The sequence below is a fragment of the Nelumbo nucifera genome, chromosome 2 (assembly GCF_055504915.1).
Source record: "Nelumbo nucifera cultivar China Antique chromosome 2, China Antique-T2T, whole genome shotgun sequence".
Lineage (NCBI taxonomy): Eukaryota > Viridiplantae > Streptophyta > Magnoliopsida > Proteales > Nelumbonaceae > Nelumbo > Nelumbo nucifera.
Genome location: NC_142650.1, coordinates 3,197,553 through 3,254,793, shown reverse-complemented (window position 1 = coordinate 3,254,793; position 57,241 = coordinate 3,197,553). Strand labels below are relative to the sequence as shown.

At 37.1% G+C, this 57,241-nt stretch overlaps 4 protein-coding genes and 2 long non-coding RNA genes across 10 annotated transcripts; 2 read left to right on the top strand and 4 right to left on the bottom strand.

Moving 5' to 3' along the window:
- Nucleotides 1-4,816: 4,816 nt before the first annotated feature.
- On the bottom strand, nucleotides 4,817-6,309 carry LOC104594578 (CASP-like protein 4C1). The gene is made up of 3 exons (XM_010254921.3): nucleotides 5,876-6,309; nucleotides 5,642-5,777; nucleotides 4,817-5,466 (listed from the first exon to the last, which is right to left on the bottom strand). Exons 1-3 carry the CDS (start codon nucleotides 6,094-6,096, stop codon nucleotides 5,245-5,247), a joined length of 579 nt encoding a protein of 192 aa, XP_010253223.1. The 5' UTR covers nucleotides 6,097-6,309; the 3' UTR covers nucleotides 4,817-5,244.
- LOC148801877 (uncharacterized) lies at nucleotides 5,996-7,493 on the top strand. Its single transcript, XR_016082347.1, has 2 exons — nucleotides 5,996-6,133; nucleotides 6,308-7,493. It is a non-coding gene; the product is annotated as an uncharacterized LOC148801877 (long non-coding RNA).
- Nucleotides 7,494-18,999: 11,506 nt separating this feature from the next.
- LOC104594577 (ubiquitin-conjugating enzyme E2 7) lies at nucleotides 19,000-30,683 on the bottom strand. Of its 5 annotated transcripts, none has more exons than XR_016082603.1 (7): nucleotides 30,409-30,676; nucleotides 30,187-30,289; nucleotides 28,956-29,053; nucleotides 28,769-28,869; nucleotides 24,118-24,350; nucleotides 23,810-24,017; nucleotides 21,434-21,511 (listed from the first exon to the last, which is right to left on the bottom strand). XR_016082603.1 is itself a non-coding variant. In XM_010254920.3 (6 exons), the coding sequence occupies exons 1-6, from the start codon at nucleotides 30,590-30,592 to the stop codon at nucleotides 19,339-19,341; spliced, it is 642 nt and encodes a 213-aa protein (XP_010253222.1). In that variant the 5' UTR covers nucleotides 30,593-30,683; the 3' UTR covers nucleotides 19,000-19,338. The 5 variants fall into 5 exon arrangements, 2 of the variants coding, with proteins under 2 accessions (XP_010253222.1, XP_019052824.1); XR_016082604.1 differs by having other exon boundaries at nucleotides 24,224-24,350; XM_010254920.3 differs by lacking the exons at nucleotides 23,810-24,017; nucleotides 24,118-24,350 and adding an exon at nucleotides 19,000-19,416 and having other exon boundaries at nucleotides 30,409-30,683.
- A 2,066-nt stretch (nucleotides 30,684-32,749) lies between these two features.
- LOC104594973 (uncharacterized) lies at nucleotides 32,750-33,118 on the bottom strand. The gene has a single exon (XM_010255526.1). It carries the CDS (start codon nucleotides 33,116-33,118, stop codon nucleotides 32,750-32,752), a length of 369 nt encoding a protein of 122 aa, XP_010253828.1.
- Nucleotides 33,119-49,442: 16,324 nt separating this feature from the next.
- LOC104594575 (heat shock cognate 70 kDa protein 2-like) lies at nucleotides 49,443-52,494 on the bottom strand. The gene is made up of 2 exons (XM_010254919.3): nucleotides 51,972-52,494; nucleotides 49,443-51,360 (listed from the first exon to the last, which is right to left on the bottom strand). Exons 1-2 carry the CDS (start codon nucleotides 52,183-52,185, stop codon nucleotides 49,628-49,630), a joined length of 1,947 nt encoding a protein of 648 aa, XP_010253221.1. The 5' UTR covers nucleotides 52,186-52,494; the 3' UTR covers nucleotides 49,443-49,627.
- Nucleotides 52,495-52,637: 143 nt separating this feature from the next.
- Nucleotides 52,638-55,014, top strand: LOC148801876 (uncharacterized). The gene is made up of 3 exons (XR_016082346.1): nucleotides 52,638-53,577; nucleotides 53,905-54,031; nucleotides 54,171-55,014. It is a non-coding gene; the product is annotated as an uncharacterized LOC148801876 (long non-coding RNA).
- Nucleotides 55,015-57,241: the final 2,227 nt, after the last annotated feature.

The following is a 57,241-nucleotide window of genomic DNA, read 5'->3' as shown; positions in this document are numbered from 1 at the left end:
AAATTATAAACATACTCCATATCTATTCCTTTCCCAAGCAATATGGGACAAAGAATCTTCCCAAGAGAGATAAAAGAAAATGACAAAACTCAAAATACAAAGGAGAGAGGAGAGAGATTCTTAAAATTTTGAATCTTCCTCCAACAAATCATCCAACATCGTGGCAACGTCCTCAAATGTCAAGTGGTGTAATAGAAACCAGACCTGACAAACCTAATCATCGGTTGATATTGGTGAACTTCTCTTGCACTAGTGGCTTGACAAAAGAAGTCATTGTAAAGTTATTAATATGCATGGTTTTAAAAGACATTAGATTTGAGGTACGAGGTTTACCTATTGAGGCGGGGCTAGTAGATTGTAAATTGAAGCTTAAAAACGTTAAAAAGGTACAGAAGTATGATCAAGACACGAGGCGTAGAAATGGAGCCTTAAGACTGTATCAAATCCAATTATTGAAAATTTGTACCCGATTACAATCTAAAATCATATGGGATTTTCAGATTTCGATTTCGAAGTCGAATCATAACGAACTCAGATAGGGTTCGGATTTAATCCAACTTCATTTTAATGTTTAAAATACAAACAAAATTAAAAATTAATTACTTTTCAATGTTTTTATATAATAAATTAATGTAAATATAACATACTAGATACATTATATATATATATTCATATATAATATAATATATAAAAATATGTTTTTATTGTTTTAAATATAATTATATTAATTTTAGGGTAAAATACAAAAGCCCCCCTAAAATTTTTAACAATCATAAAACCCCCCTGTAGTTTCATTTTAGCAAAAACCTCCTATTTTCAAAAAAAAAAAAAAAACTACAAGACCTCATTTCTGTCAATGACCAAGAAGAAAAACATTAAACCGATGATAACATTTTTCAAAATACCTATTTTACCCCTTTACGAGTTATTGTACACCTATTTTTATTAAAATACCCTTTGCCCACTCTTGTTATCCTAATTTCATCTTTTACGCAATCTAAAGAGGAGCAAGGGTAAGGAATGAACGAGGAAGAATGATTCCAGGAAGAATTGCAACCCTTTGCCCACTTTTGCCAACTGAAGAATAGCAACTAAAGAGGAAAGAACTAGGATGAGGGGCAACTAGAGAGGAACGACAAACCCATAAAGAACAATTTCAATCACACTGGAGAGGAACGAACAGATGAACGACGAACCCAAGAAGAACAATTTCAGTCCCACTGTAGAGGAGCGACGAACCTAGAATATCCCAATATTTCAAAACTCTAATTTTGATAGGGAAGTCTGGTCATTTATTCCAACTTGGCTTCTAATCAGTTCAAAGGAGCAAATAAGTCCAGTGGTTATGTAATCGAACATTTGTAGTTTATTCCAAAGCTCATCAAATGATACTACCAAGTTAAATGTTGATTAAAATACCAATAATTTGTAAATTTTATTATCACAAATATCAAAAAAAAAAAATCAGTGATAACCAACAATGTATTCTTATGCTATGTATCATGTTCTCCTCCAATGGCTGACATTAGATCTTTAACTCACTATGGTGAGCCTTATGATGTAAACACTCGATACTTCAGGAGCACATTGTTTGTTGTTGTAGTGAGAGCCTGTTGTCCAGAATCTTCTCTGCTCCATGGTGTTTACTGGATGCCACCAAAGTTGCCTATGGAGTAGTGCCTGATGCATCTTGACCTTTGGCTATTGCATGTTCTTCAGTGTTTTCAAGTTTGGATTTTTTTCTTCTATTTGTTTCCATATGACTATGAGATTGCAGAAGCCCAAAACCCAAAGCTTGTGGTCATGCCCTTTAGGCTAGTAATCCATGTAAATAAGATGCTTGAAATCCGTTTCTATTACTTATCACGGAAAAAGATATGGCAATCTCTCAAACAAGATGATCTTTAATTAGATAACTACAAACTAAATGAAAGGGATAAAGTCACATATGCCATAAAGTGAAAAAAAAACGAACTCCAGTGAAGAAATTGACCAACAAGATGAAGCACGGTCGTCGTCCGGTGAAGAATCATTGCCGGAAGATGTACGGAATATTCCGAGAAGTGGTATACTTTGAGTACTATGGATGCTTGCAACTATCAGGGTTAGGGTTTGAGTGTTTTCTCAAAAGCACAAGGAGTGTAGTGAGTTGCTTGAGTAAGGGCAATAATGGTATTTTGCAAATGGCTCAGATGATGTCTAAGGGTAAAAATGTAATTCTATACACTTTCCGTCTTGATCATTGACGGACGAAAGGGAGGTTTTTGTTGATTTGTTTGAAAATAGAAGGGAAGTTGTTGCTAAAGTAAAACTATAGGGGAGGTTTTTATGATTGTTAGAAACTTCAAGGGAGATTTTTGTATTTTACCCTAAATTTTATATATTAAATAAATATATGATATAATTGAATTCATAATTAATTGGATCAAATGGAATTAAATACAAATCTGATCTAATTACGTAAACACATCATCCAAATTCACGATAATTAGATCAAATGTCTAATCGGACTATGGAGTTTCAAGTATCATAATAGTCCTAAATAGAAAGATGTAAGCTTCATAAACATAAGAACAAGGTTTAAAATTTCGATACTGAAAAACAGATATGAGATACGCATGGAAATTGGGCTTCTTGTCTTTTTTCATGCGTATCAGATTGTATCGGGGCGTATCTATAGTGTATTGATAAAAAAGATACTGCCAAAAACTAAAAAAAGGGGAAAACAACCTTCTTTTTCCTAAAATAAGCCTTCTTTTGCCCCCAAATGACTTTAAAACTCCAACCTCATTCCTATAATGCTAAATTTGCAAAAATTTGCAAACAACAAGTGTGAATCGTTAATTTTTTTGAAGATATTTAGGGAAAATATAAATTAACAAAAAAATTTGAAAACTAAATATGTTTTAGATCTACGGATTTATTTATCATATCCATAGAACAATTGAACTTTCTTCTTTATTATTTTTAACTTTTATATTTTTAAAATTAAAAAATAATTAATAATTAATTATATTTTTTTCATTTGATCATAATAATTGAATATATTATAATTCTATGGATGATCCATCATATCCACAGACCAATTGAAATTTATTCTTTAATAATTTTTTTTTATTTTTATATTTTTAGAATTAAAAAATAAATAATTAATTAATTATATTTTATCACTTAATCACAATGATTGAATATATTATAATTATATGGATCATCTATCATATCCACAAAGAAATTGAAATTTATTCTTTAATAACTATTTTTGAATGTATTATATAATGTTTATTTATTTATTTTTTAATTTTTTGAAATAAATAATAAATAATTATTAATTATATTTTCACTTAGAAGTTGTACCAATGCATGCTTTATGGTTGGATAGGAGAGTTGGTTTTTTTTTCATCCCACAAAACATTAAAACTTATGAATTATAATTTATAAATTATAGTTAAGCATAGGATTTTTAATAAAATTATAATTAACTACAATATATTTCTTTATAAAACCATTAAAATATATTAATTTAATGTACATACACCTCATTGAGGTCTTATATTTAGTGTTATTGATGCATTTTTACGATTTATTAAACTATTTATAGTGTATCCAAGCGTATCTTAGTTTTTCTCCGATGCTCATGCATATCTAAGATGTATCCCAATATGTCTTTTAAAATTGTCTTTCCAATACACTTGACGTTTCCGATACTTTAAACATTGCATAAAACATAAGACAATTGAACTGTTTTGATATAAAAAGATTTTACAAGCGGTATATATACTTGACCCAGGTGCACCTCTAATGTACATCCAATTGGAACTAAACCTATACACGGGCTGGGCTAAGCTGAGTTTAGGTCAGGCCTTGTCTCTGCATTAACATAAAAAATTCAGGCCTGAGACTAAGCCTGATCCTACCATCGGGCTTAAGTCTTGAGCCTAAGCCCAACCCTCATATAAAGCCCAAAGCCCGGCCAAATATTTGGGAAAAAGATTTTCCCTTCTTTTATTCAATAAAAAACAGTTTTAAAACACACACACATATAAATATATATATATTAAAAAAACCCGAACCTGCGGGCCTAATTTCATTCAATCATTTCGAAGCCCGAGTTAGCCCATCGGGCTGCCCAGCCCATAAGCAGATCTATTGAAACCTTGAAGGTGAAATTAGCACGGAAGGGTGCGAACCGTGCAGTCATGGGTTCGGATCCAAAAATATGCAATGCCCGAATCAATAACTCTAGATGATATTCTCGTACAATTCGTGAGTCGTGACATCTTAACAAAACGCAGGATGAATACCCACGTATCCCGTGACAGGTCCCAATGGCAATCAAAGCCGAGATGCTTTGTATGGCAGTATAGCACCCCTTGACATTCTCTTTTCTCTCCCTTGCGAGTTGCGACGGGACTGCTTGTGGTTTTAATTTTTATCAATTAGCAAGTTGAAAAATATTCGAACTGTATGGTATAAGATGCACATTAAAAAAAAAAAGATGCACATTAAATGGGCGAACCGCACAAGAAGTGTGGACGACATTCAAAGTCAACACGACTGTATAACTGTATTGCATAATTCGTCAACAAATAGCCCAAACAACGCCAGGTGCCTACCATCAGGAGTTTTTCTTTTTTTCTTTTCCTTTTTTAATTTACGCCCATCCAAAGTCAAAAGACACTTTCAGTCTTTCACACGCAGACATGAGACACCGTCGTCTCAACACGCTCAGCGCCAGGAACTAAAGAACGCAGAGACTCCAAAAAGTCACAAGCTCCAAACTAGGAACCATGAAAATGAAAATAATTCTAACAAAAAAATACGAAGTATTTTTTTTTAATTTTATAAATATATAACTCAAATTACAATGGGATGGATGATACAAAAAGAGAAATCGCTATGGTATCATTAGGACCATGGTTAACCCCCTAGGTTGTAATCGTAGGATCCAGAACTTCAAGTGCGCGACGATAGATAATCCAGATCCAACGACGATCTCATTAAGGGTTTACCATGGTCCCACAGAACATGCTAGCAACTGTCAGAAAGAATTACGCAACTCAATCGATCGCTGCCATCTGATAATAAACCCAAAAAGACGCGCATACACCGACGCGATCTCATACACCAAAGTCCAAACCAAAGCGTAATGCAATTGCAAAAATGCAATCCAGTCTATCCAGTAATAGTAAGCTGTATTCTTTTCACTCATCCTCCTCTCCGTTTAGAGTCTCACAGGAACAAACCCTAGAGATGAAAACGAGAGCCCCTGATAATAAAACAGACAAGCCGAAATCCCGAAAGCAGAGATGAAAACCCTAGGAAAAGGAAGCCAGCGAATCCCAAGGCAATCGATATATCAGACTGAACACAAAACGAGCTTGTGGCCGTACACGTGTCTCCTCCTCTCAAGGTCCGGGACAATGCCGTTCCCGCTGCGTCCGCCGACAGTAGCAGGTAAGCGAAAACCTACGCAACCGCGAGCAAAGTTCAAACCCACACGCAACGGAAAATTTGTGTGAGAAAAGGATAAGAAATAACAGAGAAAGAGGGCCCAATGTACAATGACACAATCCCCTCCCAAAGCCCAAGCGAAGGAGATAAAAACAGGAAGGAAAAGCGAAATTAGGAAAAAGTCACTCACTTGATCGTGACCGAAATCAAACCAGACCTGCACGGTCTCCGGCAACACGGTGGTTCCTTTCAAAATCTCCCAAACTGAAGCTCCCATTTCGGCCAAGGAATACAGAGCCACGATTGCATTTGCAGCAAAAACAAATCTACAACAACAACGAAAATACTGCTTATCTGTTAGCTCATTCAAAAGCAAATGCGAGAGACGGAGAGAGCATCGGGGCAATGGGGATGGCGGGGGTACCTAAATGCGTCGAAAACGTGCCAATTAGGGGAATTGGAGCCATGAGAATTAGTGACCATAAAAACCGCAGAGGCAAGAGAGAAGCAAAAAGAGGCAAGACGGAATACAAGTATCAGCGTGTTGAAGCGTCGGAGCTTTTGTTCGGACACGGTGGAATGGAAAGGAGGAGCCAGGATTCGAGGCGGGGTTTCGCCGTTTCGGAGTGATTGTGGAGATCGCATCGTTGTTCCTTCCTGCTGTTGTGGTCGTTGTAGACAGGTAGAATAGAAGGACTGAGAGAAGGATAAGTCATGAGAGTTGGAGAGAGAACCCAGAAAAAAGGGTTTTTTTTTTCTTCCTCTCTCTCTCTCTCTCTCAGTCTCCTATCTCCCTGTACTATTTCTCTTTTCCTTCCTTTTCTTTAATTCTCAAGAAAATAATTTTATGGGGCAGGTTTTGGTTAGAGTCACGGGGATGGCAAGGTTGCACACGAGAGAGACAGAGAGATGAAAAAGGAAAGAGAAAAGGAGACGGAGAAAAAAGTGGGCATAGAAAAGAAAACCAGAAAAAGGAGAAACTCCTTACATACAACTGAACATACCGAATTTTGCCCAGAAAACTTAAGACGACAAGGGAGCATTCAGCATTCAACAGGAGAGAGCGAGCCAGTGAGATGGAGTGAAACCTTTTTTTCCTTTTTTTCCTTTCTTTCTTTTATTTTTTCCCTTTCTCCTTCTTTATTATTTCTTTACTCCTCCCTCTTTCTTGCTGGCTGCGGCCTGCATGTTTCCTTGGCGTTGGTTGGGTGGTTGTTTGGTATGGCTTGCTCAGTTTCCTTTTTTTTTTCTTTTAATTTTTTTCCGTCCTCTTTTGTGTGCTTTTATTCTCTCTTTAGTCTTTCCGGTGAGGAAGGATAGAAGGTACTAGCCTAAGGCTAAGGCCTGGGGACTGGGGAGGAAACGGGAAGCAGGGACATCAAGTATCTTTTTGAGTATTCCCATTTTTCCTCTTTTTTTTTTTGTTTTTGCAAATTATAAATCTAAAATGACCGGAATGACCCTATCACTTCAAATTTTGAAATTGCCCCCCAGTCGGCCATTCCCCAGTTCTCACGCGTGACGCGTTCATTTTAATGGGTAATGATGTGGTGTGTTGTTTGAAGTTTGATGAAATTAAAACCTCTGGCTTTTACCATCTAACAAACAAGAAAAAAAAAGAAGAGAGTAAAATAAAACTGATCAGGTGGTTGGGATCATTGGATCAGACCGACTTTTTTTGACTCGTGACCAATACAAACCTCGTACCGTTTTAATGTACAATGCGTAATCGTCGTTGTTGAGACTTGAGAGCCTAGCAGAAGCGACAACCTCCTGTGGATATTATATATGTAGGTCTTGTAAAATACTCTCCTTTTTTTTTTATTTTGGGGCAAGCTTCGTGGAATCAGAATAGAAAAGGTGGACCTCGGAAATCCCAGTCCCCTGACTCTCTCCACAGTCAAATGCTCCATAGATTGTCATCTGCCAGGACACAAATCAAACTATACACTTATACAGTATACAAAGTTACAAATGGGCCAACAGTGGACCATGTGTATCAGTTCAATCTTCAATCTAATGCATCAATGTAATAAATTTTGGCATTGATTTTGCCACGTGTTATAAACTGGTTTAAACTTAGCGTCTATTAGTTTTTGGATTTTAAGAGTGGAAAAAGTTAATTGTTGAAATTTTAGCAAGAGCCAACCAACCGGTTGGTGACATGGGATCTAATCCCGCCTGCGTTGGGATGTAGGGATGCAAACGGATCGGATCGGTATATTTGAATCCGATCCGATGCTGTTCGTGTCAGATCTGATCCGATTGGGTCTGATAGGATTCGATTGGATTTTTGGATCTTATTTTATTTGATTTGTTTTCTTTAAAAAATAATAAATTATTGAAAGAAAAAATAAAATATATCAATTTAAATAAAAAACAAAAAATATAAGTATTTTTAATTATTTTTATCATATGTATTACATGTTTTTATAAAAAAATAAATAATATAATAAATTTATAAAAATATAATATAAATAATATATTTTATATTAAATATATATATATATATATATTTATTTATAAACATATAATACACCGGATCAGATCTTAATAGGGGATGATCCGAGTCCGATTTGAAAATCTGACCAAGGGTGATCTGAATTTGATCAAATAGGATTGGATTTCAGATCATATCGAATCATGATCCGATCCATTTGTACCCTTAGGGGAAATGTTCTTAATGCATAACAGGATGTGCCTGTGAGTTTGTTGTGAGGCGCCCTATCAGAGGAGCAGATCCCAATTCTCAAGAAGAGATTAAAAAAAAGAGAGATTTTGGTTTTTATTGAATATACCCTTATTTTTTTTAGATTTACATGAATTCCACATAAAATTTTACTTTTCTTGGATATTACTTCTAACACTTGGATGAAATAGAATTACTCCTTTTAATAATGATTTTTATAGTTAAAACTTAAAACCGTCATTATTTTATTTACTTAAAAAATAAAAAAATATGAAAAAATACAACTACTAGAAACCAGGCAAGTGAATGCAGGCCTGCAGGGAAGTGGAGCGGGAAAAAGGTCTTACCGGCAGGTTTCAACTCTCATGAAAAACCCAATTCAACACTTCTCGAATATATGCTTTTTTTCTTGCACTTTCAGTCGATCGGTAACATGTGTTTCGTTGAAATTAAACATGTGTAAGCACTAAGCAGTGTTTTTAACCCGCGGTCCGACTGGTTGATTCATCAGTCATCACCCAACTACATTTCTGGGTCCGTTTCACCCAAACTTTTTTTTTTTTTTTCATTTTTCATTTTCGGAAGCCACCCCGGAAATGTTCATCTATTAAAAATATTTGTCGACGAGGTCAACCATTTGACCCAGTCAATGGGTCATGGATTGAATATTTTTTAACCTGTAGTCTAACTGGTTGATTCATCATCCAGCTATATTTCTCGATTTCTGTCTCCGTTTCACCCAGACTGTTCACGTACCAAAAAAATGGTTCATTCGGTTAATGATTTAGTGATTTGACCGGTTAAATCGTTAGGTCCAATCTGTATCATAACTTATATATAATCCTGTTTTTCATTCCATGACCATTGACTGGGTCTAACAATTCAATTGTTTAAACAATTTTTTTTATCTAATATAATAAACATGTGATATTAAAACATCAGATATATCTAATTTTAGGGGGGTATAACTTGGACGTGCTCAGATTGAGTTTCTGTCAAAATTTAAATGGGCCCGAGCCATAAGCAGTGTAAATGTGTAATATGTTAAAATTTGGGCCAATTCGAGTTGCACCCTATCTATCGTTGTGATTAAGGTTTTAAAATCCGATCCGGAATCAGAATCACTTTGGTCACATGCTTTTAGGTTAGTGGTCTGACCATCCAGTTTGAATGGATGGTCCATCTAATTTAAAAATTAAAAAATAATTAAAGTAAAAAAAAAAGATAAAATATGTTGTTTGGGTTGAATAGATTGACAATTTGACCACCTGGATCAATGGGTTATTAACCAAGTCAATGGTTTTGGCCAAATACCAGGTTTAAGGTGAAATGAAACCGGTTGCCTAAATAGCTACCAAGCTAAATGATCCAACCATCTGGATCAATGACAGTTCAAAAACATTAGTTGAGATAGTAATATGGTTCAGATTCAGATCTATTTGAAAAACAATAGTAAACACCAATACGTGAAAAAAAACAAACATATAACACTCATAGATAGAGACTCAGACACTTCTTGTAAGACTGAATGAAAATATAGGAAAAGAGTGTAGGAGGTTTGGATTCCTTAATTATTGTTTTTTTTTCTTTCTTTTTTTTTTATATATCTTTTGAAGGCTACACAACGGGGGTAGCCTATCCCCCAACCCAGTATAGATAGGATATGATCCTAAGTCTCCACTATGACCAATAAGAGACCTTACCAACCAGCTGATTGGCACCTTGTGCTTTCTTGCTTCGTTGGAATCCACCTTTTCAAAATGGACATAAAAAACAATTTATCTGATTTAGAATAAGAACAAAAAACCGTTTGTTATCCACACGGTATCATATCCCTCCCTAGTCTATACCCAAAAGCTCATGTTTCATGTTTGTATTCAAATAACAATGCCAGTTGTAAATTAATTAGCTTTGTTTTATACTTGCAAATTTTATATGTTTTTCTCGCTAAATACAGAATTTTATATATTGCATTTTAGTCACATGTATATATATACTTTTCTTTTTTTAAAGGTCCTTAAAGGCAATTCCATTCTTGCATTAATAATTTTGCACTGTAATCAAACAAAATAAGGTAAAATTTGAAACAAAAATAAATTAAAATTTATACCAAAATCATTTGTACTATCATAATTTTGCATCAATATAAATAAATTTACATTGCAACCAAACACAGCCTAAACGGCAAAAAAGAAAGAGAAACAAAAATATACAACTAAGAATAAAATAAATGGGCAAAATTGTCATTGAAAAATCAGGAAGTAACTAATTATGTATTGCAGCTTATTGTACAAGGTAATCAGATATATTCCAAAGCTGACCTTATCAATCAAATAGGAAGCATGGTATGAAGCATGCTAATATTCTCTTAGATGCGTGTATGCTTTGCATGCACTGTCCATATGCATAATGCATCCCCTTTGATCCAATGAAGGTTATACATGAAACAGAAACTGCACAAATAAAGACACTCAGGAGCAGATTTCACGACCACTTTTGTTTGTCCAATAAATAAATTTAGAAAATAAAGAGAGTATCTAGTGCTAAACTGATCCAAGACGGCTCTCTAAATTCCAAAGAGACAGAAAAACAGGGAAAACGACCACCAAGCAAAAAGGGGGTGAAGTGGGGGAATTATTTTGTATCTCAACACCCCAAAATACACGCCTAGAAAAGGTTAGGTTTAGTTTCGGTGGCATCAAAAAATAAAAATATTCTAATCGAATCAACTTTTATTTGGATTTGTATTGAGATGAGTTCTTTTGCACAGGACTAGTGGATCTGCTACAGTGCTATTAACCAACGCTTCCAACAAGGTACTACAGCCTCGCATCGAGAACATCTCCGCGTGAATGATCTTGGTGTGCAGCTGCAGTAGCTTGTTGGCACCTGCCCTGTATCATCAACTTTAAATCCTTCTTTCTCTGAAAACTTTGTGTCTAGGCCAACCCTTCTTAATCAGAGTTCGGATCGAGCTCAGATCTGCTACCAGCAGACACTAGACACTCCCAACGTGTTCCAACCAGCCACTACAGTCGCATTTTGGCAACATCTCCCCATGAATGAAAAGGGAGATGCCCTCAATTTATGGCCGCAAACGCAATGGCTTGGCGGGATAGTGTTGACAGCGCTTCGTTGATGGCAGATCCCTACCGTTTGGATCTGCTCCTAAAAAAACATTCTTACACGCATCCAACATGATTTGCACATCCCAATGAGACTGGGACTAAATTCAAACACACCATGAGATGTGTGGTGTAACAAATCCCAACTGCTCTGATCATTGGAAAATATCAAAATAACAAAAAAAAAAAAACCTCTTCTGAAACAACACAAATAGGCTCGATACAACAAAAATCCCATATAATAAAACGAGAGCATATCTACTGCTTGTGGTCACAGCACTCTCTTATGACCCGAAATGAAAATATCAGTTGAACTTGATAGCTGTTTTACAGGCTGTACAGACAATCAATCAATATATCCCATGCCAGTAATAATGTGCATATGGCAAACAATCATACAATCTAGAACTTGTATTTATGATTGGTGTGCAGCAAAATGATTGGTCCCATCCTACTGCCTCTAAAACATCTATCAAGTTCAGCAATCCTCTCTCTTACAAACATGCCACTAAATAATATAAATTTATGTTAAATGGCATGGAAGATTAATTTGATTTCCTTTGGAACAATTTTCTATTTCATTGCTGGTGTTTTCGTGAATATAATGAAGTCATAAATGGCCTAGGGAGTTCCTTTATTCCATCAGTCTAAGGATTCCCGTGCTTGGTCCCCGGACAGGTCTTTGTGCCAATATAAATCAGAATCAGAAAGCAAGGCCACTGATAGGGGTGCGAGTTGGGCGGGTTGGGCCAGTTTTAGCTCATCCAAGGCCCAATCCTAAGAATCGGGACTAAAGATTGAGTTAGAGGTTAAACCCGAACTGTCTAACCTGAGCCCAACCTGCATTAAAATTTGATAGTCTTGGGTTGAGTTCAAGATGGATAATTAACTGATAAAACTCAGATTAGATGTTCGTATATGTTCAGATCAGAAGAAAGAGAAGGAAAAGAGAGAGAGAGAAGGAGAAGGAGAAAGAGAAGAGAAAGAAAGAGAAAAGTCACAGCCAAACTAGAGAGAAAAAAGTCTCAAAACCTCTAGTCGGCCCTTCTTTTATTTATACTCTTCTAAGATATATAAGGATTACCATTGTGCCCTCACTTAAGTGAGGGCCACATCAGCAGAGCAATACATATATAACTAAACATAAAAGGACTGTACTACCCTTGTACAACCGACTCTAACACTCCCCCTCAAGCTGGTGAATATATGTCATATAGTCCCAGCTTGTTACATATGTAGTCCACTCTTCCCCGGTTCAACCCTTTTGTAAACAGACCTGCCCATTGGTTTCATGTGTTCACATATGTACTTATCACTCCACTAAGCACCTTCTCACGTACAAAATGGCAATCCACTTCTATGTGCTTCGTCCTTTCGTGAAACACTGGATTAGAGGAGATATAAACTGCAACTTGGTTATCATAGTATAGCTTCATAGGAGTGTCAATCGAGTATCCCATCTCCTTTAGTAGATGCTTCAACAACACCAGTTCACATGTTGTGTGAGCCCTAGCCCTATATTCAGCCTTTGCATTGCTTCTTGCTACCACTGTCTGTTGCTTACTCTTCCATGTCACTAAGTTCCCACCAAGAAAAGTGCAATACCCTGTAGTGGACCTTCTGTCAGATATGGACCCGGCCCAATCAACATCCGTGCATCCCTCTATCTCAAGACTTCATCCACTCTCTTACAACAAACCACGACCTAGAGCACCCTTCAAATACCTCACAATCCTTAGGGCTGCCTCCTAGTGTGGGACTCTCGAATTTTGCATAATTTGACTCACTACACTGACCGCAAATGAGATATCAGGCCGAGTGATGGTTAGGTAATTAAGCTTACCCAATAGCTTTCAGTACCTTCCCGGATCCTCAAACTCCTCACCTGTATCACTACCCAATCTAGCATATAGTTTCATAGGTGTTTTAGCTGGTCTGGCACCTAACAACCTTGTTTCCTCCATCAAATCAAGAACATATTTCTTCTGACATAGATTAATACCATTCTTGGACCTTGCAACACTATCCCTAGGAAGTATCTTAATTTGCCAAGAATTTTTGTTTGGAAATGATCATGCAAGTAAGTCTTTAACATGTCAATTCCTGGTCTGCCACTGCCTGTGATAACAATGTCATCTACATATACCACCAAGAGAATCTTCCCAACATTTGATTCATAGTTGAATACAGAATGATCAACCTGACACTGTTTCATTCCAAACTTCTTCACCACTTCAATAAATCTCCCAAACCATGCACGTAGAGATTGTTTAAGTCCATAAATAGCCTTCTTAAGTCTATAGACCGTCTTACCCTCCCCCTGAGCAACAAACCCTGGTGGTTGCTCCATGTACACCTCTTCAAGAAGATCACCGACCAATCAAACATAGCAACAAGAGAAATTAGAACACGAACTGACCCAATTTTGGCAGCCAGAGAGAAGGTGTCTGTGTAATCAATACCATACTGCTGTGAATAACCTTTGGCAACTAACCGAGCTTTCAACCGTTCAACACTTCCATCAGGTAAGTATTTAACCATGTACACCCACTTACAACCGACCACATGCTTACCAGGAGGAAGAGTAGTAAGGTCCCACGTATGAGTACGAGTCAGGGCCGAGAGTTTTTCTTCCATTGCTTGGCACCACCTTGGAGAATTGAGGGCTTCCTGGACATCCTTGGGAACAGAGACAGAGGATAACATAGAAACAAACTGTCGATGGGAAGCCGAAATGTGAGATACAAAAACAAAATTAAAAATGGAATGGAGAGTGCAACTGCGTTTACCTTTCCGCAAAGCAATAGGAAGATCAATGTCAGAACTTGGAGTTGGGGCTGGGGTGGGATCAACTACCGGATCTGTCAATGGTGACGAAGATAGAGGAGGAGCCGATGCCTGACGATGTGTATACACTTGTCGGATAGGTGGTCCTCTCTCAGGTAGCTGCACTGGAGGCAAAGACTGGGTCACGACCAGAACAAGAGGAACGAGATCCTCAATAGGAACTGGAAGAGGGGGTGATGGCAACAGTGGAGAAGAAGTACCCGACCAGGAGACGAAAGGAACAGACTAAAAAAATGTAACATCAGAACACACAAAAGAACGTCGAGAACGAGGGTTATAATACTTATACCCTTTTTAAGTCCTGGAATAGCCAAGAAAAACACACTTAGTGGATTTAGCATCTAACTTGTCCATTCCAGGCCCAAGATTATGAACGAAACACACGCATCCAAAAACTCTAGGAGTAAGGGAAAATGAGACAATGTGGGAAACATAACATAGAAAGAGGACTAACCTTCAAGGATAGACATGGGCATGCAGTTAATAAGAAAGCAAGATGTGAGTACAACATCACTCCAAAAGGGTTTGGGGGCATTCATCTGATGTAAGAGGGATTTAGTAGTTTCCAAAATGTGACGATTTTTCCTTTCAGCCACACCATTTTGTTGAGGGGTGTAAATACATGAGGTTTGATGGATAATGTCATGTTGTTCCAAATATTCTTAAAAGTGTGTGGAAAAATACTCGTGGCCATTTTCAGAACGAAGAATTTTAATATTTACACAAATTTGATTGCAAATTTCAGTATAAAATTTCTGGAAAATAGAAAACAATTCACTCTTTTCTTTCGTAAGGTAAAGCCATGTCATCCTTGAATAATCATCAACAAAAATTATAAAGTATCTGTAACCATTATAAGACACTACTCTATTTGGACCCCAAATGTCCAAATGGACTAAAGAAAAAGGACTCGATGTACGACTATCAACTCTAAGGCTAAAGGAGACATGATGATGTTTCCTAAATTGGCACGACTCATAATTTAAGTTAGAAAGACGACGCAACGACGAAACAAGTAACTGAAGAGCTCTAAGAGACGGATAACCAAGTCTGCAGTGTCATTGATGAGGGGAGAGAGATGACTGAAGAGCTGTTGCCGAACCACCTCCATCAAAATAATACAATCCACCAGCTTCATGCCCTCCACCAATCTTTATCCCCATCTTGAGATCCTGAAGCACACAAGAGGAAGGGTAAAAAGTTATTGAGCAATTAAGAGACCGAGTCAATTTACTAATAGACATCAGGTTAAAGGAAAACTTGGGAACATATAAAACTGAAGAGAGGGATAATGAGTCAGTGTCAACATTACCAACACCACATATGGCTGATGTAGAGCCATTGGCAAGAGTAATAGATTGGGAAGTAGAGGACGGAGAAATGAATGAAAACACACCTGGAGTTCCAATCATATGATCGGAAGCTTCTAAATCTATAATCCAATGGGGAGATGTGGATGCCAGACAAGTCGTACCTGTGTTTGCAAGGGTACCTGTGTTCTGTTGAGATGTACCTTGAATGAACTGCTCATACTCATTCCGTTAAACACTCACCAACTCTTTTCTGGAAGTATCTATAGATGTAGTGGGGATTTGATCAGTGACTTGAGATTCTTGCCTTGAGCTACCACCATTTACAGCTGCATGATTCGCCCAGGTTGAAGGTGGGCCCTGGAGATCGTAGCAAAAGTTGATAGTATGTCCCTCTATACCACAATGAGTACACCTTCTCTAAGTATTACCATGTCCCCTACCACGAGCTCCCCCCAAGTTTCGTCCTCCAACACGACCACCACCACTATTATACATTCCACCACCACCACGACCATACATGGGTCCACCACCACTACCACGACCATGCTGACCTCCTCTACCACCACGACCTCTCCCTCTCGTAACTGCAAATGCAGACCTATCTGACATAGTGGAAGTCTCTATGGGTCCAACTGAAATTCTCCAAAGAGAAGCACACACTTCCTTAAGAGAGGGAAGAGCAAATCCACCTAATATTTGTGCCCTTACGGGTTCATACTCAGATTTCAACCCTACTAAAAATCTGGTCACATCCAACTGCTCTCTTTGTTGTTGTTGAATTTTGACATCAGGTGTAAGAGGATGATAAATATTCAACTCATTTCGTAAATTTCTCATACTGGCATAATAGTCCTCAAGACTCTGATTCCCTTGTTGCAGGTTGAAGTACTCTTGGTACAGTTGGTAAACCCTAGTAGTGTTATCTTGTCCAGAATATAGTTTCCTTGCATGATCCCAGACATCCTTGGTTGTATCTAAAAACAAGAATTTCACACTAATTTTAGACTCCATGCTATTCCATAGCCAAGTCATAATTTGAGCATCCTCCTGTTCCCATTCATCATATCCTAGAGAATCAATTGAGGTTTATCTTCCCTCACATGTTTCATTTTCTTTTTGGCTTTTAGGAAAACTTCAACAGACTTAGCCCAAGGGACATAATTCTCACCATTCAGTTTTATGGAGGTCATCTATACATTCAGATAATCAGAAGGCACCATCACACTTGATTTGTATTCACTGTTGTCTCCCACGACTGCACAAAAAAACAGTGGGAGGTTGTACCACTAAATTGTTACTCTACTGCCCTAATAAATCACCACACTCCACACGAATGACTAAACACCACTAGGGTTCCTAATACCAGATTTCAGCAGTAACACTCACAACTATTCACCACTGTTTCAACAATAATATTCACAACTATTCACCACTTTTAGCAACAACACTACTATTGTCGTTTACTGTCAGCACTAGAAACCCTCACAACACACCTCATGAATAATATTTTCAGTTCTACAACATATAAAAGAAACTTGCAACATACCACAACTTAGTTCGAACATCATGTACCTGTCGAGTAGAGGGTACAAAGTCTGCACTGTCACCATCACAAAACCAACCCTCTTCGAATTGTGAGTATAGAGTTTTCAACCAACCACACAAAACCACAACGACTGCACTCATTGGAGGCATGGAAACCCCCAAAAGGAGAAAACGACCAGTCCTTTTCTTCCTTTCTGGAAAACTCTCTAAATATCAATGAAAATTCTGCAAAACCCTAGAGAGGAATGCACAGAACAGAGAGAAAAGGAGACAACTGATCTGAACTGATTATCGTGGCTCTAATACCATGATAAAACTTAGATTAGATGTTCGTATATGTTCATGTCAGAAGAAAGAGAAGGAAAAGAGAGAGAGAGAAGGAGAAGGAGAGAGTGTAGAAAAAGAAGGAGAAAAGTCACAGCCGAACAAGAGAAAAAAATCTCAAAACCTCTAGTCAGCCCTTCTTTTATTTATACTCTTCTAAGATATATAAGGATTACCATTGTGCCCCCACTTAAGTGAGGGCCACATCAGCAGAGAATACATATATAACTAAACATAAAAAGACTGTACTACCCTTGTACAGCCGACTCTAACATTAACCCACACCAAAAATTAATTATATGCATATATGTATCACTTATTAAACAATGCTATATATATATAAACCTAGATTGGGATAATATCAGGCAGGGCTCGGGCGGAGGTAGCCTGGGTTCAGGCTACCTAAGAGTTAGGCCTAAACCCAGCCTCAAAAATAAAAAAGCGTGAGCTTTTAGGCCCGAGGACCAAAAATGTAAACCCAACGCATATAAAATTGTGGGTTGGGACAGTTTGGGCGTGGGATGGTCCCACCCACTTAGGCTGGGTTAGCCCAAACCTACATTTAAAAAAATCGGATTGGTTAAGGTTGATGTTCAGGTTGAGGTTACGTCTAACTTTTGCTAACCTGACTTAGGTTGACGATTTGATGAGCTAGACTAGCAGAAGATCAAATAATGAAATATTGTCAGTTTCTAACGTAAATCTGAAACCATTGACAATTCAGCTGTGGTGTTTTTAGGGTAGAACAATCTCCGTGAATTTTTATGAATTTTCATTGACTAGTACAAGGCGTCAAGTATTGGAGATCCAGATTTTCAAAGGGTTGTATAAAAAACACAAGAGACAAGAAAAAGCAACTTAACGATGGGGGATGCACAAAGATAGTGTATAAGAACTCTAGAAGGGACATCAAGGTTGGGTTGGACTCTTTACTTCAAGAGAGAGCGCATGTTGATAAAACTTAAGGAGTGCAAATCAAAAGAATACAAATTATCGTTTACTTTATTTTGGGTTTTACTTTCTCCAGCTTCATGTCTTATTTTATTTCGGTCATATTGCAACCAATAAAAAATTTTTATACTTTTTTTTTATTTTTTTCTGCAACCAGTTCAGGGAGCCAGTTTATGTCTCCTCCACCCCCAGAACCGGTTAGCAAGGTGGTGTATCGGACGTTTCGATACTTGTTTTTTACTTTTTTTTTTATTTTTGTTTTTTCAAAACTGGTTCAGGGGAGACGGTCTAGAACCCCTCCATCCCCTGAACCGGTCAAACCCCTAATACACCCACTGTAAAGGCATATCGAAAGGGTCCCGGAATGATACGTATCGGCCAATACGTAATGATACTTTGAACCTTACCGGTCAAACCCCAAATATACCCACTGAAAGGGCATATCGATCCCAGAACGATACTGTCGATACTTTGAACCCTGGTTGATCTCATTCTCTTATTCAGTACATTGATACATACATGAAGCATAGGAGGAAAATTAATTCTTGTTGATCGTATTCTCAAACGTGAAGGGATGGAACGGAGCTTTGCAGGCCTTGACACTTGGTTTGCCAATCCGAACTATGGGATATTAACCAATTTGTTAACAACTTAGAATGTTGACTCTGAACATGGAAAGGGAAGATTGTTCACACTTCTCAATCACTCACGTCTTGTAAGAATAAAGAAATCTATCATCGACGACATGCAAAAAAGGTAAATTCAGTATCAAACTTATTTCCGCTATGGCCTATGGGGAAAGGAAGGACGAGTACTACCTTCCGGAAACCAAACTACAAACTCATGGGGATAGCCAGTCATTCAGCACTTGACCAAACCCGTTCAAAATACAAGTTCAAGTTACATGTGCCAATAACAAGTTACTTGAACAGAAAGATGCCGGGAAGGAGAAAGACGGCTGGAAGAACTTCAATGGAAATTCTACATGAACCGGACATAATTACCAGATTATCAACCACTTCTCCGACTCAATAAAATAACGATTACCAGGCATAGACAAGTAAATAACTGGCATGGAACTGTTGGAGACATATCACAACATTTCTTGAGACCGTCTCACAATACGGCTTACTTTCTTCTTGAATTCATCCCTCCTCTCTCTCCACTCTTTCTGCAATTTGGACAGAGAAACCAACAATATTAGGACCTGAAAACTGAGAGACCAATGATGTTTTAATGTTAACAGCAAAATTAATCATTATATCTGGGGGGAATGCTAGTAAACACTGAAATGTGCACAATTTCACACTACGGACGTTGCACCTGATCTAACTTGAATTTTAAATTTACTTTCAACACCGAATAACCTAGGCTCAGTTTGGAAAGAATACAAATACAAATATATGCATTGCACATATATACAAAATAACACAATACAATTTTTTGCACTCAAACATATTTGTATTTGCACTCCTTCCAAACTGTGCTTTAAAAATACAATTGTACTGTACATATTTATCTTTGTACTCCTTTCAAGTTCCAAACTAGAAGGTTTTGCACTCTATATAAATATAAATATGTTTTGCACTCTATATTTGGAAAGAGTACAAATATAAATATGTACAGTGCAAATATATGAAAAATAATACAAAATATCAAGTTTTGCACTCTACATATTTGTATTTGTACTCCTTCCAAATTGAACCGAAGGTACAAATACAAATGCATACATTGCAAATACATACCAAATAATACAAAATACAAGATTTTATGCTCTGCATATTTATATTTGTGCTCCTTCCAAACTGACCCTAAGGCTGTGTTTGGTTGCACTGGTGCGAAATCATGGTAGCGCATATGATTTTGGTGCAATCTATGATTTAATTTTATTTCAAAATTTACCTTATGTTGTTTGTTTGCAGTACAAATGAAGTAAATAAGATCTGAAGCAGAATAAAGCAAAACTCAAAACAAAATTAAATCAGAATTTGCATTCTTTTAATTTGCCCTTCCATGCATTTGTACTATTACAAATAAAATTGCACTGCAACAAAACAAAGCCTGAAGGCTCAGTTTGGAAGAAGTACGGGTGCAAAATCTTGTATTTTGTATTATTTTGTATATATTTGCACTGTACATATTTGTATTCATACTCTTACCAAACTTGAGCCTAAAGTTTGGAAAGAGTACAAATACAAAAATATACAAAATACAAGGTTTTGTGCTCTACATGTTTGTATGTGTACTCCTTCCAAACAGAGCCTAAAGTTCAATTACATATTGCACTTCCACATCATTGTCATTTTCTAAATATTCTATCACGCTACAATCAGGAAAGAATAGCTTATAGATTTATCTTTCCATCTGAATTATTTTACTTTAAAATAATAGGTCACTAAATAAGGCTATATAGTACAGAAAGGTAACAAATGAACAGTTACAAACACCATTTAAAAGCTGACGCAAAAGGCAAACCATTTCTCCTTCAAGGTGACAGTTTTGACCCAAAGATGGAGACGAATGGCCCATTGCAAGAAGGTGATCAAGTCAGTTAAACAATCTCTCTCTCTCTCTCTCTCTGAATTTCAAAATTCAAATTAATAAAAAACAAAATATACAACCGAACCATGACCTGTTGAACCATGTAACAGTTCAATAGTATGCGTTGATGATTCTTAGACCAAGTACACAGGTTTGCAGTTTAGGGGGTGTTCAATACTATGATAGAAGCACATTCCATTCGATTCTAGAACACACCATGCAAAAAAGCTTTCTTTAAAGCCCATAGCATGTTCTGAAACGGGCTGTGATTGGTTTTGGAATGCAAAATAGTGTGGATTTTGGAACATAACAAAATCTAGTGTTCCAAAACACACCACGCCTTGGACAATCAATGAACATTGATTTCGTATACTTTGGCAACATTTATATTTCAAATCCCGATGCTTTGAAACACACCGCACCACCACTGTACATGTGGTGAGTTCCAAAGCCTACCATTTCAAACACAACAGTGAAGCCTAGTAGCCAAGAACACACCATACCTTTCGTCACACCCCCTAAACAAATTTGTGGGTGATCCGAACCACCCTTCTTTCCAAGCAATGAATTGAATGGTCTAACCATGGAGAGGCCAGCAACAACTTGAAAACACTAGTGATAAAGATGAATTATAACATTTCACTTACTGCTGCTTCAATATTTGCAGGAGATTCATCATTCGGGCTTGACAACATGGAAATGATACTCAAGACTATGCTTTCAACCTGCACCATCAAATAAATAAATTCATTTCATGTAATAGTAACACTAAAAATGGTGCAATTATGGATCATCATTGTAAACAAACACCTCTAATTCATTTCCCAGATAAAAATTATAACATGACCAGGCTAAATATATGATCAAATAATTTATTATGATTAAAGAAAATGTAACAATGAGGCAAAGGAGCTCTATGTGAGATAAGTAAAATGCGTACAACCTGCACCGCAATAAGAATATTGACTATAGTTGTTAAAATTCCCTATTTCTTTCTTAACAAGGCAGTTAATACGTTGTTAGCTGAATTAACAAGTGCTACAAGGACTTTCCAATATCTTGAAGGAGACTCCTATGTAACAATATCTTCTTTCTGTAAATTATTTTATGTAATTAACATTTTTTCGCTGCAATAACATAATGAACATCTACTTTTACTTATGCACTTTTTTCTATAGAATTCTACTATGTACCAATGATAAACTAACAGGACTTCTAAGGTATAACATCAATTCAAAATACATGATGATGCCAATGAGGTATGATATCGGGAGAGCTTTGAAGAATCAAAAACCCCCCTGTAAATTTCGATGAATACCATCTGATTAGTTACCTCTTCTATGATGACAGTTTGATTGGTTATAAGTTTTCCGGTATCATAGTCAATCCCTAGTCTAAATGGTAAATACATTTTGATACATGTTACCGGGTCCATGCTTTTTTGTCTTTCCAAGTAAAATTCCCAGACCAGACAAGTGTCAGATTCTGATTCCCAATTTCTCATATCCATGTTAAAGCAGCACCATTTTTCCTAATAAACATAGTTAAATTGCAAGTTCACTTGTTGGTTAAATTATCAAAAAACATAAATGTCAACAAGGAAAGGAAAAAAAGGAAACACATAAATCCCTTGTCATAATTAAATCCACGAGGAAAGTATAACTCATAAAATAACTTGAGAGATAATACTTAATTTACCTAATATTGTTAAATCTATAAGTTCATTTTGAATTTGACTTCCGATATTTGCAAGATGCTTAGAAAACTTACAACAAATCCCACATTTCACTAAAAAGAAATCAAGGGAAGAAGGAAAATCATCAATGGCATCATAATAGTATGCCTATAAAGTTTGTTGGTCAAACTAATAGACTATAGGGGTTCAACTAATATACCAGAAAGACATGATGTCTAAAAATTTTGTGACCAATCAACCGGTATCATAAATGTGCTAACCAAACAGGTGGAATTTATCAGAATTCATGGGTGGGTTTTGATCGGTGTTTTAAAAGCACAAGGAGCAATTTGCGCGCAAGGTGCAAGGCGCAAGGTGAGGCACACCCCTTTTTGAAGCAAGGCACAAAATACAAAAAATGGCAAAAAAATAAAAAAAAAAGATAAAATTTTAAAAAATGCCAAAAATTCAAAATATTATTTATAATATAATAAGGGCAATTTACAAAGACCCCCCTTGTAGTATGGGGTCAGTGACAAAGTCCCCCCTAAAATTTTTTGCGACAAAGACCCTCCTGAACTTTAGCCGTTAGACAAAGGCCCCTTACTGTCAGTTAATTTTGAAAAAAATTTCATCCGACTGTTTAAAGTTTTTTAAATGTCCAAACTACCCTTTTTATAATATTCATTGTCTTCTCGATTGAACCTCAAAACTAACCTCAAGCACTCTCACACTGCCCCAAACCCGACCATCGCCAGCCAATAGTGGCAAGAGCTGTGCCATTCCGGGCCTCTCAGTTCACTCCCAGAGAACATAACAGTCTTCGGCAATCCCATTCCGTCAGAAACCTGTACGACCCATCTGGTGTTCTTTGGGAGTGAACTGAGAGGCCCTGATATGGCTGGATTGGTGGTGGGCCATGACTGGGTCTGGGTGTCCGTATGGCCAGAGAGAACCCAAGCATCTCTAGCATGAAAACAGAAGATCTACTATTGGAGGAGAATACTCCCCAAGAAACAGAAGACCATTGTCGTAGCCTTGGTCTTCAGGTTGCTTCGGGTGTGTGTAGTGAGCTTGAGAATGTCAAGAAGGCAGTAGTATTGGATGCAGATAATATAACAGGAACAGTGACCAAACTCGGACATATGCTGATCAAGACCAAGGAGTTCTTGAACACAAATGAAGAGTTCAGAAGAGGACAATGGATTTCACCGCACACTCAAGAGTTTTGTAGAGCACACAGAGAAGGACATCACACACTTGCTGGAGGAAGAAAAAAGGATTAAGACATTGGTGAAAAGCACTACTAATTACTTTCATGGGCATGCGGGCAAGGATGAAGGCTTACGCTTGTTTGTGATTGTCCAGGATTTCCTGATTATATTGGAGAAGGTGTATAAAGAGGTGAAAGAATCACCAAAAATGCCAACAAAGACACCATCAAATAAGGAGGCTGGCAAATGTGCAATCTTCTTCTGATTCCGGTCAACCGCCTGCTCCACCAGAACCACCACCTAAGCGGCCTTCAACATCAAGACGGAAGGATAATTCCAGTTCTGATGAAGAAACTTAATTTCGTTAGTTTTATTTTTTAATTGGCAGGAGGAGTGGTGTGTATTTGCATTTCTTTTGCTTATTAGAAAGCATATTGACTACCTTTTTTTACACATAGAAGACTCAGACTGTATTTTGTAAGAATTTCAAGACTTGCTCAAATCATCAAGTATATATTCTAGGTGATCATCATCTTTAGGAAGCATACATGTTTGGCGACACGGATGACAGTGGATCTAGGCCCCAATAACTTGTCTGTTTCTTTGGTAGGTACTCTTCTGTTTTATGCCGAGATACGGAAGTCACTGTTTCCGGAACTTTGTAGAGTGCTCAGGCTACAGAGGAAGACCAGCAATCAAAACAAACAAAATCACTCTGGAGGACCAGATAACCATTCTAGGTTAAATAGGTTTTAAGAGAAAAAGGGTAAGAAAAAGAAAACAGAAAAAGTTTAGTGGAGTATTTTGGTAATTTAACATTTTCCATTTAACGGCCAAGGGGGTCTTTGTCTAACAGCTAAAGTTCAGGGGGGTTTTGTTGCAAAAAAAAAAAGTACAGGGGGGACTTTGTCACTGACCCCATAGTACAAGGGGGGTCTTTGTAATTTACCCTATAAATAAAAATATAAACTTTAATTTCAAAATAAATATTTAAAAAAATATCAAAAATTAAAATACATAAACATAACATGTAAAGCATATTCAAATGAAAATATAAAAATAAAATCAAACATATAAAACATTTTCAAGCATGTAAAGCCCACAATTTCTTTTTTCTTTCCTTGATGTAAAACATCTTGCATTCTTGATTCTACAAGCCGCCTTTGTACCAAGCGCCACGAAGCAAGCCCAAATAAATCCATATTAGGGTCTTAAATTCTTAATCCTTACACTATGAGAACCCCCTATTTACTAGTGTTGTTCATTCATTCATCTTAGTAAAATATCTTCTTAAAAGACAATTAACATTATAAAATCATTTATTTTTGTGCAAGGATTAAGAATTTAAGACCCTAACATGGATTTGTTTGGACTTGCCTCAAGCGCCTCAAGCACACCTTTTAAATCATTGGTTTTGATTGGTCAAAACTCTTCTGGTAGCATGTTTTTCTGGCATCATAGATTTTCCCCAACTATAGAAAGTGAGCTGGAAATAAAAGATTGTCTATATAGTCTTATTGGAATTTATTGTAGGGTATTTTTCATATTTATTCCTTTTTCTTTTTTATTATGATGTTCTGATAGGTCGACCCAACCATATCAATTTCCTTCTAATCCTAGTGATTTTCAATAGACAATCTGAGTTCCATAACATTATCTCTATAACCCTGGCTCAAGGAGAAAAATATCTTCTAAATATCTTCTACTGAATAAACTATATCCATAAAATCCATCCTCTATAGCTAGAAAGCCAAGTTTTCAATACGAGGCAAAATGTTATGGGAGTTTCTACCAAAACGGGTATATAAATTCAAAACAGAAGTGCAGAATGAATGTGATACCTAGGAATGATGACTTTTGGAGCGCCACTGAAACAGTCTCATGTATGACTAGATCCATACATACAGATCACAGAGATAACAGAAAACAGAGAACCCTTAACTCGTGGAAAATGGTCCTTAGAATAATGGTTATTAGTTACCTATTAACCCCTTCACAGCCCAGTATATCTGCAAACTCACTAGCTTCCAGATGAACTGATGCTATGATGCAGGGACAGAAGCATTGAAAAAACCATGAAGAAGAAATCAAGATTCTTCTTATTCTTGAACTGATGGAAATTTTGTAATTATTGAGTCATTCGAATTTTAGTACTTTTTTTGAGTCTTCATATTTATTCTTTAGTTTATTAGTGCCTTCTAAACAGGATTAGTCATTTTAAGGGGTCAATTTAGTTTATAGTCATTAGAGAATATTTGAAATATTGAAAAATTGAAAATGCAGTTAAGTAAATTTCTCTTAGTCATATTTTCCTGGGTATAAACTTGTCTATTTTGCTTGATTTTGGTGTCATTAGACAAGTAAATAAGTTATCTATCCAAAAAGACTAAAATCTTGCAAATCCAACATGCCTTGAGAGAACTATGGTCACTTTGCAAGTCCAAAAAGACTAAATTCTTCAAATTTTTTTCCTTTTGGTTTCTTTGCAGTGGGATAAGTGCAGTGTTGGTAGAGTTATTTTATAAGTTGAGAATCCCTATGAGTGTCCTTGTGGGTTGCCTATTCATTTGCCTATCGGCCTCCCAATTGAAATTAGTGTTATGTAGTTGTTGAAGTGTCTAGGTGATTGTAGGCAATAGTGGAGTACATAGGTGTTGCCTGGGTGACAGGAATTTTATAAATAACAAATTAAATTTTATGTCAGTTCCTTAGTTTTACATAACAATCAGCATGTATATTAATTGAAAAATAGCAATTGTCTTTATTAAGAACATTAAGTTTCTTCTTGAAACATAGCAAATCACAATATGTAAAAAAATAATAGTATTTTAAATATGTTACTTTCAATACTTTCAGAAAGAAAGTTAATATAATTATATTTAATAGAACAATTTTACATCAACTTAGCAATTAAAGAATGACATGATTTTACATAATAAAAATTTAAGATAGTAAGTGGATCTGCTGTTTTAACATCAAAGTGGGACTAGAAAAATCAAAGAAAAATAGAATGCTTAAAAAGAAACCTGTACATCGGTTTGTGTCCTATTCTCAGTTGTCCGGGATAAGTTGGGACCTGGGACTTACAGAGCTTGAACTGGCAACTTTGCTCTTGCAAGTCTTTGATTCTGTTTTTCTGGATTTTTCTAAACCTGATGGTCGTATTTGGACTCAACACCCTAGGGGTTTGTTTTCCTGTGCTTTTCTTCTCTTGCTTGTTCAGGCCCCATTTCATTCCCCTTCTCTGTTAAAAGAATTCTGGTCCAAACCTCTCCCTCCCATGGTTGGGGCTTTCTGTTGGGAAGTCTTTCTTCGAAAAATAAACACGTTAGACACCTTGCAAAAAAGAAGACCTATCTTGTGCCTTTCCCCAAACTGGTGTATCCTTTGCAAAGACTGTGGTGGAAGCTTTTACCACCTCCTAATTTCTAGCCCTTTTGTTGTAGGCCTCTGGGAAAAGGTTTTTGATCTTTTTGGTCATAGGTGGGTTGTGCCTCTGCAGATTGGAAACCTCTTTGACTCCACGACATTCAGTTGGCCAAAGAAGAGAGGTAAAGTCATGTGGAGATGCATTAGAGCTGGCTGTGATATGGACGGTGTGGGAGGAGAGAAATGGTAGTCTTCAGTGACAGAGAAAGGAGTATTGAGGCAGTTTGGGAGTGTATTTTTAATAGAGCTATACATTGGGTTAAAGCCCCAAATTTGTTCTCAGATTTCTCTGTTGATGACTTGTGGAGAAAATGGGGAGCTGTTGCTAGAAGTTCTACTGCAAGGAACAGACCAGTGGTAGCTTGGGAACCTCCTGATGAAGGCTTTATTAAGTTGAACTTTGATGGCAGCAGCCTAAGGAACCCAGGTCCAGCTGGTGTAGGAGGGGTTTTTAGGAATAATGAAGGACAAATTGTTGCTGTATTCTCAGGCCCAGTTGGAATAGGGGACTCAGTTTTTGCAGAATTCCAAGCAGTCTTGCAAGGAGTACAGATTGCGAGACAGATAAATTTTGATAATAGACTGCTCATTGAATGTGACTCTAAATTGATAATAGGGTGGCTGAAGGAACCAGAAAAAGTGAGTTGGAAGTACAATGAATCTATGAAAAAGTTCAAATGGCTAGTTAGAGACATGACAGTTCTTGTGAAATGGGAAAGGCGGTCTGCAAATGGAATGGCTGATCATTTTGCGAAGATGGGGGTGTTTAAGTCTGAACTGTTCTTGGCTCAGTTGTAATTTGGGCCTTTGTATGGGGTCACACCATGCATCCCTATTGGATAGTTTGTCTTCTAAATCTTGATGTACTCCTTCTTTTTTAATAAAACCTATCATTTATCAAAAAAAAAATCAAAGAAAAATAGAAGCCTTTTTTATCTTTCCCTTATTTCTTTCTTCTATTCTCAAAACCTATGGATCTTTGAAATTTCAATAGTAAAACTTTATAACAAAGCATAACTGGTACATATATACATGTATAGCATCTAATAGGATGCATTTATACATACTAATAAGATGCAGCTATGGTAATGGTATTAAAAAAGCACCTGCCTTGTGGTTTTTGTTGTATAGGCAGGTGTCTAGTCACCTAGGCAATGACTTGAAGGTAGATCCATGCCCTTATGATTAGTCTATGAAAAGAGCCATTGTACTTGAATAATGGTTTGTTTTTAAGTTAAATTCAGGTACTATCGTACTAGTGTGATCTTCTCTTTCTCTTTTTATTGTATAATTCTGAATCTCGTAATTCCGGTCATTAGTTTTTCTCTTCTTGTCACCATGTTCACCATCTGAAGAAGCAATTCAGATAGGTTCCAAGGATTTTGCTTCTTTTATTTGGTGCCTTAGGACCCAAGGGACCTCACTGTCTGAGCTTGCATTAAATCAGTCTTGTTGATCAAAAATATCTATTGGTGGATGGGTTGGACAGATGGTGCAGGGGGAATATCATTTATGGTACCAGGTTAAGTAAATCAACGAGGAAATAGAAGAAAACGATGCACTTTTTCCAAGTCCATATGCACATCTTAGTGACATCAGGAAATATAGCTATTTACCAAAACAAAAGCTGATAAATGCATTAGGTTTACATGATAAATCCATACCGTGTGGACAGGTGACCAACGTTCACTGGCAAGCTCATATCCATTGGGGTCTTCCCCAGGAGCATGAAGGATTGAAATACAAACACGCCCATCAGGATAAACTATGGTTCACAAAGGGAAAAAAAATCACTTTTTAAGTAGAATTAATGTAAATGAGCAGAAGTCCACCTAAAAGATAAAAACTAACCATTTGGATGCCACATCTCAGAAACAAACCTCACTGTTGGAGGACTGTTCGGGTAATTAGATGGAAAACTCATAATGGCATTGAAATAACCTCCATCACTGCAATAAGATGATGTGTAAATTTTCAAAAATATCATTGCTGAATAAAAACAGCACATAATTGCATGTCCACTAATTGCAAAACGTCACAGCCAGTTATCAATATATTGTGATTATGCCATAAACTGAACCCCAAGGGTTCCTATACAATTTCACCATAAAATCCTTCTCTAAAACATGTTAATTATTGTTTGAACTTTGAATTTTAAGGTTCAATTCATGAATCTCAAGAAATGTGATTTGAAACAAATAATCAAGTAACCTTATAGTTTATGATAATATTCATAGACCAATTTGATTCAACATTTTTTGTCTACTTGCGAATTGCGATATGATTATAATTCTCGGAACATTTGGGTCATGTTTGAAATACAATTCCTTGGTAGCCCCTTCCCTCAAAGATAATGAGAAGCAAGCAGAGAGGTATGTGTGTAGGAGAAGGTAGCAAGAGGTAAGAAAGGTACCGTGCCTTTAGAGTAGCATAAAATTCTAGAAAAGCAACATAAAGCAGGAAAGAAACAGTCCCTCCACAAAAAATAAATAAATAAATAAATAAAATAAAAACACAAAAATTTAGTGAGCAAAGCCCAGGTATCTCATAAACACGAGAATGCAATTCATTCATTCACACGTTAATAGCAAGACTCGAACAATTCTCACCAAATAACAAAACTAAACCAAACACCTTCAAGGCTAAAGCAAATCAAATATGAACATCCTTTTAGTTAAGATTTGAAAACTGAATATACAAAAGAAGCAAACCTGAAAACCGAAGAACCATAGAAAAACGAAAGATAAGCTCAATAAAGGAAGGAAATTTTAGTAACCCTACACGTGTAGGAAATTTAAGAACTTTGTCATCCAGAAATGAGCATGAACCCTAGATCAGGCTAAAAGCTGAGAAACCTACATCAGAGCATAAGAGCAGCTGGAATTATAAAGAAACCGGTTAAATCAACCGGCGTAGGACAGGTCCCGTATATCTCAAGCCCCTTCATCCACCAATCAAAGCAAACAAGAAGAGAAGAGTAATCACCAACCACCGGAAACAAACAACCGAGAAATGAATCAAGCATGCAAAAGGAGGAGAAAAGTAACTCATTCTTTAAACTAATAGATACAAGGTTGCTTACTAAAGGGTATCAGGAGGCCCGATAATTGTAACGCTCCATTCGAATATATTACTGTCATCTACCAAACCGGCAGAGAAGCCATCGACCGGATTTTTACAAAGATCTGCACGGACAAAAAAGGAAAAAAATATTCGCATGTCTCGGATGAAAACAAAACCCTAGAAAATGATTGAAGAATCTTCATAGAAATAGAAACCATAAATGTAAGAATTCGATCCAAACCTTTCAACTGTTTGTGAAGCAAAAGGCTTGCTTGAGTCGCTGCAGCCATCAGTGATGAAGGATAGAGGATAGATATGGAACTAGAACGAGAGAGAGAGAGAGAGAGAGAGAGAGAGAGACTGCTCTGACTTGAAAGCGTTTTGGAGGGGGGATCGAATGCTGTGCGAGCGAAGAGGAGGAACATAGACCGCCGTATTGCTTTTATAAGCCGACACACTTCTATTTATAGAGAGAGAAGAGTAGAGAAAACAACTTGCTCTGTTTACGCCTGCTTTTGTGTAATTTCAAGATTTACGAAACGAAACAGACGACATGGTGAGGGGAGAGAGAGAGAGAGAGAGAGGGAGAGAAGAGGAATTCCAATCGCTTTGATCCGAATCTGGAATTCTGGATTTGATCCAAAGGTCTCCACTGTGCCTACGCGTCTGATGCCGAGTGTTGTACGTCTACCACCACCACCACCACTTTTCTTTTCCTTATTTTATTATATTCTTCCCAATTTGCCCCTGGAAGGCGCAACCTTACATACACACGTTCTTGATTGCGGGAAGACGAGATGTTTTAAACAGGTAGACCCGAATTCGCAACCTTACATACACACGTTCAGATCACAGTACGTTTTCCTCTTGTGATCTGAAAATGCATATAAAATGGGTTGAGTAGAGTATGGATAACCAAACAGACCCAGACCATTCCGCATTAGAGTGTGGAATGGATCCTGATTCATTGGAGGTTCTCGGTTCTCCTGATCCGAACCGTTTGAATGCCCTTCTTCCCAAAATTGGCCTCTCATTCAACAAAAGATGAAGAAGATGGGCCACCCAGAGATCCTCGAGGACGCATCTGACTCGAATCGGAACAATTATTCCTACTTGTTTTCAAATCTATCGTATTTCTTTACCTACTTGACAAGATGGGCCACCCGGTTTTCTATTTTGGGGCTTGAACTGATGGCTGGCTTTAATCGTATGAGAGAGAGAGTATTCGTCATCAGGCTTGACTGACTCCCTTAAAAAGAGGGGAAATGGGGAATCACTCTCTTTTTCTTTTTCTTTAATGGTGTGGAAGGAAAGGACCTGTATGGTATATTATTTTCTTAGTTGGAGCCATTGTCTCTCCGAACCGCCCAATATTTTTTGCTTATTTGGTCAGAATACCAGTCCAATAACTTGGTCTACCTAAGAAGGAGAATACTCTTTAGGTCAAAATGATGATCCTAAACATCGATTTCTTAAATATATTTCTTTCTTGTCCTTTTTTATTTTTTTTAATTTTCTTTTTGGTGCTATTTTGGCAACCGCACATCCCTTTCTTATAAACATAGTAGTCTCCACAAACTACAGAGATATCATTATTTATAAATTCATAAGAATTATTATATAGAAACAATTTTGTCATTAAAGTTTTTCATTGATTCTTTTCTTGTTACCAGTTTCGAAAATAAATCAATATCTGGTGGTTTGGAAATAATTTGTTTTTTCAAAACAAAACAAAAAAAATATATATATGTTTATGATTGTATGTATTTTTGTTTTCAAAACTGAAACAAAAAAAAAAAACATTTCTTGAGTTTACGGTTCCAAATTTTGTTTTTATCCTGTTATTTAATATTGTGTCTCATAAATTATATAATTTCTACGTTATAAAATTTGTTCTTGTTTTAAAAACCACTAGTTCAATGATTCAAAAAAACATGTATTATTTTTTTTCTTAAACAAAATCAAATTGTTTCTGCCGTTCGAAAACGAAAACAAAGTTTAAGACAATTTTTTTTATTTTACATTTTTTGAGAAAATAAAAAAGGGACTATAATCAATAAAGACAATTTTTGCGTTCTAATATCAATAAAAATAATATTTTTAATATAATTTTTAAAATAGATTAATTTCAAAAATTATATTAAATAAAAAAAAATACTGTTCATCTTCTTATTCTTGCAAACAATTCATCAGTACCGCCACCCGCCATTGCCTCCGGTGACCTCTGGCAACGCCATCCCCTACGGCCGTTGCCTTCGCCCACCTCGGACAATACACTCAAAAGCCAGGAATTCATAAAGATCATGACTAGATCCCCATAGCCGGACAATACACTCAAAATACAAGCTTTCTAACGGACAGAAGCCAGGAATTCATAAAAATCATTTATTGATTCAACAGTAACATCGAGGAGAAAAAGAAAAAGGAAAGAAAAGAAAAAAGAGAAAATTAGCGCTGAATGAAGCTGAATTGGATTATTGCCGGCAATCTACGTACAGAGGTGAAACCTGACAATGATTCCCTGTCGAAACCTCAACCGGAACTTGGGGACCACATTCCTTGGTAGCATGCTTCGAGGGCATCTACAGCTTTAAATCCTTGTAAAACTTTTCGATAAACTCCTCAGCTGCCTTCTCAACATGGCTGTCCTCGTCAGTGGATCTTAACGGGAATGGCGAGTCCGTTATCCGCAACTGCCGTACCATGGGGCTCTTCCCGAACCCCGGCAGATTTACCAACGGAGACGGCTCCAAAATAACGTCATTGCTCAACATCTCTAACATCTTCTGCACCGCTTTAATGGTTGCTGCGTCGTCTTGATGATGCTGGTGAGAATGGGAGGTGTAGGAATGATGGTTCTTGCGCTTGTTGACGTGAAACCGGAAGTAAGAGGGGTAGGCTGGTCTGTTGCTGCAGCTAAACTCGTACTCACGAGGAGCGACGAACGACATTTGTATGTAGTTCGACCTGCAACTGGAGTTGGAGTGGTGATGAAACATCAGGTTGTAATAGGAAAGTGAGTAATATCCCACGAATTAGGAAGGTGTATAATAGGAAATTACAATTAAGAAAGTGTATATCTTCTGAATTAGGAAGGTGTATAATATCTTGTTAGATAGGAAGGTATATATTATCTTGCTAGACTTTTCTTTTTCCTTTATTTTCTTTTTCTTTTACTTACTATTTTCTGTCCACAACTTGTATATATATTGTGGCCTTCAGCCCCTCTTGTACATGTCTTTTATGAGAAAGAATTTCTTCTTTGTTCTTCTCCTTCTCTGAATTATGGTCTTATGGTTTTCTCGATTGTTTCTTAGTTATTATCCCCTTCGTGGTTTTCTTATGGTATCAGAGTTGTGGTGAATTTCACCATTGATTCATTCAAAAGGTGTGTGCCCATCGAAGAAGAGGAGTCGTGTGACTCGTAACAGTGAGGTTCGGTGTGTGCCGAACCACTCCTTCAATCCAACCGTATTTTGGGTAACCTCATATCTGAAGCAATGACTGGGAGCAGCTCATCCACCTCTTTCAAAATTCCATCAATCAGTGATCCAACGTTTATATATTATCTGAGCTCGTCTGATAGTCCAGGTATGCTTCTAAGCCAAATCATTCTTAATTGAGAGAACTATCATATTTGGGAAAGGGCTTTTCAAAGAGCTCTAAAATCTAAAAACAAATTGAGTTTCATTAATGGGACTCTAGAGAAAGACAAGGCGGATGACATTGACAAAAATACTTGGGTAAATGCAATGCTATGGTTGTTTCATGGATCTTCAATTGTGTCGACAAAAGCATACAAAATACTATAATTTCCTTTGATGATGCTAAAGAGTTATGGATTACTATGCTAAACTAAAGGGGAATTAAATTGAAAGGGGAATTAAATGAATTCAGGCAAGAATCACTGAGTGTCACAGATTACCATGCTAAACTAAAGGGAATATGAGATCAATTAGATCAGTACACTAAAACCAACACTTGTGTATGTGGATCGACGTGCAAAACGTTGATCAATATATTGGAAGAAAGAGAGAATGAAAAGGTCTATAAATTTTTAATGGGCCTTGATAATCGTTATGGTATTGTTAGATCAAACATTATAAGCATGGACCCACTGCCCTCACTCACTCGCTGCTTTGCCATGATATCAAGAGAAGAGTTACAATTGAAGGCAAAGCAGCGCGAAGATCCAAGGGTACAAGCAAGAGAAGGGCGAGACTCTGCTGATTTACCCATAGTCTGTACTCACTGCAAGAGACCTGGACATGACAAATCCCGCTGCTTTGAAATCATCGGGTACCCAGAACACTAGAAGAATTGAAACGGAGGTAAAACAGGTCGTGGTTGAGGACAAGGGAATGGAAATCGCGGAGGCAAAGGAGCTACGGCCAATGCCATTCAAGGCCGAGCAAGTGCTGTCACTGAAGAAGTGGGAGCATCAAACAACACCATACAGATGTCGTCCCTCTCGCAAGCCCAACTTGATCGTTTAATGTCTCTATTGGGTACAGGTGATTTAGAAAACATGATTCATGATGCACTGTCTGGTAAGAAATTTCCCTTGGTTCACTTATCAAATTGGATTATTGATAGTGGTGCATCACACCACATTTCTAGTAATCTTAAAGTCTTCAAGAATGTTCGAGAGGCTGGAAGGAATGAAAGAGTCATCATTCCAAATGGAGATTCTTTGAAAGTGAATAAAATAGGGGACATCATGATTAACAGACATATCAAATTAAAAGATGTTCTTTATGTTCCAGATTTTAAATGTAATTTGATATCTTCAAGAAAGTTAAGTGAGGATATGGGTTGTGTTATTACTTACTATTTGAATGTTTGTATAATACAGGACCTCACCCGGCGGACGCTGATTGGACTGGGTGATCTCAAGGATGGTCTGTATTATCTACGAAACATACATAGTGCTCTTGCAATGGCCGCCAAGAAGAATACAGAGGAATTATGGCACAAGCGTCTAAGACATCTTTCTAAAAAAAATTATCGTACTTATCTGGAGTATGTGGTTTTGACCGTAACGGTAGTTATGTTGAGTATTGTGATATATGTCATCGTGCAAAATAGACACGAATTCCTTTTCCTTTAAGCAACAATAAAGCTTCACGTGCATTTGAGTTAGTACATTGTGACTTATGGGGTCGGTATTATACTCCATCTCTCTCAGGAGCCCATTATTTCTTAACCATCATGGATGATTTTACACATACTACGTGGATATATCTTTTGCATGATAAATCAGAAACTCAAAGGGTCTTTATGTCCTTTTGTGCTATGGTTAGGAAACAATTTGGGGTCGATATCAAGATAGTTCGTAGTGACAATGGAACAGAATTCTTAGGGACTCTCAACAAATTTTTCCTCAGCCTAGGAATCATTCATCAAACCTCCTGCGTTGGGAAATACCCATTTACCTTTGAAGTTTTGGGGGGAATGTGTTATGGCAGCAGTTCATCTAATTAACTACACTCCAAGCAGTGTGCTAGGAGGTCGCACACCATTTGAAGTGTTGTTTGAAAAAATACCCAATTATTCTCACATTAAGGTTTTTGGGTGCCTTGCGTAAGCCAAGAGACAAGGCATTGGAAAGGATAAGTTTGGAGAACGTGCCGAGAAGTGTATTTTCATTGGTTTCCCATAAGGAAAGAAATGATGGAAAATGTATAATTTGGAGAAAGGAGATATCTTTACATCCCGAGATGTACATTTCTATGAGGAAGTCTTTCCTTTCAACAACAATGACGTAGTCAGAGGAAAACGACTCCCAAGTGAGGGGGAGCACGTGATTGTGGAAGATGAAAATGAGTCATTTAGGGATAAGAGTCTTGTTGGGGCTAATGGCAACCAGCATATAGGTGCAAATGAGGAAGGGGTCCACGCAACTAATGAGGAAACAAATTCGGAAGAACACTAAGGAACGAATGCGTCCGACCAAATTGCAGTGAGCACACCACAAAGAAACGAAAATGAGCAATCAGTTCTGCGACAGGAGCGACCTCAACGAGAAAGAAAACGGCCAAGATATCTAAGAGACTATTTGTGTGACGCGACGTACCACCATCCAACGTGAACTCAATTCGAAAGGCAGCCGCAGGTAAAGCCCATTCTCTAACACACTACATTTGCTATAGTAAATTTAGTTCAACTCATAAAGCTTTTTTAGCGGCCATCGATTCTCAGGATGAGCCAACTAGTTATACACAAGTAGTCAAAGATGAACGATGGATTAAGGCAATGGACAAAGAAGTTAAGGCCTTGGAAGAAAACAAAACATGGGAAATTGTGAGTTTACCTCCAGGGAAGAAAGTGATCGGATGCAAATGGGTCAACAAAATTAAATACAAATCGGATGGAAGCATCGAACGTTTCAAGGCAAGATTAGTTGTGCAGGGCTTCACTCAAAGATGGGGAGAGGATTATACAGAGACTTTCACCCCAGTAACAAAGCATGTGTCTGTTTGTGCCTTTTTAACAGTGGCAGTAGCAAAGGGATGGGAACTTCATCAAATGGATGTAAACAATGTGTTTCTGCATGGTGACCTCAAAGAAGAAATTTACATGAAGCTCTCACCAGGTTTCAGCTCCGAAAAACCAAATGCAGTATGCAGGCTACAAAAATCTCTATACGGCCTAAAACAGGCTTCTAGAAACTGGTTCGCAAAGCTGACAGCATCCTTGCATGAGTATGGTATCAGGCAATCCACCGTGGAAAACACTCTCTTCATATACAGAAAGGGAAACATCTTTCTTGGTCTCTTGGTGTATGTTGATGACATTATACTAGCTGGGAATAGTTTAGAAACGTGTGTAGAATTCAAGGCGTATCTCAACAGTTGTTTCAAGATAAAGGACCTAGGAAATTTGAAATATTTCCTTGGGATAGAAGTAGCTCGGTCCACTACTGAATTGTTTTTGAATCAACGCAAGTTTGTTCTGGACATTTTGAAAAAACTAGACTGACTGGATGCAAACCCGTAGACACCCCAATTGAGCAAAATCATCATTTGGGGTACACCAATGGGATTTTTCATTCTGATCCCAATCAGTACCGAAGATTGGTGGGACGACTATTGTATCTAACAATCACGAGGCCCGACATTACTTATGTTGTGAATGTGCTTAGCCAGTTCGTCCAGCAACCCTGAGTTGAACATTGAAACGGCCTGGTGTGCATTCTGAGATATCTCAAGGGATGCCCATGGCAAGGTATATTGCTAAATGGTGAGAATGACATGGTATTGCGAGGATACTGCGATGCAGATTGGGCAAGCTACCCTTTTACCAGAAAATCAGTAACAGGATTGTACTTCCAACTTGGTTCTTCTCATGTTCTTTGGAGGAGCAAGAAACAGCCCACAATGTCTATTTCCTCAGCAGAAGCAGAATAAAGGGCCATGGCCATGGCTACTAGTGAAGTAGTCTGGCTGCGGAGACTATTAAGTGAATTATTAACACCACAGTCAGGAGCCACTAGTCTTTTATGTGACAACAATGCAGCTTTACACATTGCAAGAAATCCCGTTTTCCATGAGAGGACCAAACACATCGAAGTAGATTGCCATTTTGTACGTGAGAAGCTGCTTTCTGGCGAAATTTTACTGCGCTACCTTCCATCACATTTACGGTTAGCGGATTTGTTCACTAAAGGTCTTGGCAAGCGACAATTTCAATTTCTCCTTTGCAAATTGGGCATTCCGAACCCTCATGCTCCAACTTGAGGGGGAGTAATAGGAAAGTGAGTAATATCCCACGAATTAGGAAGGTGTATAATAGGAAATTACAATTAAAAAAGTGTATATCCTCTGAATTAGGAAGGTGTATAATATCTTGTTAGATAGAAAGGTACATATTATCTTGCTAGACTTTCCTTTTTCCTTTACTTTCTTTTTCTTTTACTTACTATTTTCTATCCACAACTTGTATATATATTGTGGCCTTCGGCCCCTCTTGTACATATCTTTTATGAGAAAGAATTTCTCCTTTGTTCTTCACCTTCTCTGAATTATGGTCTTATGGTTTTCTCAATTGTTTCTTAGTTATTATCCCCTTCGTGGTTTTCTTAGGTTGCCCAACGCCTTCCATGCGATATTGCTGCGTTTCATCATCAGGTGAAGATCCATCATCAGTTTCCGCTTTGAGATGCCTTTTCTCAGCATGTAAAACACTACACGTACGATGTTCCACAGTCTCTTGGCTATGTCCGGTGGACTCGATTCCACCTCCTCTATAGGTTCAGAGAGAAAAAGAGGAGTTTCCTTCGAGATCAGAGAGAGAGAGATCTGGAGGAGTTTCTATGACCCTTCGACGGAAGGAGGGTAGAGGCAGCGACCTTGGAAAAGGCGAAGACGGCGGAGGTAGGCAAAGGCATTGCTAGAGGTGGTGATGGGCGGTGGCGCCAATGAATATTGCCCTTTGATATTATTATTAAAAAGTTAACATATTTTAAAAATTATATTAAAATATTGATTTTGTTGATATTAGGACCCAAAAGTTGCCATTATGGGCTATAATCCCAAAAAAAAAACATAAAACCTCCTCACTTTATAACAAAGTGACAAATAAACTTTCATTCTTGTGCATTTATGCTTTTTCAATCTTTCTATTATGGGTTGGGTTGAGATTATTTTCATGACTTGAATTGCAAAAGCTTTAAATGAGGTAGATGCAAACCATTTACTAACTCAAGGAAACTGAAAATTGGAGAACTGTATTTGGGTGTAAGGGGGGTATGGTAGACTAAGGTAGTCTATAATTTTTGAAAATGGTTGAGTAGGATGCGGTTTGAGCTGGTTTCTCCAAGTTTGATAGGCAGCTCATTGAGTCTTAAGCCCTATTCATTTTTCGAAAAGATATTTATTTAGGAAAGTTCATCTGACAAGTGTTTCTTAGGAAACATTTACCCAAGAAAGTGAACTTACCTCTGTTCATTTCATCATTTGATTCTCAATTAAATTATGTAATAACTCTTTTATCCATAAAAATCTATTGAGCAAAATTGACACATGTATTGTCAACTTTTCCCTAATTAGGAAAGTTATTTGTCCACATTCACGAGTGATATATTTTTTAGTGGGTCCTACTTAAACATATATATATATATATATGGAAAAAGTGATCAATAGAAACTACAAGCCTACAAGGGTATTTATCTTAGGAGTTGAGCCTCCCCTTGTAATGTTGACCCGTGGTGGAAATGAAGGCTGAAACTAGTTAGGGTTTTCCCCAGAGTTAGAGCTAGTTGTAGACCTTGGGTAGAAGGGGATTGAGATTGAGGCAGAGATACTATGAGGCTTGAACTGGTTAGGGTTCAAGGGGCATATCTCTTGTCAGGTGGCATGCCAATCAACTAATTAAGCCACAACTGCTTGGTTGGTAATGGTTTGATGCAGGCATTTTACCTGATTGGGCTGCACTTGATTTTAGTGCAAATTTGTTTGCACTTACAAATGCCTAGGAGTGCAAATGGAAAGAATGTATATTCTGATTTGATTTTGTTTTGAGTTTTACTTTATTTTGCTTCATATCTTATTTTACTTCATTTGTGATGAAATAAGACAAGAATAAAGATAAAATTTGAAACAAAAAATAAATCAAAATTTGCAACAATATCATACGTGCTACCACTAAGGCTGCAACTTGGGTTGGGTTGATGCTCAGGTTAGGGTTAGGGTTGAAATTCATAAACCCGACTTTATTTTGGATTGGGTTAGGATTGATCCCTCGGGCAACTCAACCCAATTGAACCCGACTTTATAGTACATGTAATATATAAATATATGTTATATGTAATGTATCATTCATTGATTTGTTTAGAACTAGACAGGGTTTTTAAATCTAGACAGGGTTTTTAAATTAATGTCTCACAACTCCAACCAGCTTGAACCACCTAATTTAAATACCTTATGCGGGTAACGACACAAATTATGCATTTATAAGCACTAAAAGTGAGTAGAGTTGTAAATTGGGTTGTGTCATCCATGACCCAACATGGACCAACGCGATTTTGAGCCAGCCTGGCATGACGAACTACGGGTCGTGCCAGGCATGATACGATCATATGGGTCGTGTCAGGTTTGGGGTTTCGAGTCCATGGGCCAACTCGGCACGGCATGACCGAACCACAGACCAGCTTAGCCCAAGGCTTAGCCTATGACACAACACAATACAGCACGGGTCATGAGTCATGCCAGGCTAACCCCCCAAAGTATCCTAGGGGAAGGAAGCACGACCACCTCAGCCCATGGGCCAGCACGACACGACCTTCGTGCCAGCCTAGTATGACCCAATTTACACCTCTAAAAGTAAGTATCATAAACCAAAAAGTCTCAGCTCGTCAGGAACCACAATCAGGATAATAACAACAATATAATAATAATAATAGTAAATATATTTTTTCTAATTTTCATTGTAACACTATGAACTAATATTATCATAGGCAAGGATTATAATGTTTAAATTATATAATTTATACAAAAAAAATAAATGTATTTTAAATACACTATGAACTAATTACATTTAAGAGGCGTTATTTTTTGGACTTTTTTTTTTGGGGGGGGGGGGGGAGTTGGTCAATGGGATTTTGGTTCTCATCTCCAAGGTGGGTAAATAACTTTCCCACCAAGGGGGAAAGTTGCCAACACTTGAATGGGACAAAAATGCCCCTTTTAATAATGAATTCTTATGGATAAAATGGCCATTACCTTATTTACATGAGAAATAAAAGAACATGGGTAAATGCACTTACCCGAATAAGTGTTTCCCAGGAAAAACTTACTCGAAAAACGACATTTACCCGGGTAAGTAACTTACCAAAAAGCGAACAGGGCCTTACTTCTTGAAGATTATTGATAATTAGTACATATTTTCAAAAACTAATTTTAATAGTTAATTTTTTTAATTTTTGGTAATTTATCATATTTATTAGAAATCATGTTAATCCATTTTTGTTAATTATGACAAAATTACTGGTATTTTATTTTTGGTTATTTTCTTGGCAAATTTTTGTTCATTAAATATAATTTTCTGCTATTTATAGTTTAAATCATATTTAAATATCATTACTTTTAATTACAGTTTATAATTTAATTATATTACCTACAGTTTCAAATATAATTTAAATCAATTAAATAATGAATTAATAAAAATATTAATATTCTTTTAATAAATATAGTATTTAAATAAACACTGTTAATTAATAAATTCGGTAATTAAAAATACTAAAATTATTGAAAATATGGAAAATTATTAATACTGTAATTATAAAAATATTGTTGATAAAAATACACTATTTTTAATAAATAATGTTAATTAATTAAAATACTATAATTATTAAAACTACTATATCAATTAAAATCACTATAATTTTAAAATAATGTAAGCATTTGAAATACTGTAATTATTAATCAAAATATTGTCTTTATTAATACTATATTTATTAATCAAAGTACTGTAATTATTATTATTATTATTAATATTATTAATAATTATTATTATTATTGTTAGTATTATTGTTGTTGTTGTTGTTGTTGTTGTTGTTGTTATGATGATGATGATGATGATGATGATGATGATGTTTTTAGGTAAATAAAATTTCAACAAAAAAAATAAAAATAGAAAATAAAACTTAATTACACATCCATCACATAAATAAAATAAATAATCCAAACATTTTTCAAATAGATGGCAACATCAAAAACACAAAGTATCAAATAAAATTGCAACAACAAATTAGAAAATACTATTAATTAATAATACTGTTTTTCAATAAATACTGTAATTATTATATTACAATATTTATTTAAAATAAATTAATTTCTGGAAATTATCATATTTTCATAAATATATTGTTAAATTCTGGGCTAAATTTAATTAAATATAATTTTCTGGTAATTAAATGTAATTTTATGCTATTTATAGCTTAAATTATAATTATAGTTTAAAAATAATTAATGTTAAGTAAAAATATATTATTTTTAAAAGTTAATATATTTATGAATTACTATTAATTAATGCTAAACGTATTTAAATGTAATTTTAAGCTATTTATAGCTTAAATTATAGTTACTGTGAATTACAGTTTAAAATTAATTATTATTAATTAATAAATACATTATTTCTAAAAAACAATATATTTATTAATACTGCTTTCAATAAATACTGAATTATTAATAATACTGTAATTATTAAATTACTGTATTTATTTAAAAAATTATAATTACTGTTAAATATAGTTGAAAAATAATTTAGTATTATTATTATTATATTGTTGTTATTATTATGTTAATTAATTAATAGTGTTAATTATTAAAAATACTGTAATTATGAAAAATACTATTAATTAATGATACTGTCTTTCAGTAAATACTGTAATTATTATATTACTGTATTTATTTAAAATGCATTAATTTCTGGAAATTATCATATTTTCATAAATATATTGGTAATTACTTGGCTAAAACTAATTAAATGTAATTTTCTGATAATTAAATGTAATTTTATGCTATTTAAAAGTTAAATTGTAATTACTGTTAATTACAGTTTAAAAATAATTTAATTACAGCTTAAAAATAAATACTGTGAATTATATTACTGTTTATTAATAATTAGTGTTAATCAAATTCTGCTAATTATTGTTAAATGTAATTTTTTGGTAATTAAATGTAATTTTATGCTGTTTATGGTTTAAATTATAATTACTATTAATTACAGCTTAAAAATAATTAGTGTTACTTAGTGTCAGTTACTGTTAAGTAAAAAATATATTATTTTGAAAAAATAATGTATTTATTAATTACTAGTAATTACTGTTAAATGTAATTTTAGGCTATTTTTAGCTTAAATTATAATTATTGGGATTATTAATATGGTATTTAATTAATTAATAATACTTTTTTTATTGTATCATGCATCACACAGTACGGGAAAACCATGTGGTGCACAGCTTGTGTAAACTGTGTAGCACACGGTCAGATATTAACCGTGAGCCATACTGGTTGATTTCGGGTAAACCCGGATATGTATTGAAATCGGGTCGTGTGGGACCCATTTGATCATCTTCTTCACCCGATCATTAATATGGGTTTTGTGTCAACCTAAATGATTTTTTTCCTTTTTAATACACTTTTTTCTTAGTTGATAATTATTTTTTAATATTTCTTAAACATTTTTCATAAAAAAATCTAGAAATGAAGGAGATTACTGTGAAAAATCAATCTGTTATAAGTGATAGTTGCAGAAGATTTTTATTGTTTTTTTTCCATGTTAATGTGTTGTTTTTTATCATTTTACATTTCCACTAATATACAGTCATAACCAATACATTTTAAATGCAAAAAAGAGAAAAAAAAAATATCTAATACATACCTAGACTCAACAAAGCAAACGGGAAGACGCAAAATTAGACTTGGATGCTTCTTCAAAGTTGAGATGAATGATCTTACGCTGCAGGGCAAGCCTGAAGAATAGTAGATACAATCATCACCAATATGTTTTAATATATATATATATAACTGATGAGGGAAGATTTGGCCCTCCAGTGAAATTGTGACATGTGGCACCTCGTGACAATTAGGCGACACCCAGGCAACAACTTATCAAGTTGGTGTCCCACCGGGGCATCGACCTGGCCGGCCTGCGCATTGCCTAGCGTGTGGCCTGCGTGACCTGGCCGACCTGGATCATCCCGGCACATGATACGACCTGGCAACCCATAAGACGCCCACCGATGAACCATAACGGCATACCCCGCGAGCTCGGTATCTCACCAAGGAGCTCGCCAAGGAGCTCGGTAGCTCATCAAAGAGCTCGCCAAGGAGCTAGGCAGCTCTCCAAGGAGCTCGCCACCAAGGAGCCAGGCATCTCGGCAAAGCTCGCCACAAGCAGCTCGGCATAGCCCAAGGAGCTCGGCATAGCTCCCCCGAGCAGCTCGCCACTTGTAGGGTAGCTCGGTACAGAAGAGTAGTTTGGCGAATCGCAGGAAGATCCCCTGCCTGACAACTGGCCCAGACACCGACCCGCCAACTGACACAGGCGCCGACCTGACAACCTGGCCCAGACACCGACCCACCAACTGACACAAGCGCCGACCTGACAACCTGGCCCAGGCGCCGACCTGCCCGCCTGAAACAAGCGCCAGCCTGACAACCTCGAGGAGTTCACCACCGTACCCCAGTTCTGACGGGATGTGACGAGTCTTACCATTTGAAGGCTTTTCACCCACCTAACCCGCGAGGACACCACTATATAAGGACTCCAATCCCCAAAGCCAAGGGGGAGGGAAAAAGGATGGTAATCCCTGCTCTCTAGCTCTCTCATTTCTCTCTAAGCTCTTTGTAATCAGAATGCTAACTTAGGCATCGGAGAGTCCCCACCGAGAAAATACCCCCCGGGTCCTCTGATTAAGTTCTCGCAGGTCCCTCAGCTCCCGCCACCTACAAAGGAGAGGAAATCACCTCATGCAGAGGGCAGTCGGGTTGCGCTGCACCAGGGAGCTCCCCCATCCTCTGAGCTACAGGCCGCGTAGGAGCAGGTCAAATGACGAGTCCACCAGGCAGTTCTCCCCTAGGGAGTTCGCCACCAAGTAGCTCTCCACCAGGTAGTTCGCCACCAGGCAGTTCGCCACCAGGGAGCTCGCCACCAGGCAGTTCTCCACCAGGGAGTTCGCCACCAGGGAGCTCGCCACTAGGCAATTCGCCACCAGGGAGTTCGCCACTAGGGAGTTCACCACCAGGCAGTTTGCCACCAGGGAGTTCGCCACCAGGGAGCTCGCCACCAGGGAGCTCGCCTCCACCAGGGAGATCGCCACCAGGCAGTTCGCCACCAGGGAGCTCGCCACCAGGCAGTTCGCCACCAGGCAATTCGCCACCAGGCAGCTCGCCACCAGGCAGTTCTCCACCAAGGAGTTCGCCACCAAGTAGCTCATCACCAAGGCATGTCACCACCGGGTCAAATAACAAGGTACTTAGCCAAAAAAATTTATACATCACAAAAAATTAGTACGTGACCATAAACAGTTACATCAATAACCAATATGTTATAATTGTGCAAGGCTTGAAATCTATACATATGGGCGGGAGACACTTTGGAAGTGCAAACATCTCTTCTCACTCTTTAATTCAGGTTGATCTAATTGGCTCTTTTAATAAATTCATGGATTAAAACAGAAAATTAGAATGGAGGGTTTCTTGCAAGGAGAAGGCCGTGTGACATGAACAGACTAATTTTAATGTGTGTATATATTTGGTTCATTGGGGGCGATCCCCATCCCGATAACCAACATATTGGGGAAGGAGATCACACCCAATAACACGTGGACAGGACCATCCCAACCCAAAATATTAGCAACACATGCCCACTCTTTATTTTTTGTGGATGGTCCCGATCCTGGTGGACCACAATGAGCATGTGATATTATACATCACATGCCTTAAGAAAATTCTTTTGTTGTTGTTACAACCCACAAAGCTATATTTCTTCTTCATTGTTCATGGCTATTGAGCATAGATCCATCGCCGACCACCACTCGCTGGTTTTCTCCATTGAAACCATTACATAATGAATCCATTTTCATCATATTTTAATTATGAATCTTTTTCCTTCAACTTTGAGTTTTCTTTCTCTCATTTTTGGATTTCTCTTCAACTATGAGTACTTTTCTTGCAAAGCTTACATTTATAATCAATTGTGTAGTAATTTATCAATTATATTTCCAAATTAATTTTGGTATAATTACTCATTGTGTACCAATTTCACAAACAATATGTAAAATGCATGGAACCAAAAAAATGTATTGTGAACTGATCAACATTATACCTACAAAATACAACTATGAGTGTGGACTGATTTTGTCCACACTGTTTATCCATAATTCAGAACAATTATGAATTGGGATGTGGTATGGATTGATTTCTGTCATAGTGGTGTGGTGTGAACTAGTGACAATTTACACCCATCAATTTATCATCCACATTGAGAACACCCCCTTACTCATCCAAAATAATACATCTCTACAGTTGTTCACCAAAAACTAGGGGTAGCAATTTTGACCCAAACCCACCCATTTGAATAGTGGGTCAAGATGGGTCAAATGACCCATAAGGATCAAGAAAAAAGGGTTAGGGTCAATTAGGTAAAGGGTCACCCATTGACCCACTATTTGGGTTGGATTTATTCTCCTAAAACCCTCCCCCTCCCTCTCTTTCTCTAGGTTGGATTTATTCTCCTAAAACCTTTCCCCTCCTTCTCTTTCTCTTTCATGTCGCCGCCGCTGGTCACCCCTCTCTTCCTCTCTCTCATGTCATCGGTCACCCCTCCTTGGCCCCTGCCTCTCTCTCACCCAGATCTCTATGTGAAGCCGACCACCACACACACTCTCTCTCTCTCTCTCTCTCTCTCTCTCATGTCGCTAGTCACCCTTCTCTGAATCTCTCATCCAAATCTTCAATTAAAGCCAATTGTCGCATTGATTTCTCATATCTATTCGCCCAAATTTTTTATTAAAGTTGATTGCTGCACCGATTTCTCAGATCTATGGAAGGTGGACGTCGCACCACCGCTCTCTCTCAGATCTTGAAGATGGATGTTGCACCAACTCCTCAGATCTATGGAAGGTAGATGTCGCACCAGGCACCACCCCTCTCTCTGTCTCATATGTTGAAGTTGGTCGTCGCACCACCCAAATCTCCTATTTGAATTAGCAAACACACCGCCACTATCTCTTCTTCACTTAGATCTCCAGATTGAAGATTCGAATCAGGGATCCCAGCGTTTGGAGTAATACACTATGTTTTAGCTTGATATTGTCAATGTTTCAAGGTATTATGATAAAAAAAAATCAATTATTGAAGCGGAAACAATGTAAAATTTTCATTTTACATGAAAAAAATTGATTTTTTACATTGGCGCAATCTAATATGAATTTTATCCAATGACAAAATGCCATGAAAAAACTTTTGATTTTTCTAATATAATTTTTTTGCAGTTTCTGATTTTTTACAAAAAAAAAAATTGAAAAAATTATCATTTTCTTGTTTTTTGCATTTCTTTTACTTTTTTGCTATAATATATAGATTTTTGAATATTCTATCATTTTATGTATTTTGCGGTTTCTTTTTTTATCCAAATTTTATATTTTCTGAGTTTTTGTCTTTTCCAATTTACTTGTATTTTTTTGTAATTTCTGATGTTTATCATTTTCTATGTTTTTATGTATTTTATATTTGAAAATTTTATTTTTTTTCATATCCTTTTAGTTGAAATATATATGTTTGTGTATTTACATTTTTCTGTATTTTTTTGCAAATTTTTATATTTTCTGATTTTTTTTATAATTTCCTGTATTTTTTTTGCAATTCTGGTGTTTTACATGAAATATATATTATTTACCATTTTTTGTGTGTTTATAGGTTTTTATTTTTATTTGAAAAATTGAAACTTTTTATATTCGTTTATTCTATGTTTTTATGCAATTAAAATAGAGAAAATAAAAAAAAAAAAACTACTTTAAATTAAAGGGTCAAATGTGTGGATTAGGGTGGGTCAGGGTCAGAGAGGGTTGTGACCCACTTTGACCCACAGACATGGGTGACAAATGGGATATTGAATCAATATGGGTGGATTGGTACTCAATCCACACCCAACCCAATCCACCCTTTTGTCACCCTACCAAAAACCACTAAGCATTAACTCACGTTTGGACGAACAAGATGTAAGGACGAGCTAAAAGACTGACCTAAATTGGCTGCCTCGACATTTTTCCATGAGAATACAACCGAACTGATATAGTATAAAAATAATTTGACTCAGCTCAATATAAACCATTTTCAATTAAATCGACGAAATAAGCTACTTGGGACATTCTTCTTACTTGAAAAATCGCAACCAAATTCATTTCCCTTGGGTTTTTTACGGCATGACCTATGACAAGTGTTGGTCCCGAACCTTATCCCCTTTGACCAGAGCAAGCAATAATAGAATCCACAATAAAAAAGTCTGGACCACATGAAAAGTTTTGAACGATGCAAATCTACAGCTTTAAATTGGGTGGATTGATTGGAGGTTAAAATTTTGAAGATCAATCCAACAACCAAATGTCTACAAGCCAGGCTTAGTTTGGAAAGACTATAAATATAAATATATGGTATAAATACAAATATATACAAAATAATACAAGGTTTTATATTCTATATATTTGTACTTAGTACAAATACAAATTGTACTGTACATATTTGTAGAGTATAAAACATTATATTTTATATTATTTTGTATATTTGTATTTATACTCTTTTCAAACTGAGCCTTAATATTGTTTTAGGGAAAACATCAGTTATTATCTAATTTAAATAAAAATTGAAATGCTATGAAAAAACCATTTTATTTGAAATATGATTTGACAGTTTATCTCCCTCTCTCATATTACCACATAGCCTACCCCTTTCACACTTCATAGGAAAGAACGATTAGATAATCGTGATATAATATAAATCTACCCAAACAAAGAGACTCATCTCACCATCGCCATGTCGGTTCACCCTGCTGCTAGGTGAAGTATATAGAATTGAATTGGAAGCTTAGCTTGGAAGGAGTATAAATGCAAATATGTGTAAATATATACAAAATAATATTAAATACAAAGTTTTCCAGTCTGCATATTTGGATTAAAGCCTAAAAGAGATACAGCAGAGCAAAAACGAATACCCTGACTTCTTCACTTCCATTATAATATACTTTAGCAACCAAAATCGAATATCCTGACTTCTAAAACTGTGATCTAAAATTTTTTTCCTTTTTTTTGAATTAATTTTTTTATTTAATGTCATTTAACAACCATTGGGATGGCTCTCTCTCTCCCCCTTCTCAATAACATAAATAATATCTTCTATAAACAGCTAAAATTAATAATGTTTATTTTTATATTATAAAAAATTTATAAAAATAACACATAAAATAATTGTATATTCTTATATATTTCTATTATTTAACAAAATCCATACATCACCCCAGGCTCCGTTAGTAAACTCCTAAGAATTCATGCCTCGAATGGAAACCCCTACTCATTTATTTCATTGGCGTGCGTGTTATATATGACACGTCGAATTTGATTACATAACAAGATAAATACAATACTCGCCAGGGGAGATACCACCCGAAATTAAAATCAATTGTGGACTGTGGAGTGATGTTTGGAGCTGTTGCTTCGATTTGGTTTGTGCTTTCTGATAAACTTCGTTTTATATAAAATGAGAGAGAGGGAGGAAATTTGGAACCAATTACCTCATAACACCAGTAAATATAATAGACGATGAACCAACAAAAAAAGTAGTGCCCAATTATATACGGGCAAAGAACAAAAGTCCAAAATCCTAACACAACAAAACGAATGACCAAGAAAGAGACTTCCATAAATTCCGCAGTATGCAATATACCGCCCAAACCACACCCGCTTAATCAACCTCCTCAATCTTGGGGCCAGCACCAGTTCCGCCGACAGAAGGACCATCTTCATCCATCCCTGCACCTGCATCAGGTCCCGCTCCCTGGTACATCTTTGCGATGATGGGGTTGCAAATGCTTTCCAACTCCTTCATCTTGTCTTCGAATTCATCTGCCTCGGCTAGCTGGTTGCTGTCCAACCACTGTATGGCCTGCTCAATTGCATCCTCTATCTTCTTTTTGTCAGCTGGGGCAAGCTTGGCACCAATCTTCTCATCCTTCACTGTGTTCCTCATGTTGTAAGCATAATTCTCCAATGCATTCTTGGACTCCACCTTCTTCTTGTGCTCCTCATCCTCAGACTTGTACTTCTCTGCCTCCTGGACCATCTTCTCAATCTCTTCCTTGGACAACCTACCCTTGTCATTGGTGATTGTAATTTTGTTCTTCTGCCCAGTGGTCTTGTCCTCGGCGGAGACGTTCAAGATACCGTTTGCATCAATATCAAAACACACTGTGATTTGAGGAACACCCCTGGGAGCAGGTGGGATGCCGGAGAGCTCAAATTTACCCAACAAATTGTTGTCCCTTGTTCTCGTTCTCTCTCCCTCGTATACTTGGATCAGCACACCTGGCTGGTTATCGGAGTAGGTAGAGAACACCTGTTCCTTCTTTGTAGGAATGGTGGTGTTCCTAGGAATCAACACAGTCATAACACCTCCAGCTGTCTCCAGACCAGAGGAGAGAGGAGTAACATCCAGAAGCAAAAGATCCTGGACCTTCTCGTTGCCCTCGCCACTCAGGATAGCAGCCTGGACAGCAGCACCGTAAGCAACGGCTTCATCCGGGTTGATGCTCTTACATAGCTCCTTCCCGTTAAAAAAGTCCTGCAACAACTGCTGGACCTTGGGGATCCTAGTAGACCCACCAACAAGAACAGCATCGTGAACAGTGCTCTTGTCCATTTTAGCATCCCTCAAACACTTCTCAACGGGCTCCATACACTTTCTGAAGAGATCCATGTTGAGCTCCTCAAATCTGGCACGGGTGATGGTGGAGTAGAAGTCGATACCCTCATACAAAGAATCAATTTCAATGGTGGTCTGGGCAGTGGACGAGAGAGTCCTCTTTGCCCTCTCACATGATGTCCTGAGTCTCCTCAGAGCTCTAGGGTTTCCACTGATATCCTTCTTGTGCTTCCTCTTGAACTCCTGAACGAAGTGGTTCACCATTCGGTTGTCAAAGTCCTCGCCTCCGAGGTGAGTATCTCCTGCAGTGGCTTTCACCTCAAAGATACCCTCTTCAATGGTAAGAAGGGAGACATCGAAGGTTCCACCACCAAGGTCAAAAATGAGGACGTTCTTCTCGCCAACACTGCCAGCTTTCTTGTCAAGACCGTAAGCAATGGCTGCAGCCGTAGGCTCATTGATGATACGCATGACATTGAGACCAGCGATAACGCCGGCATCCTTTGTGGCCTGACGCTGAGAGTCGTTAAAGTAGGCAGGAACTGTGACAACAGCGTTCTTCACAGTTGAACCAAGGTAGGCCTCGGCAATCTCGCGCATCTTCATTAGGACCATGGATGAAATCTCCTCAGCGGCAAACTGTTTATCCTCACCCTTGTAGGTGACAACGATCATGGGCTTGTCACCAGGGCCGGCAATCACCTTAAAGGGCCACAATTTAATATCGCTCTGAACAGAAGCATCGCTAAACCTCCTACCGATCAAACGCTTTGCATCTGAAAGAGAAAGAATCAGAAGATCAGAAAACCAAATCTCCGACTCCCTGAATTAGGAAGGCATAAAATACAATATTCCAGATTCTCACATGAACTAATGGATGTTAAGATAAATTTTTGAAAATTATACCCCTATAAGCAAAGTACTTTTTAAGACATTCAAGTAACAGATCTGCTAGATAAGGACCCCATAATAGAACCCAAATACAGTAATTGTTAACACTTAAAACCATCGGCAAAACCCATAAGAAGCAATGAACAACTTCAGAAGACACAAACAATGATGCCCTAGGGAAAAATCTAATCGTACTATGAGGACAAAATCACATAATAAGCACAAATCTGGACGGATCACTGAAAATTAACACGAGGTAAACTAGTAGATCTGAATATATCATATACAGAAACCCAGATCTGGATTCCTCAACCCTTAAAAAACTGTTGACAAATTCTACAGAAGACATAACACTAAACGTGTACGCGGCATTCGACTTACTCTGCAAGTAGCAGATACTAACAGAACAGAATGATCTCAAAATATAAACAAAAATATTCAGCTTAAACGGACAACACAACATCACTAGATTAGGGTATAGAATCCTGGAACTTACCGAAAACGGTGTTCACGGGGTTCATGGCGACCTGGTTCTTGGCTGCATCTCCGATCAAACGCTCTGTATCAGTAAAGCCAACATACGAGGGCGTAGTTCTATTTCCTTGGTCGTTGGCTATAATCTCAACGCGATCGTGTTGCCACACTCCAACACAGGAGTATGTCGTCCCGAGATCGATCCCAATAGCCGGACCTTCACCTTTACCGGCCATTGTTCTTGCAATAACCGATAAAAGCTAATCACAGAGAAGATTGAGAGAAGAAAAAATGGGAATCAAGAAATATAAAAATTTGCGCTAGGGTTAGGGTGATTTGTTAGAGACCGATAGTCGCTTATTATATAGCTTTTAGGTAGCTTTCAGGACTGTTTTTCCAGAACATTCCACACGTTAATCCTGACCGTAGGATCAAATTTTAAGCAAATGAACACATCGCCCATCAAAGACTTTTATTTCCCTCCAGGAAGCGCATCAGTTCTTTCTTGGTGGGAACCTGGAAGTTGGAATTTGGTTTTTGAATTCTAGAACCATCTGATACTAATGTTTGTTTCCTACTTGTATCCGGGGCGGTTCCGGATTGGCTCTTGACCCGAATCTCTGCCCGATTTACTAATTAATAAATCCCAGACCCAGAATATGTATTTTTCTTTTTGTGTCCGGCGGGGGAGTGGGGGGGACTGTGGCATGTAAACAAAGAGAATTTTAATTTTCTGAAATTTCGAAACTTTCGGACGGCATCATGATGAGGTTTTGTGAAATTTTGGAATTTTAAACTTTTTATTAAGATTAATTATTTAAAAGCAGTTTTTAAGTCATTTATCATTAAATTTTTTAAAATATCCTTATTATTTAGCTAATTTACAAACTGCACCCTCAGTACTTAATTAATTCTGACAATTAAATAACTTTACCCTATCTTAACATCCATTAAAATCCGCACACACGTGATATTTTTAATTCCGATATTACCCTTTTTCCCTTTCCCTCTCCAATTTTTTTTCTTTTTCTCCTCCTTTTTTACCGTCTTCTTTTTCGTCGTCTTCTTCCTTTCAGTAGTGGCAAACCGAATTCTCCATAATTACAAATCTGATGAAACGGCGGCGATGTTAAACGGTCGATATTCTCTCCTTTAAATTCCATACTCTTCGGTCTTCTTCGGCATCTGCTTCAACCAACTTGGCCGCTAATTCCGATTCCCTCTTCCGCATAATTCTCTATAACTGACTTTGCCAGATGAACTAGGCTTCTCTGTCTCTCTGATAATAAATTGTCTTATTACCTAACAAATGAGGCTTCTTTGCAAATAAAACAAGTATCTCGGAAAATTTCTCATTGCAGTAATAAGGCTTCTGAATGGAGAGCCAGCCAGTTGCGACTTAACCTTTTTTGTGCTTGTTAGGACTTTGTTGGATAATGGTTGCCAGGTGCCACTTCAAGGATCGGAGCTGAGATGACACGGATTTTAGCGAAACATGATCAATAGGGAGACCAACGCTTCTGTCCATACCTCCTATAACCGGAAGATCATCGAAGCTAAGTTTTTCTTTAAGGGCCATGAAGCGGTGATTGCGGTCTGCAAACGGATCGGAAATTATTCGGATTACGGTATATTTCATTCAGTTCGATGAAAAATTATAAATAGGTTCGATTTCGATTTCAGTGACAATCAATAGTGATTGATGAAGTTTGTAACGGAGGAGTTGGGTTGAATCTGTTCATCGTCTTCTACCACGAGGCGGAGCAGGTGTTGTCGGTGGTCCAGTTGGTGAGGCGTTGTCGTCGGCCTTCCGATTTGGGCAAGGGGCACTTGCATTGCCAAATTACCTTCGACGATCTCTTGAAAACCCTACTAGTCACACCTCCCATCTCCCACCTCCTTTGCACTTGCACACCTCTCACCCATTGAATTTCACGCTTGTTCTCTTGTTGCAGAATTTCTTGAATATGTTCTTCAAGGATATTTACAAGCCTATACCTTTGGTCTACAACCTGGTCCTAGCGATGTTGTGTCTGAGAACATGGATCTAGATAAAGTGAAAATCCCCACTATTGTGCAGCGGTGAGTGTATGGGGTGTTAGAATAGAATGTCTTGGTTTCTGAACATGGTGAAAACTAAAGAGTATGTGATTGGTTTCTTAGCTAATTCGTTTGTTCACATAAAAATGGTTTCTTAGCTTCTCTGTGATTTCTGGTGCAGATATTTCGACAGATGGTAAATGGTGTTACATAGTTTTTTGTGTCGTCAGAAGGTTGACGACAAGGTGGAGTCAGTTGAAAACTTCAGGAATTTACTATTACAGACTTCAGAAATTTGCCTGACGCTGAAATTGGATCAAATCCTCTTGAATCGATTCGGCTTTGATGATCTGTTTTTTGTTATCTGATATCAGTGACTTTGTTCATCTGTATTTTTTCCCCTGATCACTATTCCTTCGAAATCTCCGACACCTCTCGAGGGAAAAAAACCCCAATGCAGTACCTATAGTTAATTACATGTTAACCTACCATTAATTGATATTTGAAAAAGACAGAGATCCTCCATGACTGTTATTTAATTTTCTTTATCAAACATCTAAATGTTAACAAAAAAAATACAATCTCAAATTCTTGTTTGTTTCATTCAAAAATGTTGGGGTCATGTTTATGTAGGTATTATGTTTGAGACTGTTAAATTTTTGTCAATGTTTGGATGATTGATAAAGAAAATTAGATGACACTTAAAGAGTATTTATGTCTTTTTAAAATATCACTTAATGGTTGATTAACAGTTGGTTAATGACAACACTGAATTATTACATTTTAAAAGTTCATATACTAAATTATTACACTTTAAAGTTTAGGGAACAAAATGGCACTAAGCCCAAAATACAGAGTACTAATGGAAATTTCCCTAAAAAAAAGCTTGGACTTCTAATTTGGTTAATTTTGGGTTACAATGACGGTGATACACGTAGAATCGGCAAGGAGGTGCCAACATTTTGAGGAAATATGGATAAGACTTAACATAAAGGTATAATCGACTTTTCATCGTTTCTTTTATAATTTAACACAATATCATAAAACATTAATAATAGAGTGATTCAAGACAATAGATAAATAGTAAAGATACAATTTATCAATTAGCTAAACAGTAGAGATAATTTAAGAAATTTGATCCAATTTTAATTATATACAGTATTCTTAGTTATATTATTGATAAAATTGTATTTAATGTATAATGTCAGCGGTTCCTCGTGATTTATAAACAGTTTTAATATGTATAATTGTATACATTATTTTAGATTATATTTTATATATAGTGCTAGGGGGTTTGTCAAAAAATCAAAGGATAAATTGAAAAGACCCACTGGTGTTAGTGAAAATTACCCCTGAACTTTCAACTTTAATAAATATCCCCTTGAACTTTCACCATGTAATAAATACCCTCCTCCATTAGAGTTTCGTCAAAAAAAAATCTGATTCAAATGTTTTGAACTCTTTAAAATCACAAATTACCCTTTCTCATTTATTTGAACATTTTGTGATTAGATTATTTTTCTAAATATAATATTGAAGCAATCCCAATTGCTCTATATATCCACGCATGTTTTATAGCTGCTTCAAATGTAATGGTAGAGGTTTGTTTCTAACATATATAAACTTATCGTATTATTTGGTTTTCTTGGTTCTTTGATGGATAAACATATTAGTGAAATGAAATAAGAATTTAGGTTATGTTAGGCTTGAAGGAAAATGGAGGGAAAGGTAGGTAACCCTTTACAAACCTTATATAGGTTTTCATGCCTTTCGCTTCCTTTTCTTACATTTTCCTTCGAATCAAACAAAACCTAAAGAAACTTGTTTTTCTATATGAGTCAAATAAAAATGATAAAGGAAAATAAAATAAGAAAAGTTCATGGGTTTATATTGTAAATGAAAGCTCAAAGACAAAAAATTCAAAAACATAATTATCACCGATCACATAGTATAGGGGGTCTTTATAACCAAGGTTCAAAATATCGATATGTCCGATACGCTGGTATAGGCGTATTGGGCGAATCGATACTGTTTTTTTTTAGTTTTATTTTTTTCTAAAACTGGTTCAGGGGGGTCGCTTTAGGTCTCCTCCACCCCCTAAACCAGTCAGACCCCCGATACACCCACTATAGGGGCGTATCGGAGGGGTCCCGGAATGATACGTATCTACCGATACGTGTCGATACTTTGAACCTTGTTTATAACTTACCCAAAATCAAAATTTGTAAAAATGTTAGCATTGTTTAAAAAAAAAACCATGGATTAAGGTAAACCAGCGGGGACCGTGCACAGGATTTATTAAGCAAAAGTTAAATAATAGAATGGATCATTTATTAAAATACCCCTTATAATTTAATCAATCTTCCAATACATGACACTATTGATCGTAATGTTAATTTAAATAAATTTAATCAAAATAAAATAAAAATGCCAATTTTGCCCTTAATAAGACATGAACAACTATATTCTTCTATTCACGCCTTGGCGACTCAGGTGGAGAGGAGCTTGAGGCAGGCGCGAGCTGCTGAAGAGGCTCGTCATGCTGCCGAGGAGGCTGCTCGTGCTACTGAAGAGACTGCTCGTTTTTCCCGGATCAGGCAGGCGAGGTCTCAGAGAGATGCCGAGGCCATGGGAGTGGTGGTGAAGCATATGGCGGACTTGAGGCTGGATCTGCAACATCAAGTCGAGTATCTTCAGGAGGACATCAGGGAGAGGACGCAGATCTTTTCTCAAGGTATCGAAGATGCCAAGAAGAAGGTTGTCGATGAGTACATCGCTTCGCCGGGTTTTGATGATCTGATGGTGGATTCATATAGGAGGGGTTTTAAACTAAGCCGGTGGATGATCCGGAATACGTACCCCGAGCTCGATGTTAGCGCCATATCCACTCGCGCATAACTCAGGAGATGGCTAATGTTGCTGACGCCGAGCCAGACTCCGAGGGCGAGGCGGGGCCTTCGGGTTTTGTCGAAGTGCCTTCTGATGATGAAGAAATAGTTCCGGGCTTGTAAATTTTTTTTTTTTGTACTACCCTACCTTTGGAATGGAATGACTTTTGTTTAAGTGCTGGTTATTCTTTCTCCCGAACTGAGCATATTTGCCGAACTAAACGTATTTGCCAAACTAACTATACGTCCGGTCTATTTTCTGCCCGGGTTACCGCACTCGCGCAGCCTGTTTTCTTTGCTTGCTTGTGCCGAGGTTCCTTCGTTAGCTTGGCATCCTAGCCCGTAGGCTTTGGTGGTGATTTTA

Excerpts from the sequence above, each read along its gene's own strand:
- LOC104594575 (XM_010254919.3), bottom strand. The coding sequence starts at position 52,185 with ATGGCCGGTAAAGGTGAAGGTCCGGCTATTGGGATCGATCTCGGGACG. Across the intron at positions 51,361-51,971 it reads CCCCGTGAACACCGTTTTCG|ATGCAAAGCGTTTGATCGGT; the intron begins GTAAGTTCCAGG and ends TTTCTCTTTCAG.
- LOC104594973 (XM_010255526.1), bottom strand. The coding sequence starts at position 33,118 with ATGTCGTTCGTCGCTCCTCGTGAGTACGAGTTTAGCTGCAGCAACAGA.
- LOC104594578 (XM_010254921.3), bottom strand. The coding sequence starts at position 6,096 with ATGCGATCTCCACAATCACTCCGAAACGGCGAAACCCCGCCTCGAATC. Across the intron at positions 5,778-5,875 it reads CACGTTTTCGACGCATTTAG|ATTTGTTTTTGCTGCAAATG; the intron begins GTACCCCCGCCA and ends TTGTTGTTGTAG. Across the intron at positions 5,467-5,641 it reads TTGATTTCGGTCACGATCAA|GTTTTCGCTTACCTGCTACT; the intron begins GTGAGTGACTTT and ends GCGGTTGCGTAG.
- LOC104594577 (XM_010254920.3), bottom strand. The coding sequence starts at position 30,592 with ATGTTCCTCCTCTTCGCTCGCACAGCATTCGATCCCCCCTCCAAAACG. Across the intron at positions 30,290-30,408 it reads GCTTCACAAACAGTTGAAAG|ATCTTTGTAAAAATCCGGTC; the intron begins GTTTGGATCGAA and ends TTGTCCGTGCAG. Across the intron at positions 29,054-30,186 it reads GGGCCTCCTGATACCCTTTA|TGATGGAGGTTATTTCAATG; the intron begins GTAAGCAACCTT and ends ATCTTATTGCAG.